General features: G+C 32.0%; 2 protein-coding genes across 5 annotated transcripts; one reads left to right on the forward strand and one right to left on the reverse strand.

The window, feature by feature from the left end:
* Positions 1-25755: 25755 nt before the first annotated feature.
* Positions 25756-32439, forward strand: LOC120068447 (protein SENSITIVITY TO RED LIGHT REDUCED 1). Of its 3 annotated transcripts, none has more exons than XM_039020221.1 (2): positions 25756-27227; positions 32421-32439. In XM_039020221.1, exon 1 carries the CDS (start codon positions 26361-26363, stop codon positions 27192-27194), a length of 834 nt encoding a protein of 277 aa, XP_038876149.1. In that variant the 5' UTR covers positions 25756-26360; the 3' UTR covers positions 27195-27227; positions 32421-32439. The 3 variants fall into 3 exon arrangements, with proteins under 3 accessions (XP_038876149.1, XP_038876150.1, XP_038876148.1); XM_039020222.1 differs by lacking the exon at positions 32421-32439 and having other exon boundaries at positions 25758-25987; positions 26317-27948; XM_039020220.1 differs by lacking the exon at positions 32421-32439 and having other exon boundaries at positions 25760-25987; positions 26312-27948.
* Positions 29421-43690, reverse strand: LOC120068446 (probable ADP-ribosylation factor GTPase-activating protein AGD11). 2 transcript variants are annotated; one of them, XM_039020218.1, is made up of 12 exons: positions 43303-43689; positions 43145-43210; positions 42944-43034; positions 41172-41243; positions 40482-40529; positions 33592-33676; positions 32565-32640; positions 31952-32115; positions 31603-31864; positions 30567-30683; positions 30373-30468; positions 29421-29960 (listed from the first exon to the last, which is right to left on the reverse strand). In XM_039020218.1, exons 3-12 carry the CDS (start codon positions 42984-42986, stop codon positions 29679-29681), a joined length of 1245 nt encoding a protein of 414 aa, XP_038876146.1. In that variant the 5' UTR covers positions 42987-43034; positions 43145-43210; positions 43303-43689; the 3' UTR covers positions 29421-29678. The 2 variants fall into 2 exon arrangements, with proteins under 2 accessions (XP_038876146.1, XP_038876147.1); XM_039020219.1 differs by lacking the exon at positions 43145-43210 and having other exon boundaries at positions 42944-43085; positions 43303-43690.
* Between the last annotated feature and the right edge of the window lie 28399 nt (positions 43691-72089).

Consider the following 72089-nt stretch of genomic DNA (forward strand, 5'->3'; position numbering starts at 1 on the left):
TAAAATGAAGATTTTTTCCTAAAATATTTTATAGCAAAAATTAATGAAAAATAAAGATTTGTTATCTGACAATCCTCCAATTTGGAGGAAGTGAAAGTGAAATTATTGGAAAAACATGGTGCCATTCATTGGTTGCTAAGATTATAGGGGAAATTCAATTGAAAAATATTTACGACAGAGTAAAAATATAGAGTAACAACAAGAAAATGGAGAAAAAGAAGAAGAAGATGATGAAATTCATGGGAAAAAATTAGGAATCAAATGTTTTGATTTCTTTTTGGTTTCTCATTTTATTTAACCATATTTTTACAAAAAAAAAAAAAATGTAGTGAGTTAATTATTGTTCATTACTAAAGAAAGAAAGAAAGAAAATGTTTTTTTTTCCAAACAAATTAATTGTTGCAATCCATATTTTGTTCAAACAGATATGGGTAGAATTTTGAATAAAAAAAATTATAAATATAAATAGTAATCATAAAAACAGATTATTTAGAGTTTAAAAAATTGTAACAAATATCCGTATGTGAACTCAACTTTGCACCTCAAACACAGATATATGAACTGAGATCATATAACTTTGCACTTCAATCACAGACATGTGAACTCCATAGATATATGAACTTCACAAACATATGAACTCCAGACATCATATCTCAATTCAACGCCCCAAACAACTCCTAAATGATTTATTAACTATCTGTTATATAGACCTCATATAATTATTAAATACTACCATTGTGGCAAGCAATGAAGGGAATTAATGTGGAAATTTTTTCATACTACCATAGTACTAGGAATCTTCTCTAAGGGGTCGTTTAGTTGGAGGATTTTAAATGACACAGATATCCAAATCTTATGTTTGTTTCATAGTTTTCAACCAAGAAAAAACTATTCCCAAGCATCCTCGTTTTCCATAGACAAGGGTTTTCTATTTGGTTTTCTTTTTTCCCATCTCCATCTATTTTTCATTTTATATATAATTTTATTTGAAATATAATTAATTAGATAATATTAATTTAAACAAATTAATATAAATATTTATTTAATAAAACGATAAAAATCTATTAAAATATTTATTTAACTTACTTTTATAATAAAAATTTATTAAATGAATGTAATTATTTTTTTACATAAATTATTCATTAATTAACTAATAATATCTTAAATATATTTAATTAGTAAACTAAGATTAGTTAAATTTAGTTAGTACAAAAATTTATTTTTCAATAATAATAATATTTTTTTTATTATTTTTTTAATAATCAATCAATAATTTATTGAGATTAATTTTAATTTGACCATTCTTTATCAACATATAATCATTATTGATTATTTATAATCAGTTAATTATTTATTGTGATTGATTGATATTACTTCATTCATTATTAACCTATCGTATTTAAAAAATCTTTTTTTAGTATTCTTTATTAATATATCATATTTTTATTTTATATAATATATTATTTATCATAATATATTTTCTTATATTATTTAATATATTATTTAATTATTAATGTTGAACTTAATTAATTATAAAAATGATTAAGTATTAGATTATAATTAATATGACGCTCCTTAAATATATTAATTGGTTAAGTTTAATTATAAATTCTTCACATTTTAAATATTTTTAATTAAAATGATTATTAATTCTTATTTATTTATAAATTTGAAGGATATTTATTGTTTAATTAATTAATCTATTAAAATTATATAATATTTTCTTGCATAAATTAAATACAAACATAATTTTTGTTCATAAGATTCTGATAGTATTTCTCACGGATAACCAAACACAGTCATATTTAATTCACAAACACATATCCTATTCCCAGACATTTATAAAACCTTAAACCAAACGATCCATAAGAAAACAAATAAGAAAAGTAGTGTTTATAAATTTAACCTTACAAAATTAAGGATAAAATGATTATTAACGCCTGTTTAGTAACTATTTATATTTTAGTTTTTTTTCTTGAAAATTAAACTAATAACACTCATTCAACATCTAAATTTCTTAATTTATCATCTATATTTTTACCATTTTTTTAATAACTAATCTATTAAAATTATATAAGATTTTCAATGCATAAATTAAATACAAACATAATTTTTGTTCATAAAACTCTGATAGCATTTCTCATGCACAACCAAACACAGTCGTCTTTGATTCTTAAACATCTTATTTCCAAGTATCCTATTCACATCTATAAAACCTTAAACCAAAAGACCCCTAAGAAGACAAAAAAGAAAAGTAGTGTTTATAAATTTAAAATTAATGATAAAATGATTATTAACACCTGTTTGGTAACTATTTATTTGTTTTTATTATTTTTTTTGTTCTTGAAAATTAAGCTTATATACACTCATTCAACATCTAAATTTCTTGATTTGTTATCTATATTTTACCACTGTTCTAATAAACCAAGCCAAAATTTGAAAACTAACGAAAAGAAAAGATTTTGAAAACTTGTGTTTTGTTTTTGGAATTTGGATAAGAATTCAATTCTTGTAATTAAGAAAGATGAAAATAGATTGAGAGAAAATAGACTTATTTTTCAAAAAGTAAAAACAAGAAACGAAATGATTAGCAGACCTAAGTAAAACTTAAATTATAAGTTTAGGGTTGGGTCAATAACATGTGGTTTTTCAACTTTGTGTTTGATAAGTTTGAAACTTTAAAAACTTGGGAAATTGTAGGGTTGAGTCAATAACATGTGGGTTTTCAATTTTGTGTTTAATAAGTTTGAAACTTTAAAAACTTGGGAAATTGCTAAACATAGAACAAAAATAAAGGGACTAAAGGAGGCGTTTGTGTCACACCCCGCCCCCGACCACCTTCTTAGCCTAGAGAAAGGCGTGACTGCAGCAGTTACCAACCCTTGGGCTGACACTTACTGCCTAATAACTCTGATACCAATTATAATTCATATGCAACGGGATGTCTTTAGGCCCACAATTTATTAACTTAGAAACTTAATATGTTTAGAATATTTACAACATTAGATTTACAAGTCCCAAAACCCACAACTCTAGTCCCTATATGAACAATAGTAGCATGTGTACAATATTAACAGTAACCACCTATCAATGGTTACAAGTCTTTTCGTCCTTTAGTGGCAGAGCAGATACTGAGTTGTCTTCAAATTGCTCGTGGGATTGACAACACCTACTTGGCTGCATGGCTAAATGTTTAATCCTTCCTTTATCAACGTAAGCTGACTTCACCTTGGTTCAATGTATTCTTCCCAAACGCATCCAACATAATTTCTTAGGGTTTAAGAATTTCTCTTAATCGGACACCTAGATTTTAATTGACGTTTTTCCTTACGTTTTCAAGCTTTGTTTTTATTCAAATTAGGGTTTTTACATGCATAATCCACCCCAATGCGTCCAAATACATCGCCCAGAAACTTGCTCGGCCGTTTAATGCATAGGCGAGGCGTAGGCGTGACGTTCGAATCGGACAAAGCAAGGCTAACACATAGGCGCTCTCGCTCTTTCCGCTCTCGGCAGTGTCGCTTACTCCACTCTTGGCAGTGTCGCTCTCTCCCATTTCTGCTAGTCTCGCTCTCTTCACTCTCTCTCTCCAGCAATCTCGCTGGTCTTACTCTCTCCAATCTCGCTCTCTCCAGCTTTAACTTTTCTCTCCACTCTCGCTCTCTCCAGCTTTCTCGATGGTCTGCTCTCTCTAGCTTTCTCGCTGGTCTCGCTCTCTCCATCTTCTATCCAATCTCGCTCTCTCCCATTTCCTCTCCAATCTCGCTGGTCTCGATCTCAATGATCTCGCTCTCAACGATCTCGCTGTCCACTCTCAACGATCTCGCTCTTAGCTACTGCGATCATGTTCTTCGTACACGTTTGCTCACCACTTTGTGATACTTTTACACGGATTTTCTAAATTTTTTCAAAGTAATTTCCCATATTTTTCACATTCACAATAAATTCCATTTTTTCCTCAGTTCTTCAGCTATAACGCATTCACATAACTTCTCTATACTTAGCCGAAATTTCACAACTCAATTTCCATATTTTTCTTCTTTCAAATCTCCATTCTTTCTTTCACCAATCACACTAACTGTTTTCAACAACCATTTATTAATACAAATTTCATTGCATTTTACCAATTAAAGCTCAACTTAAATTATCAAGGAAAATCTACTTTAACACTTAGAAATTTCCTTCCCCTTAACTTAGGATTTAACTTTCACTTATTTAATTCCTTTTATCACTTGCTTAAGTAAGGAAAATAGAAATCCGGGTTTCATAGTTTGTATGCGGTTAGGACTCTTAAACCTGGGAATGTTAAGCTTAAGGTTAGGCTGGAGGTTTAGATAGTCGTTTGTTGAAATGCAGGATTTGAAAGTTTGGTTTAAGAAGTCCGTGTTTTGAAGTGCAAGCCTGAGAATGAAGTGCAAATTTTAAATCTTGAGTTTGTGAAATATTTTTTTTTTTATATTTAATCAATGGCTAGATTTTGGATTAGTTTAAATTTGTTTGTCTTAATTATTTTAATATAGTTAAATTTAAGGTAAACAAAAAATTCAGAAGAAATAATATATATATATATATATATATATATATAATATATTTTAAATTTTGAAATAGTGATTTGACTAAAATTATAATTTATTTAATTTTTTGTTCTAATAATTTGATATTTTGATTTTACTATGTTTTGAAATAAATTTTCATAGACTTTTGTCACTTTGACTAACTTTTAAAAATGATTGTAAATTTTTGAGCTAGTTAAATTGACCAATGGACAAAAAAAATTGTGTTAAATTAAATTTGGGCTTTATACACATATAGCCTAAATAAATATACCTAATTACACAATTGAAGTATAATGGGCTACTATTTTACACAAAAATATGACCTAATTTACTTTTTTTGCTCTTCCTAATATTCAATTTTTTATAAAATAATAATACTAAAAGAAGCATATAAGAGAAGTTTACTTTATATATATAGCACTATATATCTAAATTTTCTAGAATTAAATTAGTGTATATTTGATAAGTGCATGAACAATACAATTTATACAATATATCGTCTTAGAACAATGTATTTGATTCATATTCATTGTGCTTTAGGGCTTCAATCAAACAAAGTATTTTGATGATAACAAACTCAGAGTTTTTGTACTAATGTTTTCAGTGTTTCAGAGTTACTATCTTGTAGAGCTCGGAAAGATGATTCCAACGCAATTTGAATCGCTCAAATCGGAATTCAAACGAGAAAGTTATAAGCAAAAGAAGATTAGAGAGGAAATCCAACGTGACAGTGACATATGGCACCTTGCTGACATGACATCCGACGTGGCACACAAACGATCAATTTTGATGATGTGACAACTGACGTGGTGCCCCATCCAATCACTTTTTGTTGACGTGGCACATGATGTGGTAGTGACGTGACGACCGTGGACGAATAAGATAATGACAAGTGACAGCTGATATTTAAAAAAAAAAAAAAGAAAAAGAAGAAGAAATCGTTAATTGACGCGCAGATCAATAGTATGGTGACATGGTGCAGTTTAAGATTTTTCAGCATTTTCAAATTTGATTTCCTTCCTAAATTGTCATCCTTCAAATCCCTTTTTATTCTCCAAATCTCAATAATTCCAATTTTTCAATTCCTCTCTTAATTACAAATCCTTTCCTTTTCTATTTTTATTCAATCTCTACCATTCATTTGCAATCATATCCAATGATCAAAATTTATCCCCCTTGCCTATAAATTCAACTTGATTTTATTCTTCATTCACACACCAAAAAGCTATCAAGTTTTAAGCTCTCAATTCTCTCTACTCTCAAATTCTTGTCCTCCTTGCTCCTAAATTGGCCTAGAGTTATTTTTGTGAGTTTTTTTTTAGTGCTCAACTTTTGTATTTAGCCTTCAAGAGATAATATTGTGAGGTTTTCTTTTAATTTTTTTTTTGAGTGCTCAACTTGTGTATTTAGCCTCTTGAAGGCTAAATACACAAGTGGAGCACTAAAACAAAACTCACAAAAATAACTCTAGGCCAATTTAGGAGCAGGGAGGACAAAAATTTGAGAGTAGAGAGAATTGAGAGCTTAAGACTTGATAGCTTTTGGTGTGTCAATGAAGAGTAAAATCAAGTTGACTTTATAGCCGAGAGGGATAAATTTTGGCCATTGGATATGATTGCAAATGAAGAGTGGAGATTGAATAAAAATAGAAAAAGAAAGGATTTGTAATTAAGAGAGGAATTGAAAAATTGGAATTATTGGGATTTGGAGAATAAAAAAGATTTGAAGGATGATAATTTAAGAAGGAAATCAAATTTGAAAAGGCTGAAAAATCTTAAACTGCGCCACGTGTCACCATACTATTGATTCGCGCGTCAATTAACGATTTCTCCTCCTTTTCTTTGTTTTTTTTTTTAAATACCAGCTGTCACTTGTCATTATCTTATTCGTCCACGGTTGCCACATCATGTGCCATGTCAGCAAAAAGTGACCGATTAGAGTGCCACGTCATCAAAACTGACCGTTTGTGTGCCACGTAAGCTGCCACGCCAACAAGGTGCCACGTGTCACTGCCACGTTGGATTTCCTCTCAATCTTCTTTTGCTTATAACTTTCTCGTTTGAACTCCGATTTGAGCGATTCAAATTGCGTTGGAATCGTCTTTCCGAGCTCTACAAGATAGTGACTCTAAAAAACTGAAAATATTAGTACAAAAAATCTGAGTTTGTTATCATCCAAATACTTGATTTGATTAAAGCCTTAAAGCTAACAATACTCCCATTTTTGATGATGACAAAACCACCATAATACCAAAAATACTTTCCCCTTTTTAGTTATCAACAAAAAGATATTACAAGTGATTTTTTTTCTCCCTCTTAATCATACAAATAATGCTCCCCTCAATAAATTATAACACATAAATTCATATGAATAATGCTCCCCCTATCAAACATAATTAGGCAATTCTAATAATACCAAGTGCAAGTCTATTTTTTACAAAAGGCTTCTTCATTTAATGCCTTTGTAAGAATATCTGCTATCTGGTTCTCAGTATTAACATAATTAATGACAATATTTTATATTTGCACATGTTCTCGAAGAAAATGATGTCTAATATCTATATGCTTTGTTCTAGAATGTTGAATGGGATTTTTAGTTAATTAAAGTTTAACTAGTATTATCACAAAAGATTGGTACTTGTTTCAAAATTTAACACAAAATCACGCAACGTTTGTTTCATCCATAAAACTTGAGAACAACAACTAGCAACAACAATATACTCAGCCTCAGTGGTAGATAATGCATATAGAATTTTGTTTTTACTAACCAAGATACAAAGAACTACTAGAAAATGACATGTTCCACTAGTACTTTTTCTATCAATTAGACTACCAGCAAAATCAGCATCAGAATATGCAATCAAATCTAAAGATGCATTTTTAGGATACCAATAGCCTAAATCAATGGTACCAAGCAAATTTATTTAAAATTATTTTTATAGCATGCAAGTGCGATTCTTACCGATGATTGAAAATTAGCACACATGCATAACATAAACATAATATCAGGCCTACTCGCAGTTAAGTAAGCAAGGATCCGATTATACCTCTATAAGCTTTAATATATGCGTTTTACCTTTTCATCCTTATCAAGCTTTGTAGTGGTAACATGTGTTCATCAAAAACAACATTCTCGTCGTTCTTCAAGTACATGAGTTCTTTTATAAAAACTCTATTTATCTTTATTACATGTAGAATATCCTAAGAATATGCCAAAGTCGTTTTTTGACTCAAACTTTCCAAGTTTCTCTTTGTCTTTCAAAATAAATATTTTGCAACCAAAGACTTTGAAATAGCTAATATTTGGAGTTTTATTATAAAAAGCCATAAGAATTTATCTAAAACAGTCTTATTAAAACACGATTCATTACATAAGATGCAGTATTAATAGCTTCAGCCCAAAAAATTTTGTAAATCATATTCATTAAGCATTGAGGTACCTAATTCTTGTAAAGATCGATTTTTCCTTTCTATGACACCATTTATTGAGTGTTTTTGGAGAGGAAAAATCATTGAGAAATCCATTTTCTTCACAAAAATTTTCAAAAGAAGCATTTTCAAATTCTCCTCCATGATCACTTCAATTTCGAAATCATAAAACCTTTTCATTTTGAATCTTTTAAAAGCTAATAAAAGATTTTAAAGATTCATCTTTATGAGATAAAAAATAAAATCCAAGTAAATCTTCGAAAAATCATCAACTATAACAAAAGCATAATGTTTTCCACTTATAGCTTGCAATAGGTCCAAAAAAGATCCATTATGTAATTATTTGCAAAGCGTCTGAATAGTAGAAACCCATTTTTCTTTGGTTTCGAAATGAAGACTTAGTTTGTTTACTCCATTTGACAAACATCAACAAACTTTATCTTTTTCAAAGTTTAATTTTAGAGAATCTAACAAGGGATTCTTAGAAATATTGTGAAGATTAAATCAGATAAACATTTATTTTCTACTATAGGACAAATTTAATAGATCAATGTATAAACAGTTTTTACTCTATTCCAAAAAAAAGAACTTTTTTCCATCAGATGCATTTTCTATTGTACAATTTTTATCACTAAAATTACTCTATATCCTTATCACATAACTTGACTAATACTTGTGATAAATCATGCTTTAAGACCATCCAATCAAACAAAACATTTTCAATAAGAAAATATCGAACCAGTTACTATATTACCTTTAGCCCAATATTTATCCTTTTACTTTGTCACCGAAGGTAACGTATCCTCCATTTCTTTCTTTTCTAGGTAGTGAATTTTGCTGTGGTCCCCAGTCATAGTGCTTTTGAACAACACTGTCCAAGTACACTTATTCTTTCATGATCTCAAACATACCTGAGAGAATTATTCTCAAGATGTAAATCTTAGGTACCCAATTTGTAATGGGTCGCTGGAGGTTACCTAACAAAAACTTAGAATCCATCTCTTTCATTTCATAATATTGATTTTTCTTAAACTTGCATGTATAAGCTTTATGACTATCGTTTTCCCACATGCCATGACAAATAAATAGAACCTTCTTTGATAAATATTTGTTAAATTTCTTTTATTTTTTGGTGAGGTTTATAACCCTAAACCACTTTTTTATCAAATATGCATTGTTGCCTTAGCCCATCATGGATATCATAAATTTTTTCCCATTGCTAAACTTTAAAAGATAGCTGAAATATTTCATTTTATTTTCTAATAATTTTTATACTCTTCTTTATTAAAGCATGTAAATTTGATTTAGATAAATCTAGATCTTTTCTAATGTCTTATCATTTTTTCTCATTTTAGATTATCTTACTCAATTAATAAAATTAATTATTTTAAGCAGCTAATTTAGCATTTTTCCTTCCTAAGGAGACATTATATTGCAACCTAGTTTTTTCAAATTCAATTTTAACTTCATTATATAGCATCAATGAGCCTCACTCAAAAAGTAAGGTTTTAGACTTACCTCATCATTCGTCTCATCGTCGTTCTCTAAAAGCCATAAAGCACAGATTTGCTACTTCTTCCTCACTTTCAGATACGCTTTTCAGTGTTGACTTTCTTGAGAAAGTTCCTTTTCCTAAAATGCTTTTTGATACTTCTTGGTCAAGTAAGCGAAACTCCTCATTCATTAGTTCAAACTTTCAGTTTCCAGAGTCCTTTTGGAACTTGAGTGGACTTATAATGCCAAGACTCTTCTTTCTTTTTGACATATTATTCCACATTGGACCTCATGATGTATCTCAGTGTATCATGAGAGATCAACGAGCTCCTCCAGTGGAAGTTTTTTTTTTGAAGAGGTTCTTTTTGCTTCTTGGATCGCCGTAAACCTTAGCTTCCCAAACTATTTAGGCAATGACTCTAAAGCAGATTTTTCTCACATTTTTCAAAGGAGTATAAGATTTTCCTAATCCCTTCCAAAAAGGGGGGCATTTAAAACATTATTCGCTGAACCTAGTAAACATTATCAAGATAAGTTTCATTTGCCATCTATTTTTAAAACAATTCGTAGTTATGAACAACTGCTAATCTTTTGACTCTTTAATTGATTAGTTTCCTTCAGTGAGTTACTTCAAGCATATCCAAATTTCTTTACGCAGAATACACTTGCATGTAAACTCATCCAGGACATAAAGCACAAAACAGGACAGTTCATTGACTTTAGCATTAATAGAAAACTTCTTTTTATCTTCATCATTAAACTCTTTTTCTTCCTTAGGAATATCTTTATTATCAACTATCTTAGTAGGAATTAAAGGACCATTAGAAACAATTTCCCATAGATTATAGTCAATAGAAATCAAATAAATTCTCATCCTAATTTTCCACCATGCATAATTATTTCCACCTTAAAAAATTCAAAAGATTAAGAAGTAGAGAAAAAAAATAAGGTTTTAATAACCAATTTTCAAGAAAAAAAAAATTCTAATGAAAACGACTTTTAAAACTCAATTTTTCAAACTTTTTACAAAAATTAAAAAATTCTAGATTTAATAAGATTAAAAAAAAAAGAATGTAAAATCAAGAAAAAAATTATAAAACCTTTTTGAAATAAGAAAACTGAGCTATCCGCTCTGATACCAATTGTAGGTTCTAAAGACAACACTAGAGGGGGTGAATAGGGTTGACTACCAATTTTTAAAAAATAATTTTATCTTTAAACAAAGCTCAATAAAGTTAACTCACTAATTTGATTAAAGAAAATTTATGCAAGACAAAACTTAAATCATGCAAGCTATGATAACTTCAAATTTAAAGACAATTTAATCAAGGATAAATTTAAATAACACACTAAAAATTAAATCATGCAATTAGGAAAGATTAAAAAATAACTAAGACAAGAAGCAAAAAATTGAAAACAAGAAATAAAAGAGAGAGGAAGAGAAAACACCGAGAATTAATAGTGGTTCCGCAAATTGTCTACTCCACTCTCCAAGACTTCTTCTTGGGTATTTCACTAAGTGATCCTCTTGCAGGTGAGGATCAAACCGACACACAACCCTCTTTTTCTTAGGCTGAAGAGAAACCCGAGATCCTTTTTATTGGTTCAGGATCAAACCAATTTCTTTTTCTCACAACCCAAGGTGTACCCACATCTTAATACAATTCCCAAAAATTAAAAGAAAACCTCACAATATTACCTCTAAATAACTAGGCCAATTTAGGAGCAAGGAGAACAAGAATTTGAGAGTAGAGAGAATTGAAAGCTTAAAACTTGATAGCTTTTTGGTGTGTGAATGAAGAATAAAATCAAGTTGAATTTATAGGCAAGAGGGATAAATTTTGATCATTGGATATGATTGCAAATGAAGGGTGGAGATTGAATAAAAATAAAAAAGGAAAGGATTTGTAATTAAGAGAGGAATTGAAAAGGAAATGATTTGTAATTAAGAGAGGAATTGAAAAATTGGAATTATTGAGATTTGGAGAATAAAAAAGGATTTGAAGGATGACAATTTAGGAAGGAAATCAAATTTGAAAAGGCTGAAAAATCCACGCCCGCGCCACGTGTCGCCATACTATTGATCCGCGCGTCAATTAAATATCAGCTGCCACTTGTCATTATCTTATTCGTCCATGGTCGCCACGTCACTGCCACATCATGTGCCATGTCATCGCCACGTCAGNAAATATCAGCTGCCACTTGTCATTATCTTATTCGTCCATGGTCGCCACGTCACTGCCACATCATGTGCCATGTCATCGCCACGTCAGCAAAAAGTGGCCTGTTGAAGCGCCACGACATCTGCCACGTCATCAAAATTGACCATTTGTGAGCCACATCAGCCACCACGTCGGATGCCACGCCAGCAAGGTGCCATGTGTCACTGCCACGTTGGATTTCCTCTCCAATCTTCGTTTGCTTATAACTTTCTTGTTTGAACTCCGAATTAAGCGATTCAAATTGCGTTGGAATCTTCTTTCTGAGCTCTACAAGATAGTGACTTTGAAACACTGAAAATATTAGTACAAAAAATCTGAGTTTGTTATCATCAAAATACTTGGTTTGATTGAAGCCCTAAAGTTAACAATATTCACATTTTTCAATATATTTGTAAATATACCAAAAAATAAACTATGATATATGTGATATATATTACATTTTTCATTATACTACCAATATATTTGACTTGTACTTGAGATCACAACAGATAGTTGATCGATTTTCAGCTTGAAAAAATAGAAGAAAAACAATCTCATAAAATGAAGGAAATATTAATTTTAGATAAAGAAGGGAAGAGAGATAATAAAAAAAAGTAATATAATAATAATGATAATTAAAAAACTTCAAAAGAAAAAAAATAAGAAGAAAGAGAAAATGTATTTTAAAAAATACTATTGTAATTAAACTAAGAGAATGTTTGAAATAACTTAGAAAAAAGGTTTTAAAAAATTCATTTTTTAAACAATTTTGATAAAAACTCGTTAAAATAATGTGTTTGACAACTCTTTCTTAAAAGTATTTTTATATACAAATATATTTGGTTTGTTATATATTAAAAGTAATTTTATATAGAAATATGTTTGGTTTGTTATATATTAAAAGTATTTTTACTAATGTTTTTCAAGGTTGGTAGGTGGAGACCAGAGGTTGGTTGGCAATGGTCGTCAAAATTGGTGGCCAGAAGTTTGCCGACGGAGTCGCAGAAAGTGGTGGACGAAGGTTCGTCAACAGCGATCGTAGGAGGTGGCAGTCGGAGTTGGCCGGAGGCGATCACCAGATGGGGTGTCTGAAAGTTGACCGATAAACTTCCTAGATTAAATTAGAGAAAAAAGAAAAAAAAAATGAGATAACCCATGGATTTGAACGGTGTTTACTATTCAAACCATGAGAAATAGTGTAGAAAGTCAAGACTTCCTAGACCCTTGTCCCAAACAAGGGTTGGGTTTAGGATGCCTAACCCATCCAATCCCAACTATTGAAACAAACCTATCGAGTTTTGGGATGAATTTTCAGTTTAAAGAGTGATGGATAGTTGGGGTATATGAAATGTTCATTTTGTCTTTTAGTGAAAAAAGAACCCTAATGGGGTATCTACTAGTCATTCATGCATGAGCATCTACAATATCATGTGACCATCGATTACTTAGGCGACAACAACAACTTTATAGTATTGCAATTGCGTTAATGACGATGTGATGGCAACTGAAGCGTGACGTCAACAATGTTTTCAACATGGTCAATTTCCTTTGGCATCTTCAACCAAAAGGTTGGTGAGGCTTTTCTTCCATTTTCTACCATTTTGTATACTTTCTTGTAAGAAAAAACTACTTGTTTGTTAACATAATTGCTAGCCTAATCAAAATTTGGGCTTGAAGAATCTTCATACAGATGTATTTGAGCCTTCTCTATAACATTGGTCCATTGTGAGAGCTTCTCAATTTAAGCGTGTGACTGACCTTATAGAAGAAGGTTTCTTGGGCCATTTTTCAGTGGGTCGGATCTAACAAAAGATAGAGTGTGTGAGTAAGCCATTGGGTATAATTTCTTCTCTAAGGGTTTGAGAGTTTCTTCAACGAGTACTAATTGATGGGAGAAAGACATATGTGCCATATGTGAATTACCACAATTATTGGTAGCATCATAGTCAGGATTCGAAGGAATATCGTACTGGGTCTAGTTGATTACGCCCGATTTTTCTAATGAAATAGAGTGAAGTCTTTGAAATACTAGAGAGGAACTGTTAAACTTTGAGAGAGTGTTACTGATATTGTAACTCATGAATTGCACTACTTTATTGTTGATAAACTAAGAAAGATAGTGATCACCTTTCGATAGTGCAAGTAGATCTCTCCTTGAAATCGAATCACTATAACTTTCTACGTATCTATTTTTTTGCCTTCTTCACTCTTAAGCTTTTCTATTATTTGATCTTTGGTTTTATTTCTCATCTGTGTGTTGTTAGTTCTGTTTTGAATAACATTTATTTTTGGTTTTTTCTATGTTGTTTTGAAATATTTGTGAAGTTATTAGCTTTTTAACATGATTTTAGTTGTTGTCCTTCTTAGAAGTATCTTGGAAGTATCTTTCAACATAAAAATTTTAAACCCCTACCCCTAATTCATTGTAGCATATTTATATGTATGTTTTATGTGATTTAGAGTTGGTGTACACATAGAGCTATTTCATATCATTTCATATGCTTTTATCTTCTAATTACCATGTAATTATCATCCAATTAAAAATTAAAAATCCTTAATTATAATTCATTCATATGCATGTTTTAGATGATTTAGAGTAGATGTCATGCTATAAAGTTTTTTTAATATCATTTTGGTTTTCATTCTTTAGCTCACGAGTATCTTACTAGTATCTTCCAACATTAAAAATTTGCAACTATTAACTTTACCTCATTGTGACACATTTATATGCATGCTTTAGGTGACTTGGAGTGGTTATAACATGCTAGGAAGAGTTTCCATGTCATTTTAGATGTTGCCTTTTATCTTCCAAGTATCTAGCACTCATCTTCTAACATGAAAAATCTAAACCCTCACTTTTAATTCATTTATATGCATGTTTTAGTTGATTTAGCTAGAGTGGGTGTACATATGTTGTCAAGCTTTTCAATGTCATTTTAAGTGTAGTCTTTTATCTCGCAAGTGAGAGTACAAACATATGGAACTTTGAATATCGCTTTCTTCTAGGTGATTCTTTATCTTGCATTTGCGAGAAAAAAGTTCTAAGCTTTTACGTCAAAATTCTTTGTGACACATTGTAAACCCTGAATTCTAAATTTCTTAGACAAGTATGTTTAGCCAAATAAATGATATATTAAATATCTAATAAGTGAAAATCCATGTTATTTATAGGAGTTGTGGAGAAAGGAAAAGAAAAACATATTAAATAGGGAAGCCCACTTATTGGTTTGGGCTGGAGGCACTAAATATGGGGTGACGTGGCGATTAATCCTTGAACTCGGGAGGCGGCAGGAAGATTAAAAGGAAGAGGAAATTCGAAAGCTTGATTTCGGCAATTTACATGAGCAAATTTAGTGAAATCGGTGTTATTTGAAAGCTGGAAGAATCTAGTTTTCAAGGTTGTCTTGCCAGAGAAAGATTGCAGGAGAAGAAGAACAAAAAGTGAGGAATTTTTAGAAGAGGCAGAATCTTAGATTAATAAGGGCCTGAGGTGAAGATTGGAAGCTTCAGGCCAAACCATAAGGAACTTTTGGCTGAAATTTTGAGGTAAGAAATTTAACTCAATTTAAAACAAGTTTGTAGAAGAAAGTTTGTTGAAAAGAGTTCAGGATTTTGAGCTCTGAATTTTTGAAATTGAAACAAAGAGTCTGTGCAGAAGCAGACAACTGCTTGAGAAGAACAAGCAAACAGCTCACTGTGAAGAGCAAGAGCGAGATAAGAAGGATAAGGATCTCACTTAGGATGATAATCTCGCTGATTTTTTTATGAGGATCTCGCTCAAGGAGAAAATCTTACTAGAGATGAGGATTGAATCTCGTTGGTGACGAAGCCAAGTTTGTTAGAAGAGGTGAGTATCACTAGGATGAAAATGTTGCTCAGAAAAGCTTGATCTCATTCATGATGAGGATCTCGCTCATGATGAGAATCTCGCTCATGATGAGGATTTTGCTCATGAGGATGAATTCACTCATGTTGATCATCTCGCTAGTAATGTTGTCTTTGTTGATGAAAGTTCTATTAGTAAATGAACTAATTGAGATATTCTGCTAAGAATTCTAAGGAATTTAACCGGAAATTATGTCCTTTCAGGCCAAGAAGAGCTAGAAGAGGCGTATAACCCATTAGAAGCCCCGACGAGCTGTGAGTGACTATGTGATGATTTAATGTTTTAATGATTTAGAAACTATGATTTCTTTGAAGTTATTTCCCATGCTAAGTGTTTAAATGAAGTGCCAAGCAACGTATGTTTGAAGCTATTTCTGATGCTAAGTAAAACATGTTTTCCATGGAAATTGACATGATTTAAATATGTTATCTTGTCCAAATACTTTTAGCATGTTTTAGTAATTCCATTTTCATGATGAACTAGTATGATGATTTGAGCACTAAGCCTTAGTGTTCAACTAAATGTTTATGACTAGTTATATAGCGTATACTGAAGGGCAATAAGAAGGTATCCTAAGGATACTGAAGGAAAATGAGAAAGTATCCTAGATAAGTACATAAGGATACTGAAGGACAATGAAAAAGTATCCTAGTTAAGTACCTAAGGTATGACGGTACTCAATTATGAGCACGTGCACGTAAGTAATACGACGTCGAGGGATTGAGCAAGGTTATTCTCATGCTAAATTTTATGTGACTCTAAGAAACTTATTTCTATGATTAGAAGCATGATCAACGCATGATGTTACTAATGTATGAGTTTTCCAAGTATGTTTTCCATGTCTAACGCATGCTAATGGTTTTTACAAGCTAGTTCAACACGATTTAAGCCAACTTAGTTTACAAAGTATGAAGCATGCGTTAGGGTTAAAACTAAGGTTGAGTGAAACTTGATGTACTATGTTTAAATACCTAAGATTGCCAAAGTACATGCATTGGTATTCCTAAACACAATGAAAAGGAATAATGAAGGTAAGAAAAGTATCTGAATAAATGTACCTAAGGTGTTGACGGTACATAGAAACCTCCACGTGCACGTAGGTAGTTCTGAAGAAGAGGCCGAAGTATGGGTATCCTAGGCCATAAACCATCAAAGAAAGGCCGAAGCATGGGTCTCGTGGCCGATAACAGACGCTGGAAGCTAGAGCGATGTATGCTCGTTCTCAACTAAGGAATAATGATCTTTAATGGTGTTTAAGAGTAGTCATTAATGTTAATGTTTAGAGGAAGTTGCTTGAGATGCCCATCGGTATATTTAAAGAAATCGACATAGGGATCTCTCCTAGCCATAGTTCAGTATGAAGAGATCGAAGTAGAGGTCTCATTTGGCCATGGTTTGGCACTAGGAATTAGAGCGATGAATGTTCATTCTCAGCTAAGATTCAGTTTGCATATATAATGGTTTTAAAGGTTTTATGCACATGTTTGCTTGGTATATTTTAATTCCAATATTATGTTTTCGAGCTTTCAGTTTAAGCATGAGATTTATGTTTTATTAAGTCATTCACTGGGCTTCTAGCTCATGTTTTCAAATGGTTTCCTTTCAGGTAGCGGTCAGTTCCTAAAAGACTTTTCTGCTGCTGCTCTGCCATTCAAAGGAACAGGTTGAAGGAAGCATATTTGAAGACCTATGTTAGTTAGTACACATGTGTCTGTCTAGAGACTAGTATTCTTGATGGGGCTCACTAAGTTGTAATATCCATGTATAAACAATGCTGCGAAACCCTTTAATGTAAATGTGTTAAGTTTTGAGTTAATATGTATGTATTCAGGGTTTGAGCAAAATTTAACAGGTAAGATAGGCATTAAGTGCCAACAAAAGAGTTGGTAACTGCTGCAGTCATAATTCTATTCAGGTTAGGAGGGTAATCTGGTGCGGGGTGTGACATACATAATTTTGCCATATTTTAAGAGATTTAAAGTAAGAATACAAACAACAAATAATATGAAAAACGTCCCGTACATTTCATTCGCCTCCAACAATGTTAATAAAAATAACTAAAATGTTCAACAACAAATATTTTCAATTAATTTTGCACAACTGACTTTTCAGTGTATGCAATAGGATTGCTGCAACATGTTAACCTTGATAAGATCGAATGCTCGATGGAAGCGTTTTATCCCTTTCGTTTTAATTTTGGAAAGATGAAAATTATAGAAAAATTAAGAAACAGAATATAGACATCACCATGCTTGATGTTAAGGTTAAGTATAAATTAAATGAAAAGAATAATTACATTTGAAGACTCTTCTCGAGTAATTTCCAACATACTTTCTTCTTCAAATCTCCTCCAAAAAGTCTTCCTTGACTATGACTCTTGAAAAGAACCCACTGGTGGGAGCGATAATTATTCTAGTAACCTACACAAAACTCTTCTCTGTATTTTTAATGGGAGAGATAGATTAACTTCTCACCTCCCTCCTCCCTCTTCATTAAGGAGAAGTTATCAATTAATTAATTAGTTAACTATTATTTGATTAATTAATATTTAATTAATTAAATCATCATTTAAATATCTTATATTTAATTAAATAAAGATTTGAATCATATTCAAATGCATATTTCTCTCTTAACCTCTAGTTTTAATATGAATTTCATTCATATTATTATATAATATATAACTTTAATATGAGTCTAATTCATTTTAATGTAATATGAATCACATTTAAAAACATCAATTCTCCTATATTATATACTTTAATTTGAATCATAGTCATAATTAACTATATATAGTATTGTATCAATGTACATTATATTTTGTATTAATCATATCATATATAATTAATATATGTTTTCTTAAGCTAATTTGAACAATTCAAATTATTTTTTTTCAAAACTTTGATCCTTGTTAATCTGCTGTGAGCTACCAAGGAGCTAATGGACCTACAAATTATAAGCTCAAATAATTTGAGATAAATTAATTAAACTCTTTAATTAATTAATCAACATCCATTAATTATGGGTCAAACCACTATATACCAATAGGTGCACTCTTATGCATTGTAGGACATGTTGCATTTATAGATATAATTATTACATGTAAGTCAATGCCATAAGCCTTTTTGGTTTTCATTTAATTCCCAAAAAGGGCCAAATATCAAAAGAAAATTTATACTACTAAACTACTCCTATTACTAAAGAAACGTAGCAACAGTGGTAAGTACAGGGTCGAACCATAGGGAGACACATAATTAATTCCCTCTTAAGTTAAATTTGAATGTGGAAAAATAGTAAAAACGGGGTTTTGGATTTTGACTAATTTGAAAACATGCAGGAAAATAAATTGCAAGGGATAAATGTAAACAAGAATAAGTTCATCTAGTTCTCAAATCAAGTTAGGCATTCAATGTAATTTCGATCATCGTTTTTAACCAATTAACTATGCAATTGAATTATGCATGCATAATTACTCGCTTGATTCGATTTAACTAGCTTCTACAAAGGCGGACAACTAGCATGAATCTAACCGAGAAAGCATCCTAATTATTAATTAAGGTCGGAAAGGCCATACCCTAACTGATCTACATGCTTCTAAATTCTATTGGGTTCGATAGCGGCCACATAGAACTAAAAACACATGTATTAAGATTTAGGATTCAATTATGTCGATTAATTGTCAGGAAAGCCAAATTCAATTAACCAATTTTATCTTTGAACCTATCAATTCGACGTTCTAGGAATAGCCATTAAATGCCTAATTTACTATTGCTACTTAGGACCTTGGCAGTACATCAGTATGCAAAAAATATACTTAAACAAGATATTCATGCAAATTGTGATGAACTAAGTATCCTTTAGCATGCATGATAAAGCGTGAAAATCAACATCAATAATCATGCTTAGAAATGTAAATAGATTCAAAGAAAACACAATTATGAATTGAAAGAATCAATCGCATGCCGCCTATACGAATGTGTTAGATCATTACGTTTGTATCAAATACAAAGTGAGTTGTATCCATAGTGTCACAAGAATAAAGTATCTAGTCTTATCCCTATACTATAGACACTTTAGGCTGTATCTTGAACTTTGATTCTTATATGTCTCTACATACAGTTGAAGACTAATAAGACAACCTAGAATGTTAGTTTATTGGTAGGGTTATTAAGACAAAATGAATACAACACATTGAAATAACATTGATAACTCTTTATTGATGATAGTCGATTATTTACATTTGCTTTCTACGAGTTTTAGGAAATAAAACCCAACAGTGGGAGGGTTGCGAACTCGCTTGTCTGTTTTATGGATTTAATAGAAACCTTAATCCTCATATTAGATGACGAAGTTGAGGATCCATTGTTCTATAAATAGGCAATGGATGATGTGGATAAATATGAATGTGTTAAAGCTATGGATCTCAAAATGGAGTCTATGTATTTCAATTCGGTCAGGGATCTTGTAAATTAATCCCATGAGGTAAAACCTATAGGTTGTAAATGAATCTACAAGAGAAAAATGGGTATAGATGGGAAGGTATAAACTTTTAAGGCTAGACTAGTGGCAAAAAGGTTATACCTAGGTTGAGAGAGTGGACTATGAGGAAACTTTCTCACTCGTTACCATGTTGAAGTCTATCCATATTCTCCTGTCCATTTTCACATATTTCTATGGGATATGGCAAATGGATGTCAAGACTGCCTTTGTGAGTGGTAATCTTGAGGAGACCATCTATGTGCAACAACTAGAGGAATTCATTAAACAAGGTCAAAAGCAAATAGTTTGCAAGCTTAATCGATCCATTTATGAATTGAAACAAGCATCTCGATCTTGGAACATAAAATTTGATACTAAGATCAAATCTTATGGCTTTGACCATAATGTTGATGAGCCTTGTGTTTACAAGAAATTCATCAAAAATTCAGTAGCTTTCTTAGTGTTGTATGTGGACGATATTCTATTAATTAAGAATGATGTAGGTCTACTAAACAAATGTTAGAGAATGGTTAGCGACCCAATTCCAAATGAAAGATTTTGGAGAGGTACAATTTGTTCTAGGGATCCATATCATCAGAGATCGTAAGAATAAAATGCTAGTCTTGTCTCAAACATCGTATATTGACAAGATGCTTGTGAAATATTCAATGCACAATTCCAAGAGGGGTTTATTACCTTTCAGGCATGAAATTATATTTCTATGGAATAGTGTCTTAAGACACCTCAAGAAGTTAAAAAAAAAAAGATGGATCCTTTATGTGTCGGCTGTTGGCAGCCTGATGTATGTAATGTTATGTACTAGACCTGACATTTGCTATGTAGTGGAGATTGTCAGTAGATATCAATCCAATCCAAGATTAGATCATTGGACAATAGTTAAAACCATCCTCAAGTATCTTTGGAGAACGAGGGACTACATGCTTATGTATGGAGCTAAGGATTTGATCCTTACAGGATACACTAATTCTACTTTTCAGACTGATAAGAATTTCAGGAAATCTACATTAGGATCAGTGTTCACTTTTAATGGAGAAGCAGTAGTTTAGAGAAGCACAAAATAAGATTGCATTGTTAACTCTACCATGGAGGTAGAGTATGTAGCGACTTGTGAAGCTGCTAAGGAGGCTGTATGACTTAGAAAGTTTTTAAGAGATTTGCAAGTTGTCCCTGATATATCCAAGTCCATCACCTTTTATTATGATAATAGTAGTGTTGTGGTAAAATCTAGGGAGCCTAGAAGCCACAAGAGAGGGAAGCACATTGAGTACAAATATCATCTCATCTGGGAGATTGTGCATAGAGGACATGATCGTAACGAAGATCGCTTTGAAGCACAATGTTGGTTATCCATTTACAAAGGTTCTCATGGCTAAAGTGTTTGAAGGTCACTTAGAGAGTCTAGGTCTACGAGACATGCACATCATCTGGTTTAGTGCAAGTAGGGGATGTTACTAGGCGTGTATTGTATGCCCTAATTTATTGTTTTGTGTATTGTACTCTACTTATGCTTTGTATTTGTACACCCCACTAGCTTTAAGATAAGTGAGAGATTATTGGGGTTGATGCCCTAAATTTCGTGGTTTCGTAGTCTGTATATTATTTGTACAAACCAATTATTTGTTTAATAAAATAAAATATTATTTTATTTGACGTTTAGTTTTCATCAACCAAAAACCAATAAACCAAGATCCTAGGTTATTTAATGTAGCTTAAACATGTATGTGGTGACATACAAATGGATTATGTTTAAGTAACAACCTGAAAGGTTTGTAGTAGACAGATACGACTGAGTATCTTATCCTAGTGACACTATGGATACAACCCACTTTGTAATTGTTGTTGTTGGGATTAGTGTCCTAATTCTCCCGGAGTCTCGTTGTTTTGTAAAGATACACATTGTTTTATTAATAAAATAAATGTTATTTCATTCTGGCATTTACTCATATCCAATAAACAAAACTCCTTGGTTGTCTTATATGAACTTAAGCATGTATATGTGATATACAAGTGGATCATGCCTTAAATGATAACCTAAATAGGTATGTAGTATAAGGATTAAGGTGGGATACCTGATCCTCGTAACACTACGGATACGACCCACTTTGTAGAGGTTTGCAAGTGTTGTAAACTACTACAGATGGTAGATCTTGACCATTCATGTAGAGACGTGCGAGCAGGAGTGTCCTATACAAAGAGTTTGTATAAGATCCAAACCACGAGATGAATAGACTCTGTATATAACGCCGTTGATACTAGAGACTTACATCTCACCTAAATGACCATAGGTGACACGACCTCAATCCTGAGTGTTTTGGGAATTCCTGCCTTTGAGGGCGATCCTTTGATTAGTATGGGTGAGAGTGACCAGATTTCCAACTCAATATACTTACCTTTTTGGGGATTTGTCTGATCTGGGAGCTGGGAACTCAGTCCACAAAATGGAATTGACTCATTTCCCGAAGCAGGGATAAGTAGAGAGATTTCTCCCTTAATGACTGATTCCAGGGCTTGAACATAGTGACCATAACTTCTTTTTGGAAGAGAGGACTCGGTCATAGTATGACTATGACTTATGTTCATTAGAGGGATCAGTGATATTTAAAGAGTTAGATGTAACTACAGAGGCATAACGGTAATTGGCCCAGCTGTACTTACGAGCGATCTGTAAAAGGTTGTCGCACTGCTGATTGGTTAAAATGGATACATAATATATCTGTGGTAAGAAGAGTTAACCTGTCGGTCTTTAGTGGAGTGCCTAATAGTTAACAGATGGTGGATCCCGTGACTAAAGAGTTTAGTCAGTTATTCACGTACCGTTGAAGCTTCAAGCTATAGGTTCATAAGGTCCCCTTGGTAGCTCAATGGATTCAGTTGAGGATCAGTTGTTGGTGCTGATTTGAAATGTTCAAATTGACAAGAGGTAATTCGATTATATATGGTATGATCGATATGATGTATGAGATACATCTAGTGGAGGATTGATGTAAATGAGATTTACATTAAGTACTATGGAATAGAAAAAGAACTATAGTTTATATGTTTCATGAGATGAAATATTAAAACTATAGGTTATTAATATAGTATGATAAGTTGGTTATCATTTATATTTATAATAATATTAATTATTGGATAATTAATTCTTTTTCTCTAATAACCAATTGAGTGAGAGGTTATTGGTGGTTCACGGTAACCGTGAGATAAAAGAAAAATTGTTTTCCTAATTTTAGTAAGTTTTGGTCAAAATTGTTTTGGAGATTTTTCTCAATCGGAATCTCACGAACGGAAGTTGTCAAGTAAATACGATTTACTAAGCGACAGCTTGAGCGAGCTAGATGATCATGTAGTGTTTTGTAAGCGATAGACATATAACTAAGCAATGAGCTAAACGATTGAGCATCGACCTATACGATAGGTTTCAGCCATCTCCCACTTGCCCAATCGTGTATACGATTGTTGTTTCCTTCTTCTTCTGTCTCAAATCAAGTCTGCACAGAGCCCACCCTCTGGATTATCACACCGAGAATACCAAGGTAACCTTCTTGGTGGTGTCATACTCAACTCGACACCGTCGAAGTTCTGTGGAGGCCGTTCGTGTTGTTGGGGTGTTCGTGACCAAGACGATCGCAGAGGACGAGTGCCTCAGTGTTCGTGTTGTGTAGCAGTCGTGTTATTTGAGCGTTCGAGGTTCTTGTGTTCGAGCGTGCATGAGCAAGTAGCATGGAGACGAGTCTACAAACGTGCGTAGAGATTTCTCCTTGATTTCTTATTGTATCATGTTGTAATTTCTATAATGAATGCATAACCATTTATTTTATTTACGACTGTAATTTGTAATGTTCATACATGATTGTAATTTGGAATGATCTTTTCGGCTGCTAATGGAAATCCTTGTGTTCGATTTCCTTCAGTTGTAAATTGTTACAAATGATCTGATCTTGATCCTTCATGTGGAGACATACGAGTGGAGGTATCCTATACAAAGAGTTTGTATAAGACCAAACCACAAAATGATTGATCTCTCTTTATAACATTGTTACTTGAAGAGACTTGCATTTCACTAAGATGATTATACGTGACTTGACCTTAATCTTGAGTGAGATATGAATGATTGCCTATGATAATGGTCCCCTTGATCTGTATGAGTGAGAGTGGCCTGATTCGCCGACTCAATATGCCTACCATTTTGCTATTTTGGGGGTTCTTCTGAGTAGGAAGCTGAGAACACAACCATATAAGAAAGATCTCACTTTTCTCGTTGTTAGGGTAAGTAGATAAATTACTCCCTTAAGGGCTAATTTCAGGTCTTGAACAACGAGACATTTCACACCCTCACTGGCCAGGGAGGGGTCTTATTATAGTTGGACTATGACTAATTGTTCTTTAGAAGGATCAGTGGTATTTAATGAGTTAGATATAACTACAGGGGTAAAACAATAATTTTGACTCAACTATAGTTATGAGCAATTTATAAAATGTCAACTTACTATTGTTGATTATATCCAATAGACACAAAAATATATCTACAGTGCGAAGAGTGCAGCTGTCGGTCTTTAGTGGAGTGACCAACAATTAGTGAATTTTAAAATTAAGTTTAATTAATTAATCTCGTATCATTGGAGCTTCTAATCTGTAGGTCCATAAGGTTCTCTTGCTAGCTCAATAAGGGTTAGTGAGAATCAATTAATTGGATTAATTTGAATTGTTCAAATTAATTGTATGAGATGCAATTAATATAACATATATATATACATTATATATAAAGTTTATTGAAATAAATATTTGAATATATTAATTGTATGAATGTGATTCATATAAAAACTATAGGTTAAATTAGTGTGAATATGATCCATATTAAAACTATAGATTATATGAGAGAATATAAAGTTAGTTTATATTTTATGTGATATAATATAAACTATAGGTTATATATTATATAAGATATAATATATAATATAAAGTTAGTTCCCCTTACTTTCACACTCATTATTTTTTTACTTTTTGTCATGAGTGGCTAAACTAAAGGTGGGATGGGGGTGAAAACCAATTTTCCAACAACTATAATGTGTGATTAATACTTGGTCCTTAGTAACGTGGAGGTAGTGTAGTATGCTTGAATTCGTTTGACCGACCAAGGAGAGTATTAGCTCTTCAACTACTCAAGAGAGCAATGAAGTGTGGAATAACAATACTATCGGGAGGTAAGTGCCTTAAAGCTAAGGTACCCACTCTATGTGATGAGCAAAAGCATTTAACTATAGATATATGATGATTGAGGTAATATTATCTAAGAGGTAGATATCAACACGAATGTGTTCTTTTTTACCAAGTTATTAGTCAAATGGGGTTTTGGTCAAAAGAAGAGTGGTATTAGCCTCAACCCCCATCATCCATCAACCGAAAACATCAAGCCTACGTTCTTGCAAATTTCTTCCCAACACATCCTCTTTATAATTCTATGCTTTGCAATTTACATTTTACGACACTATTGTTATTATTTTGCATGATAATCTGTGAATGTCGTGATGTCAAGATATATCACTTTTATTCTTGTTTCTACCTAAAATCTCTGAGTTGAACTTTGGTTTTACCAAGTATTATTTAATGATAAATATAGTGAAAAATAGATGAGACTTTCAAATCCTGTACTCTAGACATATGAATCACACGCTTTAAAATCTCCTCCAATAATCCTTAAAAGTCTCCACTGAATTAATAAGTCAGTCAAATCATAAGAGTGCTAAACTTGTAATTTAACCAATTTACCTAAACAAAAATGGAGTAAAAAGTGCTTATCGGCTCTTATTGACTAACCTCCAAAAGCTAGAGATGCTGCCCGCCGTCCAATCATGAACCAGCACTACAACCAAATTCGCTGCCTTCGGTGCCTTGTGCATCCAGGAAAGAGAAGAATCGAAAGCCAATCAGGTTTGTGACTCAAAATCCCTTCCAATTTATTCTCCGTTCTTCAACTCAAATTTGTTCTGTTCATGTGTTTTTGGTTTCTGATGTCGATATCATTCACTGGATTTTCTTCACCATCTTCCTTATTTCGTCTTCTACAAACAATTCTGTGCTCCCGATTCAATTTGGCGATCCCTCGATTGAATCTTAGGCTAGTTTATCCTGAATCCGAGATTTAATGTTCACAATCGTATCGCTTTCACCAGTAGAATGAGTACAAAACTTTGATGGTGCTGAATCTTTTGATTTATTGCGGAATTTTCATGTTGCTTTCTGATAATTCTTTAGCTTAGAAACGAGAAGCTATAGTCAGGCCTCGGCGATTATCTCTTGAACGATGGCAGCGTCGGCAAAAACTCTCGCCATTCCGGATCAGTCAAATAATGGCGACTGGACGGTTGTGTTACCTCGTCGTGGCAGGCAGAGGAAAATTTTTCGGAAGCTAAGTAATCGAGAAGATCAACGGACTTGGTCTCCCACTGATCAGGCTAATGATACAATCAGGGAATCGAAACTGTTGCAGAAGATGGAAATCTGTATCAAGAAAGTTGAGAGTTCCCAATTTTTTCAAACTCTTGTTGAGGAGCTTGGAACAAAGCCAGTCTTGGAATCGTTAAATAGGGTTTTGGCTTCGGAATCAAAGATGGGGATGGTTATCTATGGCGTAGGAAGCATAGAGAATTATGAAAATCCTCGTTTGCAGCTCGGTCTTGCAATATTGTTGAAGAGAAAATTTAGTTGGATTGGAAGTTTGGAGGTGTTTGATCCAATTCTTTCTGCAACTGAATGTCGGTTAATGGAGTCCTTTGGCTGTTCTGTTATATCAGTTAATGAGCAAGGACGACGATGTGCACAGAAGCCAACAATGTTCTTCATGCCCCATTGCGAGGCAGAGTTGTACAACAATCTTTTACAGGAAAATTGGACAGTGGAGCTGTTGAATCATGTTGTGTTGTTTGGGAATAGCTTTGAGATCTATGAACAGTTTGTATCTGAATTCAAGAACTCACCCGTTGTTGATTCAGCAAAGTACATCTTAGCCTCTAGAAAGTTCACAAAAGAGATAAAAATCAAGACAGTTTCAGATGATTATTTTGATGCTTTCCATGATTCAAGTTGGCATTTTTTCAGCCCTGTTTCACCTATGGAGCTGCAATTCTCAGATCTTTAAAGGACATTGCCTGGTGATTGGGAAAACAGCCAGGTAAATTCATTGTTATAATTGAACATGTATTTTTTTCTTTTCCTGATTGTGTTTAGCATCTCAAAATTTTGCAAAGTGTCAAATATAGGAATGTTTGTCACTTGTCCCAAGCTTGACTTAGGTTTTAATAGGATGATAATTTGGTTCCATACCAAAGACGAACAGACAGAACATTAAGATCTTAAGGACACAATTGTACAACTTATAGAATAGATTCTGTTCAAGGACGTAAAAGAAAGAGCATAAAGATGTCTCAACGGTCTAAAATAGCCTCCGTTGGCATCATGTTATAAGATATTCTATTGCAAGGAAAACAGCTTTTTTGAGAGTAGAGATTTACATTACCCTATGGGGACTCTTGAGAACCATTTTAGGTTCTATCTCACAACTATGATGAACAGAGTCTTCACTTGGTAGTGCTACTGCTAATGTTGGTAACAATGTAGTTCTTGCTTAGCATATCTACGAGTGTGAACTCACTATACTGATGAATTGTTTGATTTGAATATCATTGTAGACCTTGATTGTTGTGCTTTTAGGATTAAGATAGAATCAATTATAGGTTATGTTTATCTCAAGTGAAACATAATCCATCAATGATAACTTGAAAAATGGGTCTCATTTTGATTACGTTTGTTGTTGTTCATCTATTCTGTAATTGTAATGAATTGTGGGGTCTACCTCAAAATCTATAATCAAAATGTGTAATCTATTTGAGGGATGGAGCGTACTCAATTTGGTTGTGTTTGAAAATTATGTTGGACTCACTACGTTTACTGTTATCATTATCTGCTTTTACAATATGAGGATTATGAATCTGTCACATTTTCTATTACCGTTAAGATCAAACGATAACGGTAGTGGGAACAGTAAATGTGACAAATTCATAATTCTATATAAACGTGATAAAAAACAATTTAATTATATTTACGATTGTGACCCATGACGATTGGTAGATCAATCGAATTCCATGATGATTACATCAATTTTGATTATGGATTGATAAACTTGGTTGTATGGTAATTAAGTACGTTAAGACCTTTACACCTAGGTCAAGGGCACATTACCAGATATCTTAGCTTCCAACTTGCTTTGATTCTGATTTTAGATAAGGATCCAATTAAGCTCCTAGCTGGAGAAGGTTTTATTATGAAGTCGTAGTTTTGTTTTACTTTTTATTTTAGTTCAACACAATGCTTCAGGGAATATAGAGAATTTGAATCTCTAACTTCCTAGTCAAAGTACATATTTACTTTTTTTTTCTTTTTTTGAATACAACAATTATAGAGATGGGGAATCAAACTTCCCACCTCTAGAATGGAAGGTCATTCTAATTATCACTGACAATTATATCAATTATCGCTAACTATATTAATTAAGATTTAGTATCAAAGTGGTTATTGCATTATCTCACATTTATCTTATGAGGTGAAAAAAATCACTCTTGCTATCACTAGCATTTAAAATTAAATAATTGGTACAACTTACAATGGAAAACATGGAGGAGTGAATATACAATATGTTAAAACCATTAGATTTTTTTCTTAAGAAAAAAAAAATCAAATACCATTTTGGTCCATCTACTTTGAATTTCATTATATTTTAGTCTATTTTTAATAGTTCAAATTTAGTTTCTAAAAGCTAATTTTTGTCACAATTGGTTAAATAATAATAATAATAATAACAATTTTCATATAAGAAAAAACCCTTGGGAATATATTTCTAAAATTTATAAAGAGAATGAGAATGTTAATAGAGATTTTTTTCCCTGAAAAAAATAAACAATAAACTATCAAATACTAATTTCAGGGACTAACCCAAATCACATGGACCAAAATAAAATTTTGATTTAAATGAAACATTATTTTTGACGTAGTTCCCTTCTTTGCAATAAAATATCAAGTATTCTTTCAAATCCCCTTATTTAGTTTTTCAGTTTTTCAGGCCAAAATTAGTGAAGGATGATCACAATTAGACAATAATCTCAACCAATAGATAGATAATCAAATGCCTTAACAATTCCCTTGTTACTAAAGATTTTATAACACTGAGAAATATGCTATTGTGAAGACCAAAATATTTGAGCAAATAATTGCAAACACTCTTGCCGTTTTAAACTATGTTAAGGCTGTGAAGTAGTTAACACATCTCTAGTTTCTTTTACTCATTACAAATAAATTAACAAACATGGCAGAAACAAAGGCAGATTAATCTAGCATATATTCCACCACCATCTTATTTATCAATAATATACAACAGCTACAGTAAGGAACATTATCTCTTTTTTTTTTTTTTTTTTTTCCCTCCTTGCAATGAAAACCCATTTGAAGGTGCCTCCATCATAGCTAACAACAAAGTAATTTTCAAATTTTGTCAGTAATTGACTTAATATAAAATAGTGCTTTTGGATCTAAAATGATGTGATTTCAACACTTCACACCATGGCATGAGCTATTGTGTAAGAGGAATGCATTCTAGTTCAATCTCAAGGACACCTCTTTCCACATTCTGCAATCTAAGAGATATATCCTGTCTGACCTTTCCATCTACAAGGTTAATGATTCCATCTTTTACCAAGTTATTGTCATTATTTGCCACCCACTTTCCCAGCTGCATTGATTCATCAATTGTGGACTTCTCATAGGCCTTGGTCGCAGCGACCAACGGTTGAATGTCGATTTCGGCTTCACCCATAAAATCATCAGTTGAAAATGTGTCCTTATCATAGACAAGCTGCAGAATTCATCATTTTGTATCTTACTAACTTTGTAAATGATCTAACACTAATACAATCAAAAGCTTTAGAACATATGATCATACAAGAGGTTCCTTGATGAAGTTGTAGAAATCATCATTTCATATCTAACTGTAAGTGATTAAATACAATCAGAAGCCTAAAAACATGATTATACATTATTTGGTATCTTACTAACTGTAAATGATCAAATACAATCAGAAAATTAATTGCAAAAGGGTATGCAACAGGGTCCTTGATGAAGATGCTTTCGGTAAAGAAAACAGTGTTGAATTTGGAATAAGAGACTTAACTTTCTACAAAATAGTACTCAAATTTTGACTTAGTTATTGAAATCATGATTTCGTTCTATGATGTTCTAACATTTGCCAAAGCTATGTTGTTGCTTACCACTTTCAGCGGAGGGATATGCTCAGGAATCGACAACATTAGGCTCTCATTCCAAACTGGGTTTAGGTTGTTCTTTATGACGCGAGTCCTCACCGACTGCAACATATGACAATAGAAGTCACTGCCAAATAAAAATGTAGCTGATACATATCTTCACCTTAAATGTGGACCAAATTTATATAAGAGAGGCTCACTTGATGGCCTAACGTGAGAATTACATAGGGATCGCTGGTCACCACGTCTCGAACAGCTAGGTTTGTGCCTCTAACCACATTGACCTTAACCAAGCCAACAAATTCAACCATACCTGCCTACAAACATTACATCTGATGTAATAAGAACCAACATCCATATGAAACCAAAAACAATTAAGCCACAACACAACCAATAAAAAGTTAAGCCACGACGCTTCTTTGCTTTTATTTCCTACACGCATCCCCTTTGGGTTTCAGTCACTAATCTCCAAGACTACAACATAAATTAGACTGCCAGCTCAAAGTTCCAGCTATAACTTTTCAACTTTTCATTGATGGAGAACGTGCCATTGTATGTGTTTAAATGAGTTGGCTAATAAAACCATTTTGAACTCAGTAGAACTGATAAGTGTGCTTACTCAGTGCCCTCTTCTTGAATGTATTGTCCATAACTTAAACAAACATTTTTATGACTCAATATATTAAATGATCCCTATTAGTTTAAGTAATTCTCTTTTTGGTCCTCAAAGAAGTTGTTTGCTTCCAATATCTTAAATTGGGAGATGGTAGCAACCAAAAAATTCAAAATGAAATGTTGTTTTTTAATCCCTACTGCACTCGGATAACTTAGGCCGCGTTTGGTAACTATTTGCTTTTTGGTTTTTAGTTTTTGAAAATAAGCTTACAAATCCCCCTTCTACCTCTAAATTTCTTACTTTGTTATCTACTTTTTACCAAAATAAAAGTAGTTTTAAAAACTAAAATAAAAGTAGTTTTTTTCAAAATCCTTTGTTTTTCTTTTCTTTTTCTTTTTCTTTTTCTTTTTTTTTTAAAAAAAGAATTTGACTAAGAATTCAACTCTTTTACTTGAGAACGATGAAAACTATTGCAGAAAATTGAAAGAAAATAGGCCCAATTTTCAAAAACCAAATGGTTACCTAACGGGACCTTAGCCAACTTTAACCACAAAATGAAATCAAATCACTAATAAGAAAAATCCATAATCAGAATGTGTAATAGAAGTAGCAGTTATTACCGATGCTTGTCTTGAGACTGCAGGGCTGTTCTTGTCAGAATTCTTGTGCTCACTATCTCTTCTTACCCGGCTGTTACGAAATGCGTGCCCGATGCGATGCCTAGTAGCTTGCTTCTCGAAGTGTCTTTTGTCGTGGCTACCATGCTTGCTTGAAGAGTTACTACTTTGGGGGCATGATGAACTTCTTTTACTAAATGAGTTGTTATCACTAGAATTTTGACTACTATTGGCGTTATAAAATTGCAGCAGTTCATACTTTCTCCTGAATTTACAAGAAATGTGATTCTTTAATAGAATGACCTCAACATTTCATATTCCTGGATACATTAAATACATGTGCTAGCAATACCTTATAAACTCGAAGCGCTCCTCTATACAAGAATCTGGTTTCGGTTTTCGGTTCACATCGATGATGCCAGCTTCATATTTCTTGTTTACATCTGCGTTTCCGCCCATGCTTATCAAAGTATTAACTTGTTCATCCGTCCAATTATCTAGTTTCACTGAGAAAACCTGGTATTTATTGTAGAAACTTTAGATCATAAATGCATTGCATCAGAGATAGGAACCTTCAGTATAGAAACTCATACAAAAATAGTTAACAGAAAGCACTGCAGACCCATTTAACAACCATTTGAATTCTTAGCCAAATTCTAAAAGTGTTTTTATTGTTTATTTTTTATTTTTTTATTTTTTATTTTCAAGACTCTTTGACAAATGTAATCTATTATTTGGATTGTGATTCTGCAGCATCAGATTTTTTGACAATTTTTCTTCAGCAATGTTGATATGCTGACCTTCCTTCTGATGTCGTCCAGTGCCATAAAATTTTGTAACAAGGAAAGCTTATCTAAAACGGCCATGTCATCAAGCAGCATGGTCGAGACGTACTATGCGTGTTTGCTATTAGGAGAATAAACAAGCCACAATAAAAGAAGAGAAGGAAAAAGAAAAGGAGAAACCTTAGAGATATGAACTCCAAGACTTCTGTGTACTCCAGAACACTTTATACAGATAAACACTCCCAAATTTAACGATCTGCATTCATAAACCAGAGGTTAAAAACAAAATACTAAATTCTCAATATTGAAACATATATTGAAAAGAAGTGTCAGAAGATATCAAAGTTAATAGTTGTTAACATTTTGTGTGATGTAGAAACCACCTAAGACACTGAGGGTGATCGAAGTAACTGAAGCAGGAGTGACATAAAGTGGCCTATAAAGAGATATATGGTATGTTTGGGAGTGATTCCAAATAGTTAAAGTCATTTTTGTCATTTTCAAAATTACTCAAAAAAATGTTTTTAATCATTTAAAATCAATTTCAATAGTATGAAAAATGTGTTAAAAGTTTTAAATCAAATATAGCGTTGATTTTGAGTGAAAGTGTGTTTCGAAGTGATTTTATATATGAGAAAAGTGATTTAACAATTTCAAAAGCACTCCCAAACATAGATTCAATGGTCTGCCTAAGTAGATTAAGATCCCAATTCCCTAATATAATTCATCTGTTGCTTCCAGAAGCAGCCAGAATAAAGACCTCAACACAATCATACTGCACTCTACCCTCACTCCCTCCCTGTGCCCCAGAAAAGAGAGAGAAGGAGGCATGCTATATATGAAACTGGTCGGTTGGCTAAAGTTTAATCCATCTATTCAACCTCTGGATAACTAATATGAGGGCGGAATTTCCAAGAGAGAATAGCTTCCCCATGGTTGCATATGAAAAGGAGTAAAGAAAAAGGGATATAAACAAAGACAAAACAGAAAAACTGTTCTATTAATGTCAGAAGAAATTTGAGTCTAAGGAATGGACCTTCTCTCTTGAACAATTCAATAGCACTGAGCTTTTAAAATTTTCATCACATTTCCCACACACCACATTACAATTCAATCAAGACTGAAAGGAGAAAGAGTCAATTTGCAACTTGTATGAACGAATAACTAAGTAAAAGAACTGGCTATTAAATAAAACATTTAGACTTACACCCATTTTGGATCCGGTGATCCGCAATCTGCACAATACTTATTACCAGATTGCCGCAACAGATCTTCCAACCTTTTCTGGGGGCCTGATGGATGGCAACACACATTAATATAGATCACAGGACTTCTTCTACTATGTCAGGCGAAGATATAAGACTAATAAACGTAACTCATTCCAAAAGAACATAAAAATAGCATGACCGTTATCAATGAGAAATCAATGCAATACTCAAGAAAGTAGAACATGTGTATGCATCAGGGATTAGAATTGGAGAAACAAGTATACTCAAACTTAATCTGAACGAGAATAAAATTGAATTCAATATCAGGTATGACCTTCAAATTTGGGTTCTATAGATTTATAACATACAACAACACCAAGTTGAGTGGTTCCTTAATGTGGAAACTAGAAGCCCGAAAAAAGCTTGAACCAAATTGAGAAGGTTGCTATCATTTTGATATTCTTGGGAAGAACCTCAAAGCGTACCATCAAGAAAATGCAAATGGACACAAATCCTATTTCGACCAGTGTTGAACCCTATGAAGCACAGATACTTCATGTGAGACAAAGAATCTGTATCAGACACGTATCGGATATCGATACTTCCCAGATACGTATCTGACACGCAATTTGACGTATCTATTTCTACGCGTACCTTTTTTTAAAGAAAAAAGACAAGCAACTCATCTAATTTTTCCTAGACAACCTATTTGAAAAGCTCACTACTCTGAGTCTAAAACTAAAAGGAAAAAATAAATAAATAAAAGACCAAACCCTAGAATCATCTAATTTTTATCTTCACATTTGATTTCCAACAAAGTCCACCAAAATATAAACCATTTGGATATCTTTAACAATTCAATGAAGAAGTTCTTCGTTTATCTTCATACTTCTCCCTCTAATATTCTTCTTCTTCTTTGTAATATGAGTCACTTTTTATTGCATTTTATTAACTATTGTACTACAACATCTTAGATGTTGCTTTTTTTTTTTGTATTGTATTTTAGTGTTTGTATTCTATTTTGTGTTGTTGTTATTAACTTGTATGCTAAATTTATCTATATCCTAGACTTTTTTTAAGAAAAAGAAAATGTATCTTCAATATATTAGTATCCTCGTTATTTAGAAATATATATATATTAAAAAAATATATAAAAAATGACGTATCCTTAGATGAATCCGTATCTTAGTTTTTTAGAAATTAACGAATCGTCGTATCTGATCGTATCCGTATCGTGTAACCGTATCCGTGTCTATGCTTCATAGGTTAAACCCCTTCAATCAGAGACCCTTGTCAACCTCGGAGAGCTGGAAGAGGAAAAAGATTTCTCGGCTTAACAAGAGAAATCTTAGCCTGCAAGCCAACCATCAATCAAAGTAGAATAGTCAGCACTAGAAATGCAGACCATCATCCACATACTTCAACTTTTTCCCTGAAGCCCTCATCAAGAATTGCATCAAGAAAGTCCAAATCAACATAGTAAAACACTCTCTAGATCAAGTTACCTTTTTTACTTCCTCTTCCAGTCATCCACTATTTAGTTAACTAAAGAAATAGGATGAAAATTTTGCCTACCATGAAGGAAAGCCAATCGGACCTTAAGATAGTAGAAGGGGGAAATATTTTAGCATTTTTCAAGAACATTAGCCTACATCTTATAAACTGTGTTAGTGAGATTAATTGACCTAAAATCTCTCCCTTAATTGCCTAATACTTTGTGAGAATGTGGCTAATGTAAGTGTTTCATTCATCTTAATTCTTATCATAATAAACCATTTTCAAGCCAAAGCGAACATAGCTCAAATGACACCAAGATGTGTAAGCGACCAAAAGGTCCATGGAACCACGGTTCAAGTCCCCCTACCCCTATTGTCCTATTTTCGAAATAATCTTGATGAATAAAGAGTAGAAAATATTCTAACCTTTTTGAATTCAATAAGCAGCAATTTTGTTGTTTTTTTTTAATAAGAAACATCAAAAGAATATATTCATTAATTTCTTGTGTAAAGGAATCCACCAAGAGATCGAAAACTATGAAAATGTAGTTCTAGCGTTTCTTTCCTTCCACATGTGCTATAAAAGAGCTCTGAAGGCACAACTAGCAATCACCCTGCGTCAAATTCCAAGCATTCAAACCCTCCACCATCTCATCCCTATTTTTCTAGGGAGGCAAAAAGAAATGCTTAAAAGCCCCACAACAGACTTTCAGGACCGAGACGCAAACTCACAATGGAGGAACAAATGATCAATGATTCCCCATCATTTAAGCAAAATTTAAACCCGGTGGGAAAGACCAGCCACTGAACTTTCTTTGCAACATGTCATCCATGTTTAAGCTCTTCAAAGCCAAAGACCAATGAAAAACTTTCGCCCTCTTTGGACATTTATTCTTCCAGATCTTGTTTGCTAAGGTCTTGCTAACCTTGGAGGTTCTCGTAGATGAGAACCATAGCTGGTCAGAATCTGGTAGGCAGATCTAGTAGAAAAAAGAAAAAAACCCAGACCCTTCTAGAGACCAAACTATTCTGAGAATCTTTTGATAGTCAGTCAAGCCACTCACTTCTTCCAAAAAATCTGACTTCATCTTCTAAAGTCTACGATTTAGAAAGCAAATAACCAATCACTTCTTCATTCTAGATTTTGATGAATGATATAATATTTTTCAGCTTGAAAGTGTATCACAAACCCTGGTTTGCCAAACGTCTACACTCCTCCACCAGTCCCAAGGTGTTGAGAAAATTAGGTGGCCATATGTCCTGGACTTGTTATTTGTTGGGGGAGTTTCCCCTTAACCCCATTGGAGGGATGTTTTCTCTTGGAGCCCTTGTATACATCCAAAGGCTTCTGTAGTAATTCTTTCTTTAGGTGTTTGGTCAATACCCCCATTGAGTGTTTCAATTGTTGCCTCTGTGTGGAAGGTTAAGATTTTCGAGAAGGTCAATTTTTTTGTTTGGCAGGTTTTGCATGAAAGAGTTACTACCTTGGATTGGATCTTGGTTAGGGGTCCATAGTAGTTGGTTTGTTCTCTTGTATTCTTCATAGGAGGGCGGCAGAGGACCTGGAACATCTTCTTTCCGGGTGCAATTTAACCAGTTCAGTGTGGAGTTGTTTCTTTGAGGTGTTTGGATGTTACTTCACCAATTTTCAAGATTGCAAATAGACGATCAAGGATCTCTTTCTCCGCTCTCCTTTATGGGAGAAGGGGATTTTTTTTAAAATTTTTTTTTGGTGGCAAGTAGAGGTGTGTGTCATTTTGTGGAGTTTGGGATCAAGAGAAAGGATAGAATCTTTAGGGACCACAAGAGCACTGGGTGATGTTTGGTGTTAAATTTGTATATTATTGAATAATTCAGAGTACATAATCAACCTTCTACAAGATGAATAAATAGACATCAATAAACCAATAAAGAAAAATACATAAATGGACAATACCCAAAAAAGAAAATAATAATTAGGAATAAACCCTAATTTTCTTTTAACACCCTCCCTCAAACTCAAGACAGTAGATTAGTGAACAACTTGAGTTTGCAAAGATAACTTAGAAAAAAAATCAGCAAATCTGGGATGGAAACAGAAACCCCCACGAAAAACCAAACACGAAGAACTTCTAGGCTGAAACAAAAACCCACGAAGAGTGAAACCGAGAACCTTTTGGGCTGGAAACATAGATCCTCACATAAAGATCTATAACAAAATCTACGAAGAACTAACAAGGACTTCTGGGCTAGAACAAAGATCTTCATAGAGATCTCAAACAAAACCCACAAACGACAGAATTGAAAATGGAACAAAGATCTTTGTGCAAAAGGAGATTTACCATAATTGTAAATAAACCAAATTGGACCAACTTAAACCACACCAAACTGAGTGAACCCAACTAATTAAACTAAACTAAACTGAGTGAACCCAACTAATTAAACTAAACTAAACTGAGTGAACCTAACTAATTAAACCAAACCAAACCAAACCAAACAAAAACCAGTTTGACTGAAGCTAAATCAGCCTTACTGACCAAACCAAAGAGGTTTTTTTGTTGAAACCCTCGATACGTTGGAATCAATCAGTTCACGATGGACAGACAACAGAGCGGCATGAAACTGAAGGATTCTGAAGATCGGATGAAACCCACAGTGAGCGACGCCGAACCTAAGGTGGAAGAGTAGATTTGCTGTCAGATCTGTAGCAGGGATGACTGGCGTGCGGTGGCTAGTGCACGAACTGAGTGGTGCAAAGCTACGACAAGATGGTTTTGCGGCGTGGAAGATACCCACAAACAGATACAATCTGATACACAAACAAGATACGAACGACAGAAGCACGAACGAGGTAGCAAAGGTGGTCGATGGTTGCAATGGATTTGGGGCGAAGACGTATCTACGAGCACAGAGGGACAGATCTAAGTGCACAAGAGACCTGGTCGACTGTAACAAAGAGCCCACGAATGATGCTGGCGAACAAATGAATGGTGGATCTAACAAACAGGGGCGTGACAAAGAAAACCCTAGTAAGATTGAGGGAAAAGAAGCAAAAAACCTTTGCGATAACAGGCGACGAGTCTGCCTTTGTCGACTGTCGATGGAGGCAAAGATCGAATAGGGCTTTGGCGGCTAGGGTTCAATGAGACTAAACCTAATGCTGTTATCATGTTAAATTTGTATATTATTGAATAATTCAGAGTAATTTAGAGTACATAATCAACCTTCTACAAGGTGAATAAATAAACATCAATAAACCAATAAAAGAAAATACATAAACAGAAAATACCCAAAAAGGAAAATAACATCTTAGCAGCCAATGAAATGTCACCACATTTCTTCAACAATTTCATTTTCAATTCCTCTAAATTTGAAAGATCATCAAAGAACAAATCTCTATTTTTCGCTAATTCTTGCTGAAAAATATTCCAGGATTTTTTTTTTATATGTTACATACTTTTCAACTACATACTTACTTTTCGTCTAAATATTCTTAACACTCATTTGATATGTGAATTCAATTAAATAAAAATATTTTTTTATAATTTTTTACGTATAAATATTGCACTTGATGTAGACAAAATAATATTTTTTTATATAATCAACAACCCTACAACATACTTTAACAGTCATCAATCTTATAATAGTCGAAGGTGGTTGTCGAAGTTGATCATCGAAGATACTTTTGCTGGAGTTTGTAGTCGGAGGTGGTTGTCAGAGATTGAAGTTGGTCGCATAAAGGTGGTATTAGAGTTGGTTGTCGAAGTTTGTCATCGGAGGTGGTTTTGAAATCCTGGTGTTGGTTGAGCGAAGGTGGTCATCGAAGTTGATCATCGAAGATGATTTTTATCGGAGATTAAAGTCAAAGGTGGCTGTTGGAGTCCGAATGTTAATCGCATGAATGTGGTATTAGAGTTGTCGGAGTCCGAATGTTAATCGCATGAATGTGGTATTAGAGTTGGTTGCGGAATTTTTCGTCAGAGGTAGTTGTTGAAGCCCTGAGTGGGTCGTTGAAGGTGGTCATTGAAGGTGTTTTTCATTAGAGTTTGTAGTCGAAAGTGGTTGTCGGAACCTGAAAATGGTCATTGGAGTTGGTAGCGCAAAGGTGGTCGATAGAGTTGAGTTAACGGAGGTGGTTGTCAGAGCTCGGAATTGGTTGTCGGAGTTGGTCGTGCGAAGGTTGTCGAAGCCCGAAGTTGGTCGTTGGAACTGTCATCGAAGGTGGTTGTCGGAGCCCCGATTTCGTCGTCAGAGTTGTCATCGGAGGTGGTTGTCAGAGCCCGGAGTTGGTCACTGGAGTTTTCATCGAAGGTGGTTGTCGGAGCTAAGAGTTAGTTCTCGGAATGTGACAGTGGTCGATGGGTGAAGCCATTGAAAACATTGGAAGAAGAGAGTTGGGGTGAGTTGGTAAAATATACCAACTCAACTCCACCAACATTTAAAGTTGGTGGGCCAAACAATGAGCTGGTATATTATACCAACTCAACTCAACTCATGTTGGTGAACCAAACACCCCTTAATCTCTATTGTGGGTTTTTTTTTTGGTAGGTTTGTGTATCCTCTCTTCTTTTTTTTTTTTCCCTCAATGAAGGTTTGGTTTAATATAAAAATATGAAAAAGAAGGCGGTCATAGATAGTCCAGAATTGCACTGCTTGAAAACCTCGAGGCTAATCTGGACTTGCTTGTTCGATTTAATTTCTTTTGACATCCTCGAGTAAATCACTCATGAAGAAGGAAAACTAAGATGCTGATCGAATGCTTTCCTTCTTTTTTTCTTGTGTCTTTTTTCTTCCTCCTTTTTAGTTTGTTACTAAAGACTGCTTTGTAATAATTTTTTTAACAGTTTCTATTGTTTTTTAATTTTAAAACTGTTTGTTAAAGAATTTTTTACTCGTGTTTTCCTTCTTTTTTTTTTTTCCTCCTTTCCTTTAACACATTAATCACATTTAAATCAAGTTTTACTTGGAAGACAAATGATGATCATATATATAAATACTACTTTTAATCTTAAAACAACTACATGGAGGAAAAGAAAAAGGAACAAAAAAAAAAAGAACAAAATGTTGTATTCATTTTCTACTCTTTTTTTTCTTTTTAATTTTAAAACTACTATTAAAAATTATCTTGGAAAAAGAAGGGTAGAAATTGTTTTCAGAACCTTACTTCCAGACAACCTCCATAGCACCCAAACTTCAGTAAAAAAAACAAAAAAATTTCTATGGAAGTTGTAAATGATCCCCAGTTCACTAATTAATTAATCTCATGTAAGTACTTGCTCATAATGTAAGACATTACTGGTCAAAGAATCAGCAGGTTGACTAGATTTTATATTTTCTACAATTACAACTTCAATGATATTCCAAAATAAGTGCTATTACAATTATAAAGATACTGAGAATTGAAGATATAATACCAGAGAGCTGTTGGTCCTTCTTCCAATTCCAGCGTTGCGTTTCTGAATCTGAATACAAGAGATTACAGAGAATTGAAGCAATGAAAAAGAGTGGAAGATCTGATAGCTAAACTAAGTATTCTGCTGTTACCAATCTACAGTAAAAGATCATTTACTAAAATTAAAAGAGATTCTGTTTCCTCTCATGTACTTTGTGCATTAAACTCTTTCATTATATCAATGAATAATTTTGTTTCCATTTAAAAAAAAATAAAGTTAAAAGAGATTCCTAACTCAGTAATTAATAATCCTGAAGTTGAGTTTTTGTAGGAATGGACAATATATTACTTGTCATTGACTCAGCAGTTTGGCTAGACATTGCATTTCCTACAATTTGGATTCATCTTCTCTCAAAAATATTTCTTAACAAGTGCTACTGCTAAATTAATAATGGAGTAGCTCCAAGAAACTTCGAGATTATTTTATTTATAATGATCAAAATGATGGCTAAAGAGCCTATATATACAACTCTAATGGTGACCGGCTGGATTGGTTAATTTATAACTTATAACCTATTCAGCCGGTTACAAAAGACTTAAGCTAACTATTTTAAAGACATTAACTAAATGATAGATACAAGATTGTAGTTGGTATTTGTAGGGAGACTTCATTCATCAGTTAAAAAGATATTGAGAATTGAGGATATAATACCAGAGGGCATCCGACTCCAGTCCCAGCCTTGCATTTCTGAATCTGGAAACAGGAGTTCAAAGAGACAAGCGCCTGGCACATTTGAATCGTGTCAAGGAAATTTCAATGCAATGGAGGTGCATGAGCAGAGCTCTCCATAGATCGGTAACAATAGTAACATTCACACTTTTTTAAGCCATATGAGTAATAACCCAAGAATTTAGATAGCAGAGAACAGGTCTCAAGAGTCCGGTTGAATAAATGGTAAATGTGTCTATCCACAATGCTACAGTACATATTCCTGTATATTGAAGAGGAGACTCATGTAGTAGTAAATGTCAATCCTACACGTTTATGATGATTATGCCTACACCCTTATTTCCAATCTCCACAACAAAAACAGGAAAGAAAATACACAAAATCGTACAGATAATTTGTTTCTTGTTAAAAAAAAAAAAAAAAAAACTATTCGCACAGTTGTTTACTTCCTAAAGTGAGACCTTTCCAAAATATAATCAAATGGGACAACTGCATACACAGATCCCAGTAGTTTTTCCGAGTCCATAAGAGACCTATCTATAACACCCAAAATAGTTCTTCAACCTTAAATAGGGGAAGATAACTTATATAACACATCATCATAATGTATCATCTCAATAAAAATAAAAAACTTTTCAAAATAATCTATGACTTAATTACTCTTAACTGTTGATACTCAAGTTACCTATTAAACATTGTGTTTATTATATGCTCACCATCATGCTTACTCTCATAAAAGAAAGTATATGAACAAATTCTTCAATGAATTGATTTTGTAATATCCCAAATTAAGGTTTGAGAAGGATCACCTGGTCATATGAATTTTCTCACTCATAGGAGAGATTACAACGGTCGAAAGGAACCACACTCGATCTGTCTCTCCACCCAACCTCCACCTTTTTTACTATAGTCCATACTCCATCTCTTTTACTATAGTCTAGACTCCATATCCAATCCAAGAACCAGTTCTATCTCTAGTGATATATTGTTCCACTTACATTATAACTTCCAAGGGGTATCTAAAGATCAAAAAACTTCCATTGAATATAAACTTGAAAACCTATCAACACACTTAGAATAGCAGCTGATTTTTTTTCCATCTTGACCATGAAGCACATGTTGTTGGGGAGAGAATACTATATAACTTGTTCATTCAAAAAGCTTATATAAATGTATCTAAAGCTTCCCAATACCTACAGCCTTTTTTTAGTCTGAGAAAATGAAAGAATACTAAAAAAAAACAAGCAAGAGGACGTACAAAAAGACAATTCAACAAAAGAAGCCAAGAAGCTAAGAGTACAAAGGGGGGCTCCAATTCTAAACAAATCCAATGAATGAGCAGTTAACTTAATCAACAACCTATCAATCCCACCCCCCTGGCCATTTGGCTGCAGTAAAGTCCCTTAGCTTCCTACTGGACTACTGGATAATCAATTGCTCTAGTGAGAATTGTTATTCAAATCTTTATCTGTACACTAAGCCTTAAAGGAAGAAACTTGCTACTAGACTATTGGATAATTAACTGTTGTGGTGAGAATTGTTATCCAAATCTTTATCTATACACTAAGCCTTAAAATTTTATTCCAGTATTGGGTAACACTAATACATCCACCAAATTGAAGTCTAAGTGGGTTACACATTCTAAGATTACAAGAATTCCATCCCTTAAATTCCTCTCGCCCAAAAGTAATCAACACCAACACAAACAAATCTTGGGCTACGGTGACCAATCATTATTTGCAGAAGATAAATACCTGAAACGCCATTTGAATCAGAATTTTGCTGCTGGGTTGACATGTCCAGCTTCAAATAATGTGTACACAAATCATGAAAGAATGGGGCAACCTGAAAACAGCCATTTTCTTAACTCTTCCACTCATTGAACTTGGTCTTAATCTAAAACACAAGAGAGAACATAATAAACATAGTGAATAAAAAATCATAAGAGTTCTTACAGGTTTATAAAATGACGAATGAAATGAGCATCCTAGATTAACATGATTCTGTCCATGGCTTCTTCTCTGCAGAAAATAAAATCAGGATGCACCAACAAGCAAATCAAAACACAAAATACACATAACAAACAAGCTGAGAAACACCAATCGATGCTTACCGTACAACAAGAGATTAAAAGAGGGAGGAGGCGATAGTTTAATGAATTTAAAGGAAAATCTGCAGATGATGGCGCATAGAAAAGGCTAGGAATCCATTGATAGACGAAAAATTTTCGAAGAATTATCGAAAACCGCAAAACGTATCCATCTTCAACGAAATTAGGTGGAAGAAATGCAGAGAAAAATCGGAAATCAGAGAGAAACCGTTATTATCAGAATGTGATTTTCTTTCATTGCTAAAAAATTTGGGTCGGTTTGCAACAAAATTGAATTGATTTGAGGAGAAAAGAAAAAAGGGTCTGATGAATTGCGAAAAAAAATTCATCCGTTTTCGTTTGAGTCAACGTAGTTTCATGTTGGTATATGAAATGGATATGATGTGAGTGATTCCAGAAGAGACATTAACTCTCTTTTTAATTTGTTCAAAATAAAATCATTAACAAATAATTAGTTCAAAATAAAATAATTAACAAATTGTTTTAAAAATAATAGTTCGTTTAGGTAGAGACGACAATACGCGCCACACATAAAAAAAAATACGTTGTTCAACTTATTTTTTAACGACACCATTTTTCCAATTTACAATGAATTCTAATATTAATCGGAAATTTGATAGTTTGACATTTTGCTTTATAAAATAAAGACATGAATATCGACATCAGTATTTCAATTTTATGGATATATTGACATCATATTGACATCGAGGGATGTTTTTGTAAATCATGTATTTTATAAATTTTATTTAGATTAATAATTAAATTATTTTTAAAATTAAATTATAGATATTATTAGTATTCATATTCATATTCGGACTAAATAAATGACATTTTTTATGTTCTACAAGTAATAACAAAAGATGTTGGAGATATCCATGGATATTTAATATTATTATCAAACCTTTCAATTTACGGACATATCAATGGGTATATCGAAATGGATATTTTGATCCTTGAAGTTATACACGGATTAATCTTTGTAATTTTAAAAAAGTTTAAACTTATTATATGTATTTTCTATAAATCTTAAATTTAGTCATACAAAATTAATTTTGACTCGGTTAAATTTTATCAAAGTTGGTTAAATAATAATAATTATTATAATCATATAAGAAATGATACTATGTAAAAACATGTTTCACAATTTATGAAAGGATGCTCATAAGAGTTGTTTTTGTGGGAAAACCTCACTAGAAACTAAGGACAAATTTTAATATTTATTAAAAATACATGAATTAAAATTGGATAATTGAAAGTACAATCCAAAATGGAACAAAATTCAAATTACATGAACCAAAATGGTATTTTAACCTTTATATTTTAACCGTGAATTTTGATAGCACCTTTCATAGAAAATAATTGAGAAATTAAAAGAAACCACAAACTAGGAATACACATGAATTTATGGGAAGTTTAAAGTATTTTCAAATATAGCAAAATGTCATTGTCTATCAATAATAGACAGTGATATTGTGCTATAGTTGTAGATAAGTTGGTTCGTTTTCTTATACTTGAAAACATCCCAAAAAAATGTAGTCATGTATCATGATCCTATATTATGAATGGTAGTATAAAAGTAATCATCCTCAATTTTCGAAAACTAAGACCTCACTTATAATCATTTGGGTCATGTTTGATAATTATTCGATTTTTTGTTTCTTAAAAAGTTTTGGTTTATTAGTTTCTAAACATTAATAGTGTGTTTGACGCCCAGAGTTGAGTTGAGTTCAACCGGTAATAATTGTGTGTGGGTAATAATAGTCTACGTCGATAATAATTGTCTATGGTTAGGGTGCAGGGTTGAGCTGAATCAGTAATAATTGTGGAAAATTGTTTAAAATGATCTAAAAAGTAAAAACTTTTCTAGGATTGATCTGATCTCTTTCTAAAAATTTGTTTGCCATTAACCCTTTTGATATGTGAAATACCACTTTTGCCCTCAATATTTAATACTTCACCTTCTCCTCTATTTCTACATCTCTTTTTGTTGTCTTTTTGGCCCTTAACCTCAAATTAATTAATTAATGTTTTGATGATAATAAACTTGCTTTTTTTATTAACAATTTAAGTGTTTTGAAGTGCCTATTGTGTAGTGCTCGGAATAACAGTTCCAACACAATTTGAATCGCTCAAATTGGAGTTCAAACGAAGAAGTTATGGTTGAAACAATTTAACGGGAAAATACTATGGTGGGTGATGTGGCATAATCGGACCATTTGCATGTAGACATGTGGTAGCATATTAATTGAAGGGTGGTTCATTAAGAGAATGACACATGGTAAATTTTTTATTTTTTGATTGACTTTAAAAATAAATTTAAAAGAAAAATGAATTTAATATATTTTATGTTGATGTCTAATAGCTAGTTTTTGACATATGGTATGTTTCTATTTTTTGGATTGATTTTAAAAAGAAAATAAATTTAAAAGAAAAATGAATTTAATATTATTTTATGTTTATGCCTAATGGTTAGTTTTTTACCCATGATATGTTTTTTATTTTTGGATTGGTTTTAAAAAGAAAATGAATTTCAAAAGAAAAAGAATTTAATATTATATTTTGTTTGTGTCTAACGCCTAGTTTAGTTTAAAATCTTCATCATTGATTTTTCTTTTCCAAAATTCAATTGTCCAAATTAAACGCGGTTTTTAAAATTTTTTCCCCTCGTATTCTTCTCCAAATTTCTATGACAACTTTTCACATTTTACCATCCTCAAAATTAGCAAAAAAAAAAAAAAAAAATCATCATTGTTACTCTCTCTACAAGCTTCCAATTTCTTTATTTTTATCTTATTCTTGAGAGAAATTTTTATTGTATTGTGAGGATTAAAGTGTGTGAGCTCAATCTTGTACACCCACTCTTTTTAGAGAGTTTCATTGTGTGATTTAAAGTTTCAAAACATTGTAATGGTTGGATCCTACCTGTGAAAAGGATCGGATTTGCTCTTGAACCCGTAAAAGAAGTAAGGTAGCGATTTAGCCTTCATTCGTGGAAAGAGTCAAAAGAAATTTTTTTAATTGAAATTCCAAGAGGCACTTGGGAAAGTGGATGTAGGTCGTGTTTGACTGAACCACTACAAACGTTGTCTTATTCTCTATCTCTTTTCTAGTTATTCTTGCATTTGATTTTGTTGGTTGAGATTGATTGAGTATGTTGTTACATAATTTTTTATCAATCTTGTTATTTAACATAAATTAGAGTTTTTTTATTAATTTAATTTAAAACTATATAATTAGATCCATTTGAGCATATTTTAAGAAAAAATTTAATTAAACCTCATTAACTCCTTTAGGGTTACCATATTGGTCCAACAATTGGTATCAGAGTCGGTTGCTTTGTGTTTGTGATAAAAATTTTCATAAATCATTTTAGATTGATACCCATTGTTTGAGTTTCTCATTCCTACAATTGGTATCAGAGTTGGTAGCTTTTTACTTAAAATTAATTTTCAAATATTATTTTGGTACTAAAATATCTTGTTAATATTTTGAAAATTTTATTTACAAGCTTAATTGTTAGAGTTTTATAGCAACTTTAGAAGGTCAATATGTTGATACACCTCCTTTCTTTAATGGTAAAAATTTTAATCCATAATTTGTCCAAACTAAATTTGAATTATAAATTGCTCTCTTTTAATGCTCAAACCATAAATATCATATGTAGTGCTTTGGATACTAAAATATGTGATAAAATTTCACAATTTCATTATGCATATGATATGTGGAATTTTCTTGACAATATGTATAGTGTAGAAAATTCTCCTTGCAGTATCAATGATTTATTTGATGTGAAGAAGAATTACAATTCACAACATGAAGTAAAAATCTATGAAAGAGAAAATGAAAAACGTGATGGTTCCTTTTTGTGCATAATGTCTCATTTTGTCAATGATTCTGGAGATGAAAGTGACAAAAAATGAGGTAATTCAAAAGTCCCCTACTTATGATGAACTATGTGATGTATTGGAAAGTATGCAATATGATCTTGAAAAAGTTAACTCCAAATACTTGAAATTATCAAAGAAGTATAAGATATTAATTGTTGAGAATAAAACTTTGATAGATGAAAATGCATGTTTGAAAAATGGAGCTAATGATGTGTTGGTGCATGATTCTTGTTGTGAAGAGAAAAATGTTTTGATTGATAGGATTAAATCTCTTGAAGTTGAGAATGATGAGCTCAAATCTTTATCATATGAAATGAAAATTGATTTAAATAATTTGATGAATGAAAGTGAGAAAATTAGATCTAGTTCTTTGGAATTAAGTGATAAAATCGCTAGTTTGAAAAATAAAATTATTGATTCAGAAACTAGCAATATAGAATTAGAAAAAGAGAAAATTTCTTTTATGGACAAAATTAAATTTCTTGAATGTGATATTCATGAGAAAAACGATCTTTTTGCATATACTTAAAGAAAAAGAATTACTTGTTAATAAAGAGCTTGAAATTGCAAAAGATTGTATTAAGAAATTGACTATTGATGCACAAAGAGAATACAATATTATTGATATGTGTAAACCTTTTAATCACAAAAAGGGATTATGCTATGTGAATGGAAATGGAAATTGTTCACGTAGTTCTAAAACTACTTTTGATAAAGTCACTTCTTGTATGTCTAATGATATTTTACCTAATGTGCTTACTGTTGAAACTAAATTTGTTCTCAAGCATGAAAAAAAATTAGAAGTATTCATGGGAAATTAAATCTCGTGCATAATCAATTTCATGCAAGATCAGAATGTTTTTAAAGCATGAATTTTGTGAATACGTATGAAAAAACTAGATCTTTACATGAAAAATCAAACTTTGTAGCCAAACATTGCTTTGCTAAATCTAAATGCATGCCTAATGGTAAATTTGTACATAGATATGTAAATGCTAAAGATGTGCGTGTGAAATCAAAATTTGTGCCTACATGTCATTTTTGTGGAGTTAAAAGGCATATTAGACCAAATTGTTATAAACTGAAAAATGATCCTAGAAAGAAGTGATTGAATAGAAACAAGGTGCAAAATCAATTTGTTAATAATAAATTTTTTGCTACTGTTACTTGTTATTCATGTGGCAAAATTGGTCATAAATTTAATACTTGTTATTTGTTAAAAATGTATCATAGTAATATTGGAACTAATTTAAAATGGATTCCAAAGGCTTTGCTCACTAACAATGAATGACCCAAGAAATGAATACCAAAATCTTTTGATTAAGCTTTCTTTGTAAGTGTAGTTCAAGAAGCAAATGGTTGTTTGGACTTCGAATTGGGAATTAATTCAAATTAGAGCAACTAAAAAACTTGCTTAATCCAACAAAGAAAATTGCATATTTGGTAACATTTTTTTTTTTAACTCTTGAAATAATTATGCTTTTGTTATTTTTATGGAAATTATATCTTTTGAATGGTTTTGGAAAGTTTAAATTTGTTTTCTTGAATTATATTGTAATAGAATTCAATGTCCATGAGAAATTATTGAAGTTGGCATTTATCTATATTGTTTATTATTTGGCTTTTTGATCAATTAGATGTTTGCTCTACCCCTTGTTTTTCTTGGAAAATATTGAGAAAAAGGATGTTGAGTTTTGCAAAAAGAAATTATCTTTGTTTTGATGATTAATATATGTTGATTATTCTTTGGATCAAATTGATTAGAGTTTATTTAATGTCTTTTGAGCATGAGTTATGCATATATTTTTTTATTCAATGTTGAAAAGAATGTGGTTAGAGAATGTTGTTTTGAAGAGTTAAATTCCTTTTTATATGAGGATTTTTTATAAAATTGTCACTTTCTTGTTCCCCATTAGCATTTTGCTCAAAATTGGTAAAATTCTTGCATGTGTTGTTACCATGCGTATATTAATTTGCTAATATGATTTACTATTATTTGGTATAATTTGTTTTTCAACAATTAGTGTTTATTTCATAATATTTAATATTTTGGTATCTCAATTATTTAGATTTTACATGATTGATTTTATCTCCTTAGTTTTTGTTAACATATTTCTATTAGAAGGAAATTACTTGATTTTAGAGGGAGTTATACACTTTAATATATGAATTTCACGTTGGAATGAAAATAATTCCCATATTAGTTTATTGATGTGCCCTCTTATGCATATTGTTTATATTTGGAGTAAAAATATATTTTGATATTTCTACCCTAATATATGCTAAAAGTCTTTTTGATCTCTTATTAAGGGAGAGTGTTCAATTGATTTCAAAAGGGAGAGAATTTTGTGAAATTTGGTCTCAAATAGAATTAAGCTTGAGCTTGGTTAATTTTTTTCAAGCCTCCTGAATTTAAGATATTATTTGTTATATTTTTTAGAAGGCATGTCAATATGAGAAGAAATATAAAGTATGTGCTTGTGATTCTAGAGGAAGCTTTCATGTCATTGTTTATTTTTCTTAATTGTTCTTTTTGATTGATTCCAAAAGGGGGAGAGGTAATAAGAAAAATGAAAACATGTTGTTATTGAAATATTCATTGTTTTCAATTTAATTGAAATTATATGTGTGTTGGGTGTGATTCTTGTTCATATTTCATATCATACACCTATTTGGATTTTATTTTTCTTGACTTATTTGTTATTATTAAAGAGGTGGATTTTTTTTTTTTTTTTTGACTTGTTTGTCATTATTAAATAGGGAGAGATGATTGGCTTTTTTGTCCTTAACCTCAAATTAATTAATTAATATTTTGATTATAACAAACCTGTTTTTATTCATTAACATTTTAATTTTGAAGTGTCTATTGTGTAGAGCTTGGAATAACAGTTCCAACACAATTTGAATCACTCAAATCAGAGATCAAACGAGGAAGATATGGCCGAAACAAGTTTAACAATAAAATATCGTGGTGGATGACATACATAATTGGACCATTTGCATGTAGACATGTGGCAACATATTGGTTGAATGGTGGATCATTAAGAGAGTGACACATGATGGGCTTTTGAGTTTTAGTTTGATTTTACAAAAATGAATTTAAAAGGAAAATGAATTTAATATTATTTTATGTTTGTGTCTAACGGCTAGTTTTTGACACGTGATATTTTTTTTTTTTGGATTGATTTTAAAAAGAATGATTTTTTTTTTAAAAAAAGTGAATTTAAACGGAAAATAGATTAATATTATTTTATGTATGTGTCTATCGGCTAGTTTTTGACACATGGTATGTTTTTTATTTTGGATTGATTTTAAAAAGAAAATGAATTTCAAAATAAAGCGAATTTAATATTATATTTTGTTTGTATCCAACGATTAGTTTAATTTAAAATCTCCACCATTGATTTTTCTTTTCCCAAATCCAATGGACCAAATTAAGTGTGGTTTCTAAAAAAATTTTCTCCCTATTTAAACCCATCTTCTTCTCCAAATTTCTACAACAACTTTTCACATTTTACAATCCTCAAAATTAGCAAAAAAAAAAAAAAAAAAAAAACCACAATTGTTTATCTCTCTACAGGCTTCCAATTTCTTTCTTTTCATCTTATTCTTAAGAGAAATTTCTATTGCATTGTGAGGATTAAAGTGTGTGAGCTTAATCTTATATACCCACTCTTTTTAGAGAGTTTCATTGTGTGATTTAAAGTTTCAAAATATTATAACGGTTGGATCCTACCTCGTGGAAAGAATCGGGTTTGCTCTTAAACTCGTAAAAGAAGCATCTCATCCATGGAAAGAGTCAAAGGAAGATTTTTTTAATCGAAGTCCCAAAAGGCACTTAAGAAAGTGAATGTAGGTCGTGTTTGACCGAACCACTATAAAAACCACGGTGTCTTCTTCTCTATCTCTTTCCTAGTTATTCTTGCATTTAATTTTAATTGCTTGATTTTGTTGGTTGAGATTAATTGAGTATATTATTACATAATTTTATCAATCTTGTTATTTAGCATAAATGAGAGTTTTTTTTTATCAATTTAATTTAAAAATATCTAATTGGATCAATTTGAGCATATTTCAAGAAAAAATTTAATTAAACCCTATTTACCCCTCTAGGTTGTCATACAGGTCCAACACTTTTACTAAATGACCATTTGTTTTCATACATTTTTTTGTGCTCTTTCCAATAATGCTTATAAAACCAGAAAAAGGTAAAAGAATATTGAACATAAATGACCCTAAAACATTTCAACTTCGATAAATTGTACTTATAAAGAGTATTGAAGTCGAAGTTTTTTTTTTTTTTTTTTTTTGGTTAGAATTACAAGTATGGTTGGAAAGAACATGAAAAAAATGTATGAAAATGTCAATTAACTAAAACAAACTTGTGTCGATGGAGATGTGACAAAAACAAAATTATCGTATGTGCAGAAAAGGTACGCAATCACTGATGACATGGTGCATGATCATAACTCCCGACGGTGTGTATTCGTGCGGCAGAAGATGGTCTCCTGACGGGTTTCTTCCAACCAAACTCTCGATGCCCATTTAGTTGTCAGGAGCGACACATTTTTTTTTTTATCATTTTCTAGCGATTTGGAGTGTTGAGAAATAGGCGTTTTCTTTTAGTGAATTTTGTTTTAGTTATATCTCCGTAGACACAATTTCGGTTTTGTAGGGATCGAATCTCGAGCGGAAGCGTTAGGATCGTCTTGCATTTGGTTTTTTCATTTTATATGAAACAAAAATAGCAAGCTAAACAGAACATAAATAGAATAAACAACATACATTATGTACTACAACATGCTTCAAGAAGGGAGAAACAAAGGGGAAGAATGGTTTTTACCTTTGTAGACTCCTGAGCTCCTCAAAATTCCTCTTGTTTTTCGAATGAACGTCTCCTCAACAATCACGGATACTAAGAATAACCTCGTTATTCTCTAGGATTCAAAGAGTTGGATGAGTGATCTCCAACCCTTGGAAAAGGAAGAGGTAGAGAGATTGAAGAGAATATAGAGAGGAATTTATTTATGGAGACTATGATAAGTTTTTCATAAAAACCAACTAATTAATTAATTAACTAATTAAATATTCTCCAATTAATTCTCTTTTTACCCTTGATGCCAATTAATTAAATAACTCATTAATTAAATGACCAAATATTAAATCTAAGTTAACATATATAGTTAATTAATTAATATATATAAATATCACATGTTTATATTCTTCCATCTCTCTATCATTTCTTAATCAACTAATTAACCATTAATCAATCAATTAAGTAATATTTAATATAGAGTTAATTAACACATAAATATAACATATTTATATTATACATCTCTTTAGGAATCGAATTCATATAAATCTAATATTTGAATCTTATTCAAATATATTTTTCTTACGTAATTTGAATTATAGATCACATCTATAATTAATTATATATTAATCACATCAATATACAATTCCTTCAATTGATTTGAATAATTCATTAATATCCTTTATTGAGCTAAGAAGGAAACCTAATAAACTACATATCAGAAGCCCCAATGATGTGAGATTAATTGGCTAAACTCATTACCCAAATTAATCAATATTAGTTAAGTATGGATACACTCCACTAAAGACTCACAACTGTACTCTTCTCACTGTAGATATATTTCTGTGTCTGCAGATATCGACCAATAACAACAAGTTAGTCTTTTACGACTGTTCGTAACACCAACTGAGTCAAATTATCGTTTTATCCTTGGGTTACCTTTGTATCCTTAAGTACCAGTGCTCCTCTAATGAATAACCTGTTTATGATCCAACCATTTAACAAAAATTAATGAGAGGGTAGGGTCTTTTGTTCAAGTCCCAGAGACACCACTTAAGGGAACACTCATCTACTTACCCTAAAGTCGGGAAAGAGTGAATTCTATCTTGTAATATTATGTTCCCAGCTCCCCGCTTGGTCTTGTTCCCAAAATGGTAGGCTTATTAAGTCAGCGAACTGGCCATGCTCACCTACAATCAAAACATAATCCCTTGTGAACAGGACATAATACACTAAGGATTATGACTAAGTTGCCTAGGTCATCTTATTGAAATAGAAACCTAACTAGTCAACGGTGTTACATCTAATGGTTACTATTTTGTGGTTCAGTCTTATGCAAACGCATTACATAGGATACATCTACTCGCATGTTATCTACACGAACGTGTTGGATCATTGTGTTTATATCAAATACAAAGTGAGACGTATCCATAGTATCATCAGAATAAGGTACCCCAACCTTATCCCTATACTATAGACCATTTAAGTTGTATCTTGAATATTGATTTCTGTATATCTTGAATATTGATTTCTGTATGTTTCACATACTTTTCAAGACTCATAAGACAACCTTGGATGTTAGTTTATTAGATTTAGGGTTATCAAGACAAAATAAAATATAACACAATCAATAACATTTATTAAAATGACATCGATAACTCTTTATTGATGACGTAACATAATCAATAACATTTATTGAAATAACATCAATAACTCTTTATTGATGCCGGTCAATTAATTACATTTACTATCTACAAGTTTTAGAGCATAAAATCCAACATGTTTAGCTAAATAGCCACTTGTTTTCATACATTTTTTGTGCTCTTTCTAATAATGCTTATAAAAAGAGTAAAATGTAAAAGAATATTGAATATAAATGGCCCTACAACATTTAAACTTTGATAAGTTTTACTTTTGGAGTATTGAGTTCAAAGATTGTTTAATTGTTTTGCTAGAATTACAAGTATGGTTGGAAAGAACACGAAACAACATATGAAAACTTGTGGTCATTTAGCTAAACCAAAGTTGTGTCAATGGATATATGACCGAAAGAAAATTTCAAAGCGATCATGTACCATGACGTCAGCAATCGAGTACCATGATGTCAGCGATCGAGCACTATGACATCACGATGGCACACCATGATGTCAGCGATCACACACATTTTCTACACGTGCGATAATTTTGTTTTTGTCATATATTTGTCGATATAACTTCGTTTTAACTAAATGACCACTCATTTTTATACGTTTTTCGTGAACTTTCCAACTTTGCTTATAAATTGAGCAAAATGTTGAAACATCTTTACTTTTAAATGATAATAATTTTTCTTTTTTTTGGTTGGTGAAAGGAAGAGCAAAAGAGACGTAGCAAATAGATGAGAAAGTGAAGTATTTAATATTGGGGGTAAAAGTGATATTTCACAGGCCACAACAGTTAATAGCAAACAAGTTTGTAGAAAGAGGTCAGCCATAGAAGAGTTTTTGCTTTTTGGGTCATTTTGAACAATTTTTTTACAATTTTCTATATATAAATATTGCACTTATTATAGACAAAATACTATTGTTTATATAATCAACAATCTTACAACCTACTTTAGGGTCATGGAACGTATGAGTTGAACGTACACAAAAGATAGGGTTGTTATTAAGGTCTACTTACATGTTCACAAATATATATATATATATACAAAAAAATATTGTTCCTTATACTTACATGTTTGCAAATATATATATAAATACAAAAAAAAAAAATTGTTCCTTAAGGTAGTTAAGGTAGTCAATCATCACACGTAGATGCAAACGATACATCTTCCAAGACCGTGGTACGATTGTTAAGAAACAACCGATTTTCTGGATGTTTGAGACAAATAGGTCTATAAGGATAACCCCATCATCCCTAGACAATCTCCCAGTATAAAGTTACTATAAAATGCGACTATTAACATTGCAAACTAATCATTTCAAATTTATATTTAAAAACACTCTTGCCAACCAAGGTTCTTTTTTTGTTTTTATTTTCCTTTTTGGTATATTATTGATTGAATTGGTCGTTAGACTTAGTTGTTGGAGACGAACAACAAAGTTGGTAGTTGAAGTTGGTTGCTTATGGTGATCGTTGGAGTTGGCTGCAAAGGTGGTTGTCGCCAAAGTTGATCATTAGAAGTGGTCTTCGCTAGAGTAGGTCGCCAAACGTGAATGTTGGTGTTGGTCATTTGAGGTGGCTGTCATTGAAGATGATCATTGTAGGTGATTTTCACCGGAGTTTGTCATTGGAGGTGGTTGATGGAGTCCAAAGTTGGTCGTTAGAGTTGGTCGTGCAAAAGCATGATCGCCGGAGTTAATCACCGGAGTGCGACAACACAATAGTCGCTGATGGTGACCGATGAGTGGAGCCATTAAAACATTGGAGGGAAGGAGAGTTTGGGTGAGTTGTTAAAAATAATCAACTCAACTCCACCAACATTTAAAGTTGGTGGGTTAAACATTGAGCAATCCAACCTAACTCATGTTAGTGAGTCAGACACCTCTTAATTTTTCCTATTGATTTTTTAACCTACTTTTTAGGATTGTTTTCAACCACCCAAGCGAAAATTTGAAATCTAAAAAAAAATAGGTTTTAAAAATAAGTTTTTGTTTTTAAAAAATAAATTGATACACACTAATTCACTTATGAGTTTCTTTGATGTCATCTATTGTCTAAAAATGTTTTCAAAATCTATGTCTAGAGTTTTGAAAATTTAAAAAATATATAATTTTTTTTTATTTATTTTTAATTAAAATTAAGTTAAGAACTTAAATAATCTAGTTAAGAAAGACAAAGATCATTGTAAAGAAACTAAAATAAACATAATTTTCAGAAATCATATGATAAAAATATTTTCCAACCATATAAACATGTTGTTTCCTATTCGTAACAAAATAGAATAAGTATATATCAATAATTCGTGAATACAAGTCTCTTTTAAATTATAATTAGTAAGCTTACAAGACCCATATGAAATTTATATATTCGCTATATCCTTAATGAATTGATATTTTAAAAGTCTAAAAGAAAATTTGTTGCAAATGGCAAACATGTAGGGCATACACACTACAAAATTGAAACACTTAATGACCTATAGTTTATTCGCTATGCATGATTATTATTGGAAAGTGAGTGACTAAACCATACTAATATTAAATATCATGTATAAAAGTTAGTTAGCATATGCCTTACTCTCTTTAAATAATTTTCTTTCTATTCCATTTGGAATAAAGTCCAAAGCTTCTTCCTCCACTCATTCAAAGAGATCTTTTTAATACGTGGAAGGCACTAAGATTTGTCTAGTACCAACTTCTTAATGGTAATTTTAGATGCCAACATCTCTTTTATTACGTGTTTGAATATAAATGAAAGCAATAAATTATTGCCTTGGGCCCTTAGTGATAGATTATATGGGAATTGACAAATATAACCCCCAAGATGTTTACGTTTAGAAAAGTGGACCATTTTGAAAAGACCTGTTTTTTTTAATCATTTGAAGTAATATATAATTACATTTCTACCCTCCTTACCTCATTAAATCACAACACTATCATTAGTCACGACTCACAAGTCACAACTTAACCAAATTCTTTTAATTTCGTAAAACTTTTTTCTCTTCATAAAAATTTTACTCCACAAAATTATGATTTTTCATCACGTCATCTATTTAACATCATGTTCTCTCAATAGTCCAAAATAAATATGTTGTTTAATTGTTTTTGCACAATTTTGAAATATATTATGAAACCAACTTTGGCTTCCTATGTTAAGGACGAGATCCAAAGACTAAGAAACCTAATGATTACCTGGTCGGGTCTCCTTTGGATTTAAGAATTGAAAATTGAGTTCTGTTTCTATACTTAGTGATGACTTGACCAGATGTGTCTGAGAGGTTGGATACCCAAAATTGAGAAGTTATATACTGTTTTTTAGCTTGGAATCAACCCGACTAGGTAGGTTTGAGTTTTTCTTTAACATCATTTTAAAACAAAATTATATTCTTTGTTTTTTTTTTCAACTATTGTAATACTATTAATGTATAAATTGTATTTGGATTTATTTTGGCACTATTTAGAATGAAAGTAAAAAAATATTATGACGGAGGAAGTGATCATCTTGGCCAAGTTATAGGCTAGGCGCAAAAAAAAAAAAAAAAAAAAAAAAAAAATCCAAACCCTAAATGTTTGATTACAATCGTTTATGTTTTTTTTTTTCTCTAGTCCATACCTGACCAAGTAAAGGATGGAATAGTTAAATTTTCAGACCTCAAAGGAGAGTGTGATTCCAATTATCACTAATGTTCAGTTTTACTAATAGATATTATATATCGTTTTCTATTTTAGTAAGCATCTATTTACATTTAAGCTAATTTATGAAGTTAGACTAATCCTAGATGATATAATATATGTCGAGTTCGAGAGATTTATACTTCTAACTTTTTGTCGATAGTATATATCTTAACTAGTTGATTTCTCTTAATTTTAACACTGGTTCTATTTTTAGTTTATAAAACTCAAATCTTTTGATTATATAACATTTTATAATTTAACGTACGTTTGTGTTTGTCCACATGATATCACATCAGTTTTTAACTATATGGAGTACAAGATTAAAATCTAATATTTAACGACTTAATTAAATCTTTCAAAGTTCGGGAACTAAACTAGTTTTTAGATTTTAAACTATTGTAAATCATATCCCTAATTGGTGATTTTAATCTTATATTTATATATATTATAACATTTTTCAATCATGTCTATTATTTTAAGTTGAGAGTTTTCTAATATTTTCAAGTGGTCAACAATGTTTATTTTGTTGTCGTAGAACTAATCTAAGAATAGATTCTCTCTCATATTAGATGGAGTAAAGGTGAAGCCCGGATTTCCATTTTTCCTACTCAAGTAGGTAATTAAGGGAATTAACTAAGTGAAAGTTAAATCCTATATTGGAGAGAAGGAAATTTCTAAGTGTCGAATAGATTTTCCTCAAGTAGCTTTGAGTTAAGCCTTAATTGGTGAAATTTGGCTAAGTGTATAATCAAAAGGAACCATGCGTTTGGTGTTAACGCATGAGATGAGGTTAAGTATAGTATGAAGTGGAAGGCAACCATGCGTTTGTGAGGTTGAACGCATGATTAGCCGAGGCGTTGGCAAGAGGCGTTGCTTAAAGTTGCTTGTGACCGAGAGCGGAGAGAGCGAGATGTTGGGTGCAAGACGCTAGGTGGGCAATCGTATAGCAATGAGTAGAACTACACGATGAGCTAGGCGATCATGTAACAAATGAGCGGCGTTACACAATGAGGTAGGCAATCGTGTAGCAAATGTGCGGAGCTCAGCGATGCACTAGGTGATCATGTAACTACGCACAGCTTAAGCGATGTGAAGAGATGCGCTACACGATAGGCAGAATACTAAACGATGGGTGTTATGTGATAAACGCAGGCACTGAGCGATGACGCTATGCGATGAGCGGATACGTTAAACAATAAGGCGTTGATGCTAAACGATAGAGTTAAACGATGGGCACGACAGCTAAGCAATAGGCTATGCGTGAGATCGTTGAGAGCAAGATCGTTTACTAAACGATTGAGCTACACGATTGGGCGTTGGAGCTAAGCGATAGATACAAGAACTACACGATGGAGCGGTGTTGGGACTTGTGTTACGCAAGACTGATGAGCTCATCTGGACAAATGGCTATACCGAGAGATGGATAGACTTTAGTTAGTAGAAGTTGGACGAATTAAGTTTCATGCAAAGGAAGTCTTATGCATGAGGAAGACAACTCAAGTAGGTGTGTGGCATGAGAGTAGATGAATGTCAAAGGAGTAGGTGGTGGCAAAACATGGTGCAAACACCCCAAAGTAGGAGGTATCTTGCGTTGAGGCTTGGTAAAGATGAGAAGGATCATTTCCTTTGGCATATAAATACCACCACAAGATGTCTCTTCAATTCATAAGCCAAATCCTCTTCAAAGAGTGTAAGGAAGAGTGTTAGAAGGTAGATTTGAAGGAGACCATCTGTTGATCATGAAGGCCATGTGTTGGGAGTAAGACCATGTGTTGGTCATGAAGTTCCAAGAGAAGGAGATGTTGTCGGGCAGTGAAGTCTGGAAGTAGCATCAACTTGGGACGAGGATTTCTCCCAGAATACTCGTGCGTTTGGAGTGATTTCAAAGCCACCTGAAATATGAGAGAGTCTAGTTTTCATAATAGGGATGCCAGAGAAGAAGCTGAGGAAAAGGCAGAAGGGTCGAGCTGTCGGATAAGCTTGGGTCAGTCTTGATGTTTTGAGGATTTCGACCAAACCACGAGAAGTTTTGAGCTAAGATTTTAAGGTAAGCTTCCTGAGACATTTTAAAGCATGTTTGTAGAAGAAAATATCTCGAGATAAGACTTAGAACTATAAGAAATCTGAGCTTAAATTTGAATCTGGATCTTAGGGTTCAAAAGGGAGCCCAAGGTGATCAAGAAACTTCTAGAAAGGAAGATTCATATCTTATCAAGGTGAGTGGTATTTTCCTTTTAAGTATTAAGCATATCTTTTAGAGTAAATTGTATATGCTTATGTTATGAATGAGTATCTAGCATGAGAATGAGATTATGTGATCGGGATGGTAAAGGGGTCAATAGACCTAGTTCCTTAGCCCGGATGTGGAACCTCACGGGATGGTCAGGGGACCGAGAGGTCTAGTTCCTGAGCCTGTGGGAGGAACCTCGTATGGGATGGTCAGAGGGTCGACGGGTCTAGCTTCTGAGCCCATGAGCGGGGAGCTATGTGCACATAGGAAACAAAGGGAACACAAAAGAGTAAGCGTTCATGATTAGTAACAGTTAACTATCTATCGTGTGTGCAAATAGAAGTTGAGACCAGACTCATTCTAAGCAGAGGTTTGAGTATTAACCTCGTATTTATGATATGCTTGTTATTATGAGTTGAAATAGACTCTAGAAGTTGCTTACCACTCACTGAGCTTTGTGAAACTCATTCTGTTATTTCATGTTTTTCTTCCCCAGTAGCGAAAGGTGAGGAGTTCCAGGGTGCTGCTAAGGTCAAGGTCTGCCACAGCCACAGTTACACTTCTGGGGTTTTAGAGTTGTTGATGTAAACTTTGTAGTTAAGTCTTGGAGTTGTATAAACGTTACACTATTGTAATAAAATGAGCCTACTCAATCAATTGTTTACTGAGTTTAGTAAGGTAAAGATGGGCGCTATGTATCACAAAAGAGTGGTCTCTATGGTCCCTCACGCCTCTCCTCAGACTCAGGCTTAGGACGGGGTATGACAACAAATGTCTAGTATAGTATGGAATTTTTTTCATAATGGCTACTATTAACGACTTGTCATAATGGTTGCATTCAAGAACACTAATGTGTCGAACATAACTTAATTGACATATGAATGGGTTAGTAACCACCAAGTCTATCTCCAACCTTAATTACAATCTTAATGATGATGGTTGCATCTCCTATTCCATAAGCATGAACTCAAAAAATAAATTTAAAAGAAATTCACCTTTTGGAAAATTTATTAGAACAAGTCCTTCCAATTAGGTTCAAAGTTTTCAATTTTTATTCTTATATATACAATGCACATAAATTTTATATACTATTTTGTTGTTTTGTTACCTTTATGACTCAGTTTAAATTGGAAAATACATTATTATGTACTATATAACCATTTATATGTAAGAATGATATTCATTTATATCTTTATATTCTAGCATAAGTTTTTTTTTCCTCTAAATTTTTCTTTTTAATTTTTATAAGGATGGTTTCCTTTTTTTTTCCTTTTTTTTTTTAATATTTTAGAAAAAGAAAAATTTAGCATATGTTTTCATTTTTTTCTTTTACATATTAAAATTTAGCATAAGTTGGTAACTATTTTTTAATTTAAATTTAGGAGGAAGGTTTTAGAGTTTGTTTAGCTTTTCAATCTACTATTTGGAACTATTCTACTTACATTTTTTCTTTATAGTTTTAACAAAAAAAAAAAAAAAAAAGAATCTTATTATTACTCAAAACAAAATTGAATCAACATGTTTTTGAAAAACATATACTTTTTTAAGTTTTCAAATTGATTTTTTTTTAATCTCTTAATTTAACTCTTTGATAGTAGAGAATAAACAAACTAATAATATTTGTATTTATAATAATAAAACTTAAAAATAAAAGATAATCACTTTCATTAGAAATAAAACATATTTCTAATATAAATTACTATTTAGCTTTTTTTTTTAAAAAAAAACTATTCCTTTATTTTAAAAAATATTATTCAATTTAAATCTCAATCTCATGTAAAGTTGAAAAAGCACACTAATTACATTAAATGATAAGAAAAAGAAAAAGTTAGCCTACTATTTTGGTGATCAATCTTAATATCTTCGAGAGCGTCTCCAATGGCTACCTATCTAGATATTCATATTGATCATAACAATTGTTTATTACATAGTGAATCCTATATATTTTTTAACCATTTACGTCTACAAGTGAAAGAGTTCCTATATATTTTTTTACATGATAGGAATATTTGACGTTGCTAGCTAACAAAGCTCGCATCAACATTTATCATTCTCACAATTGGTTTTCTTCTTATTACAATTATAGCCGTTTGGCTTTATCTTGATACATCTTGGTCAGACCTATCCCAAATGAGATGGGTCTTATCATACTTTTCAAAATGTGGTCCTAAAATATTTTATAACAAACAAAAAATTGTAATATTAAAAAATTTTGGCATTATTGTTTCTTACGAAAAACAAAAATAAAATATATGAATAAGACAATGTCACCAAATAATGATATTTTATTTAAAAAGCTTCGTCTTCAATATCAATATCTTCAAGATGGTGAGATCTATTCATCTAGATATTTATATTGATAACCAAAATTGAATTTTAGAATTATAAAGCTTTTGAAAAGTAAAAAGCACTAGCAGCATTGTCTACTCTGTATTGAGTAACTTTTTTAGGCCTAGAGAGTGAAAGAGTCTACATATTTTTCAATGATAGAAATATTTGATGTTGCAGACCTGCTCATCAACATTTATCAAATATCTTGATTTTGATACATTGATACATCTTGCCCAGGCCCGTCTCAAATGAGATGAGTTATTGTACTTTTCAAGAAGAGGCCTTAAAATATTTTATAACAAACACAAAATTTTAATATTCAAAATGTTGTTTCTTACAAAAAGAAGAGGCCTTAAAATATTTTATAACAAACACAAAATTTTAATATTCAAAACATCTGTTTCTTATGAAAAACAAAAATAAAAGGTAAGAAACTAAGAAAAGGTCACAAGAACTATATAACAATGATATTTTAGTTAAAAAGTATCGATCCCAAACCTCGAATCCGAACCCCAAATATTGAACCTCAAACACTGAACCTCGAATCTCGAATCCTAAAGCCGTGAAACCCCAAACCCTAAATTCAATTTTGGTGATCAATATTAATATCTTCAAGAGTGTTGACAAGGTTTATTCATCCGGATATTCATATTGATCACCACAATTGAATTTATTTAGAATGGTAAAATGTCAAAAAAGTAAAAAACATCTAGCATTGTAATATGTACATTTAAGAGACAAACTTGCATCAACATTTATCACTTTCACAATTAGTTTTCTTGCATTAAAATGCAGTTCGGCTGCGAAACTTTGTAATATTCTAAATTCTTTCTTATGAAAAACAAAAATAAAATATATGAAACTAAGAAAAGGTTACCAAGCAACTCTAAACAAGCATATTTTATTTAAAAAGCATTATCCTCTAAACTTTCTTTGAAGCAAAATTGTCAAATAGCTATAAACCTCAAACACTGGAACCTAAACTTTAAGCCCCTCAACCTCGAACCCCAAACTCGAAACCTCGAATCCTAAATCCCAAACGCCAAACCAAACCCTTAAATTCAATTTTGGTAATCAATATTAATATCTTCAAGAGTCTTGACAAGGTCTACTCATGTAGATATTCATATTAATCACAAAATTGAATTTATTTAGAACTATAATACTTTGGCGTTTGGGGCAAGGAGTGTTATTATAATCGTGGTTATTATAGTTAAATTATAATAGTTTGTGTTTGAGATGTAGATTATTTTAGTTTGAGTTATAATAGTATGTGTTTGGGTATAAACTATTTTAATTTGAGAAGAAAATAATAAACGTTGTACCAAAGAATAAAAAAGATGAATGTAAAATGTAGTAAATAGTAAATATAGTTTTGATTATAGCTAATTGGAGTATAAAATAGTATTTACTAATGGTTATTATAGTCTTAGGATAATTTTTGCTCAAAATAGTATTTATAATGTTCACCAATTCAATATCCCTCCTTATGTGTACTGAGGGTAAGTGTTCCTATATATATATTTTTATGATATGAACATTTGACGTTGCATGCGGTTAACAAAGCTGCATCAACATTTATTAGTTTTCTTTGTAATTACAATTACAGTTATAACAACTCAATGTTGATACATTGATACATTTTGACCCTTAACTTCCTACTTTACTATTAGATAATGAATTGATGGATGAGAATTGATATTCAAATCTTTTATATAAGTTTTCTTTCAATATTGGGTAACAGTAATACATCCACAAAACTGAAGTCAGTGAGTTTCACATTCTAAGATTACAAGAATTTTATCACAAATAAATCTTGGGCTGTGGTGTGAATAATCAGAATTTTGCCACTAGTTGACATCTCCAACTTCAAATAATGTAATCACAAATTAGGAAAGAATGAGGCAATCTGAAAACAACCATTCCTTTAACTCATCTACTCATTGAATTGGGTCTTAATCGAAAATAAAATAATTTAAAAACATTTAAAAAAATAATAATAGGAAGAAAATTAAAAAAATAATAATATGAAGAAAAATTAAAAAATAATAATAATATGAAGAAGAAACGGATTGCAGAGACAACAATAAAATGCAATGTTCAACATTTTTCTTACATCATTTTTCCAATTTATAACATTAATTGAAAATTTGAACATGGGGACATTTTGATTTATAATAATATAAGTTCTATTTTTCTAGTATAATAGAGATAAAGAATTCGGACCACAAATTTTATGGTCAATAACACTTTTGTATGTCAGAGTTATACTTCTTTGACAATTTTACAAGGTCTTGTCTTTGTAGTTAAAAAAAAGACATTATACATATATTTTTTTATAAATTTAAAATTTAGTTATACAAAATTATTTTTTTTAATCAAGTTGGTTAAATAATAAAATTATTATCACATAAGAAATGATACCATGTAAAGATGTTTTTCATAATTTATAAAGGGATACTCATAAAACTATTCTTTGCGAGAAAACCTCAACTAGAAACTAAGGGTCAATTTTAAGATTTAATAAAAATACACGAACTAAAATTGCACCATTGGAGTTACAAGTACCAAAATGGAACAAATTTTAAATTACACTAGCCAAAATGATATTGTCATTTTTACAATTTAAACGTGAATTTTGATAGTTTTTCACAAAAATTAAAAAAAACCATAAACTAGGAACATACAAGAATTTATGGGAAGTTTGGAGTGTTTTTAATTGGGATGAGAGATGTCGAATTTCTCTACGGGGACAGGCCCGCGGGATCCCCGATTAGGAGAGGGAGTGAGAAAAAAATTCTCCATGAGTTAAACACCATCCCCGCCCTATTCCCAATCACCGCCTCAATTAACTTCTACATAATTATTAGTATAGTTATCTAATATTATGTTATTATTATTATTATATAAATATTACATTTAAATTTTAAATTTGATTATTTATTGGGAAAGAAAATGAATATATTTGAATTAAGTATTTAAATTTATATTATATATATATGTGTGAATAATTCGATCTATATTTATTTCTTTCTACTACAAAGTTAATTAGCTTTTTTGGGCCAAAATTTGAGTAATTTATCTTTAAATTCAAATGGTTATATAAAACTAACCATAATAAACGATAGAGTTAATTACTTAATTAAAATTTGCTAGTGATTTATATTAATTGGCTTTTTACAAAAAAAACTAACAGCAAAAATTTCCTGCGGATCCCGATCTCTGCGAATTCCCCATGGGAATTCCCGCCCCGATCCCCGTGGGGAATTTTTTCATGAGAAATGAAATGGAGAGTAGGGGCAGGGAATGGTATGTCTGATACATCTCTAATTGAGATAACTTGATATCAAAGTTGCTCCTTTTGTACTACTTGAGGCTCATAATTTCCTTGAACTTTTTCAATATTAATATTTTGCTAAAACTCAATGCATATATCATAAATATGACATGGGGATTGGCAACTATGACCTTATTAAGAGGAGGTAATTTGGCGACAACCTGGTTGATTTAGGATTTGAATATTAAAAAAAATGTAGTCATGCATCACGATCTTATGGTAGTATAACATAATCATCTTCAAATTTTACAAACTAAGACCTCACTTGATAATTATTTGAATCATATTTGACAATCATTTATTTTTTTTTTTTTTGGAATTTTTAGGTCCCATCCGGTAACTATTTCGTTTCTGTTATTTATTTTTAAAAATTAAGCCTATTTCTTACAATGATTTGCATGTTTCTTGACTATAATGGTTAAATTCATAATCAAATTCTAAAAAAATATATATATATATTAAAAGCTACTTTTTTAGTTTTCAAAATTTGGCATATTAAAAACAAAAAACCAACGGCGAAGCCAAATAGCAATAAGTTCAACTTAGCAAAGCACAAGAACAGCTCTAGGATTCCCTCTAGCACCGTAACAACAGCTGCGAACACAACCTCTAGTACCTCCTCCTAAAAAGATCTCTACAATAGCAGATTTATTGGGGTTTAGGCCCTAAATCTAGTTGTTTGTAATGTATAAACAAATTCATATATTTAATAAAATAAAGAGTTATTTTATTTGACATTTCAAACTCTTTATATAGATACCATTGAAGGGATCGAATCCCGTCATAATGGAAGCGTTTCTCATGTGATGTCGCCTTGCATCCTGCAAATTCAATTTTTATAATAAACAAAATCGTTGTACTAGACAGAATAGATAAACACGTAAATTAGCATTCTATTGGGGAAAGGGTTAGAATGGTTCTTACCTTTGTAGATTCCCCAAGTGCCACGAACAATCCTCTCCAAGGTTCCAATGAACGGATCTCCAAATGGTCTTGATCATGAACAACTCCTTGAACGATCTCGAACACTACCACGAGAGTTACCTCGTTATTCTCTGGGATTCCAATAGAGGGATAGGTTGTATCCAACTATTGGGAGAGGGAGAGGAGAAAAGTGTTTTGGAGAGTTTAGAAGATTTATGGCTTATAGAAAATACTGCATAATAACATTAAAAGTTGTGTATTGTGAGTTTTTCTGCAATTAAAGTGTGTCTGAGTGTCATAGAGCCATGGAAAGGTAGAGAAGAGCCAAGAATCTTTCCCAAAATATTTTTCTTTTCTATAATTAATTAAATAAAATTTATTTAATTAATTAGCTCATTTAATTAAATAACACTTATTTAATTTGCACATTAAATAGCACTTATTTAGTTTTAATTTACTCAATAATTAAATAATTGCTTAAACCCAATTTAATATTTACATTTAATTATCATATACATCCCATGTATATGAGCAAAACCTCTCTACTAATTAATTCTTTGTGAATCTAATTCACTTAAATTAATTGTATTTTGGATGCCGCTATTGAAATAGCTTTTCTGGCTATATTTTCGGCTACTCCACTAATTTCATAAAGTATTCTACCTGGTTTAACAACAGCTACCCAATATTCGGGGGATCCTTTCCCTGAACCCATACGTGTTTCTGTGGGTCTTAGTGTGATCTTATTCAAATATTGCTCTCCAATTTAATCATAGATCATATCCATAATTAATTATATATTAATCTCATTAATATATAGTTTCCTTAAATTAATTTGAACATTTCAAATTATCCCTTTAAGTATCCTTTAGTGAGCTAACCAAGGGACTCGGTGGACCTGTAGATCAGAAGCTTCAACGATGTGAGATTAATTGGTTAAACTCATTAATTAAGTTAATCAATATTCGTTAACTGTGGGTACACTCCACTTAAACCTACAGTTGCACTTTTCTCACTACAAATATATTTCTGTATCCACAAATATAGACCAATACCAACAAGTTAGTCCTTCACGAGTGTTTTTAACTCCAACTGGGTCGATAATTCCTTCACGAGTGTTTGTAACTTCAACTGGGTCAAATTATCATTTTACCCTTGGGTTACCTCTGGCTTCTTAAGTACCAGCCCTCTCCTTTAATGAACAACCTGTTTATGGTCCAACCAATAAATAGAAACCCCTCTCGAGCCAATGAGAGAGTAGGACTCTTTGTTCAAGTCCCGGAGATACCACTTAAGGGAATACTTATCTACTTACCCTCAAGGAGGGAAAGAGTGAATTCCATCTTGTATTATTATGTTTCCAGCTCTCCACTTAGTCTCATCCCAAAATGGTAGGCATATTGGGTCGGCGATCTGACCATCCTCACCCATGCAAATCAAAGGACAATCATTCATGAATATGAGTTCATAATATACTCAGAATTAAGATTAAGTCGCCTAGGTCATCCTATTGAAATAAAAACCTAACTAGTCAACGATGTTATATCTGGTGGTTACTATTTCGCGGTCCAATCTTATTCAAACTCATTGCATAGGATACCTCCACTCACGTGTCACCTACACAAATATGTTGGATCATTAAGTTTGTATCAAATACAAAGTGAGTCGTATCCATAGTGTTACCAAGATAAGGTACCTAGCCTTATCTTTATCCTTGTTTGTCTCCGCATACAGTTCAAGATTTATAAGGCAGCCTTGGATGTTAGTTTATTGAATTTAAGGTTATTTAGACAAAATAGACAACAATACAAATAATAACATTTATTGATTTAACATCTATAACTCTTTATTGATGGTGGTCAATTAATAACATTTACTATCTACGAGTTTTAGGGCATACAACCCAAAAAACACCCACTTGAACTAAAACTTTAGTCAGTGGGTTGTACACAATCCAAAAGGCGGGATTTTTTATAAATAAATACAATAAACTTATGCATCCATATACCCATTACACATCTCCCACTTACTTTAGATTATCCAATATACAAGTCTAGTAGACCTAAACTGTCTAGATAATCTTCAAATACTTTAGTTGAAAGAAAGCCTTCGTAAATTGATCAACAATGGCTACCGTCCTACTGTTGTCACAATATAAGGTGATAAACAAGTCCATATTTGAAAGCACTTCTAAATCACTCAAGAACTTCCTTAGCCAAACTGCTTTCTTTTCTACTTCACAAGCAACCACATACTCAGATTCCATAATGGAATTTACAATGCATGCTTACTTGGTACTATACCACACTACAGCTCCCCGTTTAGGGTAAACACTGATCCTGACGTAGATTTCTCATAATCCTTGTCAGTTAGAAATCAGATTCGGTGTATCTTGTAAGGATCAAATCTTTAGCTCTATACACTAGTTTGTAGTTCATCGTTCTCCTTAGATACTTAAGAACATTCTTAACTACTGTTCAATTGTCTAACCCTAGATTAGATCGGTACCTACTGACAATTCCCAATGTAGAACAAATATATGGCCTAGTACAAAACATAACATACATTAAGCTGCCAACAATTGAGGTGTAGGGAACACGTCTCATATCCTCAACTTTTTGAGGTGTCTTAAGACGTTGTTTCTTAGACAAGTGAACCCTATGCCTAAAAAGTAATAAACCCTTCTTAGAGTTCTCATCGAATATAAAGTCAACATTTTGTCGATATAAGTTGCTTGAGACAGAGCCAGTGTTCTGTTCTTGCGATCCCTACTGATTTGGATCCTAAGTACATACTACGTCTCCCCCAAATCTTTCATTTGGAATTGGGCTGCTAGCCATTCTTTAATGTCAGTAAGGTATCCTATATCATTCCCAAGAATAATGTAGAATATCTATATATTATCTCTACTATCTCAAATGAAAAACGTATATTGAAAAAATTGTCTGCTTTATCTTCCAAATTGTATTATACTCATATACGAGTAATTGAAACATATGCAACAATAAACCTGAAGTTCGGGGATCCAAACATATTTACAATTTGGCATGACTGATTGGGTCATCCAGGATCTATAAGGATGAAGAGAATTATTGAGAATTCAAATGGACACCCATTGAAGGACCAAAAGATTCTTTAATTTAATGAATTATCATGTGATGTTTGCTCTCAAGAGAAAGTAATAATTAAAAAAGTGGGGACCGAATCACTTGTATTTTTAGAACAAATTCATGGTGATATACGTGGACCTATTAACCCACCAAATGGACCATTTAGATTTTATGGTATTAATAGATACATGCTAGATGGTCACACATGTGCTTATTATCAAGTCAAAATCTTGCATTTGCAAGATTACTTACTGAAATAATTAAGTTAAGAGCACAATTTTCTGATTATATAATTAAGACCATTCGTCTTAGTAATGGTGGTGAATTTACATCCCAAGCTTTTGATAATTATTGTATGTCAATTGGGATAAGTGTTGAACATCTTGTAGCTCATTTCATACACAAAATAGTTTAGCAGAATCATTTATAAAACATTTGCAATTAATTGCAAGACCATTGCTTATGAGAGCTAAGCTTCCTTCGTCTGTATGGGGACATGCTATTTTGTATGTAGCATCACTTGTACGCATTAAGTCAGTAGCTTATCATAACTACTTGCCATTACAATTACTTTATGGTCATGAACCAAATATTTCCCGTCTAAGAATTTTTGGGTGCGCAGTATATGTTCCAATTGCTCCACCACAACACTAAGATGAGTTCTCAGAGGAGGTTAGAAATGTATGTTGGATATGATTCCCCATCAATTATTAAATATCTTGAACCCCTGACGAGTGATGTATTTATTGTACGATTTGTTGATTGTCATTTTAATGAAACAAATTTTCCAATATTAGGGGGAGAAATTAAGAAATTGAAAAAAGAAATTACATGGAATATATCTTTATTGTCTCATTTAGATCCCTGTACAGATCAATGTGAACTTGAAGTTCAGAAAATAATTCATTTGCAAAATATAGAAAATCAATTACCATATGCATTTATAGATGTAAAAAAAAGTAACTAAGTCACATATATCAGCTGCAAATGTTCCATAAAAAATTGACATCAAATTGATATCCCAACACAATAAGTTGTCACTAATGAGTCTAGAACACGCTAGAAGCGTGGTAGAATATTGACATAGAAAAGATTGGCTTAAGTGAAAAGAAGGATCATGAACTAAAATCTGTTGCTCTTGATTTTTGCGTATAATGTTGCTCTTGATATTATATCTGAAACGAGGATCATGAACTAAAATCTGTTGTAGAATATTGACATAAAAAAGATTGGCTTAAGTGAAAAGAAGCAATCGAGGCAGAATTAATCTCATTTTCAAAATGACAGGTTTTTGGACTAGTAGTCCAAACACCAAAAGATGTCATATCTGTGGGATACAAATGAGTATTTGTGAGAAAAAAAAATGAAAATAATGAGGTCACAAGATACAAAGCAAGACTAGTTGCACAAGGTTTTTTACAAAGATCTGGTATTGATTTTGAAGAGACATGTTCTCCAGTAGTGGATGTAATTACACTAAGATATTTAATTGAATTGACTGTGTATGAAGATCTGAATATGCATCTAATGGATGTAATCACAATATATTTATATGGATTTCTTGATAATGATATTTATATGAGAATTCTAGAAGGATTTAAGGTACCTGAAACATATATATTAAATTCCCGGGAATGATATTTAATAAAGTTACAAAAATCACTATATGGATTGAAACAATTAGGATAAATGTAGTACAATCGTCTGAGTGGATATTTATTCAAAGAAGGATATCAAAATAATCCAATATGTCTATGTGTTTTTATAAGGAAATCATAATCAGGATTTGTTATTATAAGTGTATATGTTGATGACTTGAATATAATTGGAACTCTTGAAGAGCTTTCAAAGGCAATATAATATCTTAAGAAATAATTTGAGATGAAAGATCTCGAAAAAATAAAATTTTACCTTGGTTTGGAAATTCAGCATTTAGCAAATGGAATATTTATTTATCAGTCAACTTATATAGGAAAAATTTTGAAAAGATTTTATATGGACAAAACACATCCATTAAATATTCCAATGGAAGTTCGTTCACTGGATTTAAAGAAAGATATATTTCGACCTCGAGGAGATAATGAATAACTTACTGGTCTTGAAGTACCATACCTTAGTGCAATTGGCGTACTTATGTATCTTGTTAATAATACAAGACCAAATATTGCATTTTCAGTAAATTTATTAGCTAGATATAGTTATTCTCCTACAAAAAGACATTGGAACGAAATTAAACATATACTTCGTCTCCGGGGAACAATCGATATGAGTTTGTTTTATTCAAATAAATCAAATTTTAGTCTAGTTGATTATACAGATTCTGGATATTTATCTGATCCACACAAAGCTAGATCTCAAACAACTTATTTATTTACATATGGAGGAACTACTATATCATGGCGATCGGTGAAACAAACCATAATGGCCACTTCCTCAAATCATGCTGAAATTCTTGAAATCACGAGGCTAATCGAGAATGTATATGACTAAGGTCAATGATTCAGCATATTTGTGAAACGTGTGACTTGTCTTTTAATAAAAATCTTCCAACAATGTTATACGAATACAACACAACTTGCATAGCACAAATCAAAGAAGTATATATTAAAGGAGTTAGAATAAAACATATTTCACTGAAACTTTTCTACGTTCATGATCTTGAAGAAAATGGCAACATCACTGTGCAACAAATTTGTTTGAAGGATAATCTGACAGACTTATTTACAAAGGCATTACCAACCGCAACTTTTGAAAAATCGGTACACAACATTGAAATACGGCGATTCAGAGATCTTAAGTGATGTTTGCGTGAGGGGAGTAAATATATTGTATTCTTTTAGGAG

Source organism: Benincasa hispida, chromosome 12, assembly GCF_009727055.1.
Source record: "Benincasa hispida cultivar B227 chromosome 12, ASM972705v1, whole genome shotgun sequence".
NCBI classification, from domain to species: domain Eukaryota; kingdom Viridiplantae; phylum Streptophyta; class Magnoliopsida; order Cucurbitales; family Cucurbitaceae; genus Benincasa; species Benincasa hispida.

Excerpts from the sequence above, each read along its gene's own strand:
- LOC120068446 (XM_039020219.1), bottom strand. The coding sequence starts at position 42,986 with ATGTCAACCCAGCAGCAAAATTCTGATTCAAATGGCGTTTCAG. Across the intron at positions 41,244-42,943 it reads TGATTCAAATGGCGTTTCAG|GCGCTTGTCTCTTTGAACTC; the intron begins GTATTTATCTTC and ends CAAATGTGCCAG. Across the intron at positions 29,961-30,372 it reads ATATCCCTCCGCTGAAAGTG|CTTGTCTATGATAAGGACAC; the intron begins GTAAGCAACAAC and ends TGAATTCTGCAG.
- LOC120068447 (XM_039020221.1), top strand. The coding sequence starts at position 26,361 with ATGGCAGCGTCGGCAAAAACTCTCGCCATTCCGGATCAGTCAAATAAT.